A 61515-nucleotide genomic window follows, 5' to 3' on the forward strand; every position below is an offset into this window, starting at 1 on the left:
TTGACCGTCGGGGAAGCGCCCTGGCCCGGCAGTAAAGGCGGCGGGTGATATTTCGCTGTTAGCTCCTCCTTTTATGTCCCCTCCTCGCCTGCCTGCTTGTCAGCAGCGTCTGTCCCCTGCCCGCTGCCACCGAGCCCTGCGCTGTTCCCACGCCGCGCTGGGCGGTGATGCTCCTGCCGACCCCCCCGTCCTCCCTTCTGCCCCCCGTCCCCGTGTTCCCCGAAGCTGTTCGTCCCCGATCGCGACAGTCGTTGTAAAGTTTTTCGTCCTTTAAGGGCGTTGCAGTGGTTGGCGAGGAGCGTGGAGGTTTGAAAACTCCTGCCTCGACCGAATTCTTCGGGACAAGTTACGCAATCCGCAAATACAGGAGTTTCCCTGGGGGTTTTGCCAGGTGCTTACAACATCAGGCCTTGCGCACCTAGGTTGACGTTCCAACGAGTCGTGGTCAGGAGCTTTGAGAAGAGCAGGGGGAGATATTCCTCCAAGTTATCTGCTGGATAAAAGGATGAGGAATGGCCCAAACCACCCCATTTCGATGTCGCCAAGGGAGTTGCTTCCTTGTCTGCGTGGATTAGTCTTCTTCAGTAGTGAGTTGCTTTGTAAATTCTGTCACTTAGTTTCAACCCCTGGTATTTAGAAGGGCTTTGCTCCTGACCTAAAGGTGCTGTCTGGCAGATCTTGTGTTTTTTAAGAATACAAAGTTATCGCTGGAACGTCACTTCTTTTTGTTACTGTATAGTCTGTTCAGGTTGGGCATTAAGCTAACATGATTTTCATCATGTGGTTCATGAGTCTGTTTGCAAAAGGAAAGTTTTCTTGAGAGTCTTGCAACTTTGATGCCTCTGTCTTGTCTGGCGGAATTGACTCCCAGCCTGCTGGTTTGGTATTGCTATTGCGCTGGACAAAACCAGTACATGTGTGGATCTATTTTACTATTACAGCTTATTTGACAAGAATAGGATTTGAACATAGTGGTTTCATGCAAAGTAACCCAATAGCAACTATATACTATGCCTTATGAAAGTGTTGCTGAATAGAATAAGTTTGCTGCATCTTTTTCTGTCTAATTTTAATACCACACTGAAGGTCACAAAAATAACTTCATCCTCAGAATGATCCAGATAGCCATAATATATTGGCTCACTTGGGATAGTGAGTTCCACATGAAGATTTGTATTGACAGAAGTTTTCTTTTGTGAGATGATGACCTTTTAACATGCTGGTCCTTCCCTAAACGTGCAAAAATGAGTTAAAATTCAGATCCACTTGTAAGTGAGGGTATTGTTCCTTTTCATCTGTGGAACTCCTGGTTTAAATATTTCCTTCTACAATACTCTGCTGTAGTTTTTTCTGCACGGAAGAGGTACGTGGGAGATGTCTTTCAGGGCCCACAGTGTGTTCAGAAGATTTTGTTCTTTATTTTTTTTTTCCCCAAGATTTTATGAAGAAGCCTATTTCTTTTGTCCACGCTATGCCTTATTTATGGTGGGAAGGCTTTAAAGCTAATTTGGTGTTGCTGTGTGCTCTATAATTGCTCTCAGTCTGGTTGAGCCATTCCTCCCGAAGTACACGATAACATACTTTCGTCCTCTTGAGCAAATTGCTTTATTGTAGGCTAGCCTGTGCTTTCTCCTGGGTTTTGCCAGCCCTGTTGCCAAAGGGGCAGACTCTCCTGCTGTGTCTGTGGAGAAATGATCTCAGATGTAATGGAACACCCATCTGAGGCTAGGCTTTAGAAACAGTCTGAAAAGCGCTGGGAGGTGCAGGGCACGGACTGACGTGATGCTCGTTTACTCTCACCTTGCATTAACATGTTGCCTCCTTGGCCCTGCGCACACCACAGCGTGCACGTTACGTGTTTGAGGATGCAGGGAGCAGGGTGTCTTTTCCATTCCCTCTGTTGTTTGTCCTGCTTCCCCTGGATCAGACGCAAGCTAGCTATTCTTCATCCTGTCTTTTCAAGTCTCTTTTGTACCTTCGGTAACGTGTACTGCTGCAGCTGAAATGAAGCTACAAGCGCTAACGTCAAAAGATTATTGATGGTTACAGTGTCAGGGGCATGCACTGCCCTTTTCAAGTGATACTGAAAAGTAGAAGCAGGCGTGCTCACTGACATAAATTGTACCACGTTTCCTCGCTCACTATTGTAGATTTTGGCTGGCAAAGTATTTGTCCTCGAGTAGCACCTGTTCTAGCCCTTCATGTTCAGCACACTGAACTATTTTTTTTGGATCCAAAGTTGTTTCGTGCTATTGTAGTGCTATCTGTCGTTGCTGTTTTTCAGCCTAGCATTGCATTTTAGTAGGGATGAGTGACCCATGCGTGTATAAGGGTGAACTGGTTTATACTTGTGTCTAGCACATTTACTCACAGTCCCTTTTCTCTGCATAAGTGAAGCAACTTTACAGTGTTAGACCTTTGTCTTCTAAAAGATATGTTTTCTTTGGCCTTTCTCTGAATATAATCTTTTTCAGTCAGGGTTTATTTTCTATGGGACACTTAGCGTACTTGTGGGACCTATAAAACAGTAAATCCTTGTTACAGTGCAGCACAAACATCTTGGCAGTAAAATCAGCAGCAAAGATAGTCGTCTGTTTAAAATTGGAAACCTGTTGCCTTGATATACTTGGTTTGAGCCATCTGGGTATGTTATTCGACTGTCCCATTATTTCTCATGTGGAGGAAGGAGCCAAGATCTTCGGTTGTTTGATGGACATTGAGAGACAGCTGAGAGATTAAATCTGCCTTTCACAGAGCATTCCAGCTTCCTGTGCTGTTAGGAAACCATATGCTCGGTACATCACCAATTCGCCTCAGAAGCAGGACCGTCACAAACATTGTGTCTCTCTGATGGTGTGGGCTGAAGGCACGCACCCATCAGGTGTGTCAGTGACAGTTGTGCTGCTCTTCCTCCCCTTCTTTTCCCTCACTCCTTCCTTCTTGGCCCTACAAATACTCTTTCATAAAACTTTTTTTTTTTTTTTTCCTCCTTCCCCAGGGAGAAAAATCTGCATCTGTCTCTTACACACTGTGTCACGCCTCTGATTTGGCAGAGCATATGTTAACACCAGTGCTATTTTCTTTCCATGACAACCTTAAATGCAAACCCTGCTCTGTGTTCTGGTATAAAAGTAACATTTCCTCATCTTCAGGATTTAGCAAAAAGGACGGCTTTTTTTGCCATGCTGGAAACTTCCCTGTTGTTCTGTTAGATTTGTCCTGATTCCTCAGACCTCCTAGAGTGACTTGCTGTCCAGATGTGCCTCACTCCTGTCACATCCTCCGCATCTCAGGTGTGCGATTTACTTTGCCATCAGATGGAGCGGCCTGTTGTTGGTCTAGAACAGAAGCTGTGGCGTTGCAGCTCTTCTCGGGAGCTTAATCAATAATGCAGGTAGAAACATAGAGAGATTTAAAATGGAAAGAGGCTTAGCTAATTGTCTTTGTCATTTGCCGGATTTGGGTAAAAGATTATAATCTAAGTCAATAGAAATTATATTCTCGGCAGGTGCCTTGTAAAGTGTGAGCTTCTCCACAGCATGTGGGCAGAGGGAAACCTGGACTGCCCAAAGCCTCTCTTCAGCAGAGGAACGAAGCAGCAGGGTTTTTTACTTGAAATGCATCATAGAACAGCTTTAATGTGTGAAACGGCTCTCCTGTATACATGAATAAAAATAGATAAAAATGATGAGCATTATGATGACGACATGTATATTTCCAAAGGGGAGCACAGGAGGGATTTGGATGCAGAGCAGATGATATGGCCCCAAATCCAGCCCTGCCCCCAGCAGTACCCTGCTCCTCGCGCTCCTTTCTGGGACGCTGCTTATACTCGTCTTCCCCAGTCCGTAGTCCTGCCTCTGTCCGGCAGCATAGCCTGGTCTATTTATATTCCAGATCTATTTATATTGTTTCAGGATAACTTTCATCATTGTTCCAAGTGCATCTGGAAGGAGAGACGGAGGCTTGCCATGTAGCTGCAGACATTAGGAAACAGGGGGGAAAAAAATACTTCATCCTCTGCAAATGTTTTTTCCCTCTTGGCCCGTGGAGCCAGTGCTTCATTTAACTTCAACCAAATGTCAAAGAAAGGGGGACTTTGGCTGAAAAGAAATAGTCCTTAATTTATGGAGTTGTAAACAAGAATCAACTTCTCAGTTCCCCTTTGCTTCCTGCTTACGTTTTCTTCCTGCGCTGGTCAGGGAGAACTTCCCCTTATCTCTCTGCTCTAAAGACATCATCTGTCAGCCCTTTTTCCTTCCTACTCCAGTGTTGAAACTTTGGTCTGGTGGTGTCTTCTCTCTCTGTTTTCTTTGTTAGCCTTTTCTGTCTCAGAAAGCGAAAGAAATGGAACCTTTTGCAGGGGAGTCTCTTCAAGCAGAGTCAATGATACAGACTGTAAGTCAGACTTTTTGTGATACAAGTACAAAGCCACCAATCAGAGGAGTGTTTTTAAGTTGGCAGTGGAGCAGATCTTAAAAAACCTTAATTTCTGAGCCTCCTTCCTGGGTCATTGGAATACTACTACCCCGGAGTAAAACAGAGCACTGGCATTTTTATGTCAATGTATGTTCTGGGGGGAAGCTATTAGTTTCAAACTTAGTGTTTTAATGAGACATGTGTCCCCAGATGCCTTCTGGAATAGTTGTCTCTGGTTCCACAGTGTCGCATCGCAGGGAAAATATTCATTGCTATGAAATGCAGGTATCCATGGAGTGGAAATCTGTAGCTATGTAGCGCATCTCAGCTGTGACCTGGGGATTTGGCCAGTGATACGCTGAAATGCAGCATGTGGGTTTGAATAGTCGTATAGCCTTAGCCCGCCTGGTGTAAGTGAGGCAAGGTTCGTCAGAAGTCATGCTTTAAGCTTGTTTCTGGCCAAACAGGCTTGAAACAGAAGAGAGTAATCTTAAAACAAATTTCGAGATGAGAATGCTGCTCTGAGATAAAAATGCCTCCCACCTAAAAAAAACCCACTTGCCAGTGTAAGTGTGAACCGCTATACGAATAACTGAAAGCTGCTGACAGTCTGTTTCCTTTCCTTACCTTTCACTGATCCCCAGGGGTGCTGCTGAAGTGGATGAGTTGGGAGAGGAGAACATTGGCGTCTGAGGAGAAGGGTCTAAAGGCAAGGGAAGAAGATAACAAAGAATAACCTTAGAGGACAGAGGGAGAGAGAGAAAACTTTGACTTCCAGAACACAGAGAGGTTAACTAGGAGACAGAATTGTAGTATGTTGTTAAAACCAGACCAGGCATAGTACCCAGCCTTCTCTTATGTAAGTATTTCATTGCTTTCTCTTGAGGACCAGAACTGAACTAGTGTCTGCGCTAACTGCTGTTCCCCAAATCCAGATTTATTGGTTGCTTTGATCTAAGAATTCAGCAGACTCAGAAGTTTTATTCCTTGTGCTTGACTGTTCCCAAGACTTCCAGTGGTTCCAACTTTACTGCAAGTTTCACAATATTAGATATTTTCCGTAAAAGTTCAGCTCCAGAGTTCTAGGATTACAAGAAAATCCTTATTTAAAATTGTTCCGTCACTTCAAAGTTGGAGACAGGGAGCATGTGGAAGCATAAACATTACATTTGAAACAGAAAAACCAAAAAGGCAAGTAACTGCACTCTTTCATATTATTCTTAATCTATTCTAATTATTTGCTGAGCGTCTGACTTGTGATTTATTCGCTGTTTGATACTTCAAATTGACATGCACAGTGGTGGTTTTTGTTGGTTTTGGTTTTTTTTTTTTTTGGTGACCACCCAGAATCTCCTTATCCGCTCTGTAAAAAGAGGCCTCCAGTGTCACTGACCAGATGTTTCTTACATATTCTGACTTTTTTTGCATAGTGTCAAAATGTTTGATGCTTCAGCCAGCAGGGCAGTGTCAGGGTCAGAGATAATGTTGTGTACACTGCTCAGCCTCAGGGTTTTTTGGTTTGTCTATTTTGTTTGGGGGGCAGCTTGTGCTACCTGAGCCCTGCTACTCCTGTTCTTGTTGAATTAAAAACATAAAGATATTCAAAGTATTCCCTCTGAGAAGAAGGTTGTCTGGATATTTGGTAGGGACTTGGTATTAACCAAGCAAATTGATAGAAATAGCGAGTGGCTGGAAGGCACTATGTTGTGTGGCACCACTCAGTGTTCAGACAGTGAGAAATTACTCTGAGTAGTTACGGCAAATAAACAAGAGTAGAAAGATGTATTGTTAGAAATGTGTCCTGTGCCAAGTATTCATCCGGGGAGCCAAACAGCTGAGGTGTTTCTTTTCCCCCACAATCCACTTGATTTCAGGTTTTGTTTTTTTTTCGCAGTTCATCCTTGTGATTTTTATCCCTTTCCTTCACCTCTTCTTCACGTCATAGAATCATGGAATTGTTTAGGTTGGAAGGCACCTTGAAGATCATCTAGTTCCAGCCCCCTTGCCATGCGTAGGGACACCTCCCACTAGACCAGGTTGCTCAAAGCCCCATCCAGCCTGGCCTTGAACACCTCCAGGGATGGGGCAGCCACAACTGCCCTGGGCAACCTGTTCCAGTGCCTCACCACCCTCATGTTTCAACAGATCTGGTGGCTGGATCCAGAACTGACGTATGGCAATGCCAAGCCGTTTGTCTTCACGCAGGGCCACTCAGTGTGTAACCGGTCTTTCTTCCCCTGCTTTGACACACCAGCAGTGAAATGTACCTATTCAGCTACTGTCAAGGTAAGTTCATGGTAAATGGTTCATGGAGCACTTAGCTGCTGTTAACTTGTGAAAGCATAGTTACATTGTCTATGTACGTATGGTATAAAATATTCATTGTGACATTTAGCGTTATAAAAAATACTGGCTTTTTCTAGATCCCCTTCTGGTTCTTTGGCCAGAATCAGTGTACTGCCACGAAGGCAACTCTTGCCTATTATGCTTGGCTCTTCCCCATACTCAATCCTGAAAGAGTAACCATAAAATGGATAATATGAAAGAGAGAATTTGGCTGGTCACTTCCAGTAGTGGTTATTGATGATAATACTCAACCATATTTTTTCAATTCTTGAAAGACACCCCCTTACACCCCCACCCCAAATTTTTATGAAAGCAGCATCAAATAATGTTGCATTTTGTGTGGGTGAAATGATTTGATATGTGGGCAGTATTGGGGGGGAGCTGGTGTAAGAACCCATGCAGTGTAAGAGGAGTAATATTTTTGGTTGATATGTTTTCACAGGCTGGGTAGATTGTGGTATAGAAACCCCACAGAAATCTTATCTTTTGCGTTATCTAAATTATTGTTTTTAACGTACATCCAGGCATAGAAGAAAAAAAAAAAAAGAGAGATCTGTAGTGTAGTCATTCAGCTGTGATCATCTAGTGAGTTGATGTGTACGATGTTGGTCTTCCAGGCTCCAGCAGGCATACAGGTGTTGATGAGTGCTACCCAAAGTACCTACTTAGAAGAGGAAGGCGTATATCAATTTTACATGGAATATCCAGTTCCTGCCTATCTAGTGGCCCTGGTGGCAGGAGACCTTATACATGCAGACATAGGTCCAAGGTAAGATTTGCAGTGAGTCGATTCTGCTTTTTGTGTCTCTACAGTGCTTCAGGTTATAAGCAGTAAATAGTTTAGAGTCATTGACAAGGGAACAGTTGGGACCATGAGCTGTGGCTGTTCAGAGAGTTTGAGGTTTAGTTGGGTGTAAAGAACCGCATCGCACTGCACTGGTAAAGATATTTCCCTCTTTCATAAATGTTGCTTGTTGTCCCCTGTAATCATTACAGCTACTTGCCTTGTTGCCTTAAAGCGATTTCAGGGATCTCTGATTATTTCTTGTCATGTATCCATTGAGTGTTAGCCTAAAGAAGGCCCGAGTCTGGTGTGAGACCTCTTAGCACTATTACTGTACGTGGAAGTGTGGTCAGGCTATTTTTTCTAAGAGATAATTCAGTTTGCTGAAGTATCACCTGATGTTTTCTGTTTTCTGACAGGAGCAGAGTGTGGGCAGAGCCTTGTCTGCTGCCAACAGCCATCAGCAAGCTTTCTGGCATGGTTGAGCGCTGGCTGACTGCTGCAGAGAGTCTGTATGGCCCATATATATGGGGAAGGTGAGTTCAGTAAGTCTCCCAGGAATGTGTAATGGGGACAAAATAAAACAATCTTGAGAAATGATCGTGCTTTCTCCCTACGCTAGCAATAGCGGGACAAATGAGCCTCTCAACTGACAGCACTGTAGTATTGGAAACAAACTCTGGAGTTTTGTCTCTGCAAGTGGCAGAGAGGACCGTGGAGGCATGGTGGTGTTTTGCCTGGTATGGTGGGCAGTCCTGGAGGTTTCTAAACAGTGGATCTTCCCTGAGGAGTGAAGGTCTTTATAGTATAGTGTTTTGTGATGCAAGTCCAATATTGGGCTGGACGTCATTTAAAATGTATGGGAGTTTTATTTGTCTTATTTATTTTTACATAATGTACTTAACATGTGATACATGTATGTCTGAGGGTGCTTGGAAACCCGACTCGGTACAGAGTCATTGAGAGTCTTAGTCCCCAAAACCAACATTAATAGTTTCTGAAGTTAAGCTTGGCTATGTAGTAAAAGAGAATGGTTTTGAGAGAATGTTTTCGTTCTTTGGATGGGAGAAAATGTTTGCAAAGGCTTCCTATATTTATTTGCTAAATGTAAGCAGGAAGAACATGGTGTTGTTAACTTAAAAAATGTTGCTTGAAATGGTCTGAGAACAAGGCCCAGTGTGGCAGTGCTGATCATTGATGGAGAAATTTAGAAAACAAAACAAATAGTATTGTTACATTCTGAAGCAGACAGACTAGAGTTGTTTTGCTGACACTGTGGGTACACCAAATTAATTAATTCATTTGATAACTTCCCAGCCTCTCTCTTTCCTGGAAGCCTCTGGGGACTTGACACTGTGTATATGGGTAGCATATGTAAACTTAGTGTTTCTGGTTCTCAAATATACAACTTGTGATGAGTTTGCGTGTTTGAAGGGAACATGATGCGCTGGGAAGTGCTGGACATGCTGCACATGAAAAGACTGTATAGTCTTACATCCAAACGTGAGCAGGTCCTTGGCCAACAGAATAAACTCTGTGATCCCCTGATCAGAAGAATTAAGCACCATTGATCTAGAAAGTTTGTTTCTGAAGTACACAAAAAACTCTCAGAAGAGCCTTCCCTAAGGAAAAGAAAAAAAATGTTTCTGTGTATGTCTTTTGAAGTAGATGTAATTTACCTATTTATTCTCTCCTTTCTTCTCTCTCCCTAATTTCAGATATGACATTGTTTTTCTTCCTCCATCCTTCCCTATTGTTGCCATGGAAAACCCATGCCTGACCTTTATCATCTCTTCCATTCTGGAGAGTGATGAGTTTTTGATCATTGACGTCATTCATGAAGTTGCCCACAGCTGGTTTGGAAACGCAGTCACCAATGCTACATGGGAGGAGATGTGGCTGAGCGAGGGGCTAGCCACATATGCCCAGCGCCGGATCACCACTGAGACCTATGGTATAGCTGCAGAAATGTTACTCCTTATGATGTGTTTAACCCATAAGTGAGAGTATATTTGCCTCAGGAGCTCAAAAGTCTGTAGGGAGCTACTTTTCTTTTTCTGTTTCCTGAGCATGTACATCCCCAAACTTTGCATTGAACATCAGGATACTTAGGGTCTCATGTTGTCTTGGCTTTGGGTGGAATCAGTACCAGATATGGTAATAGGGTCTTTGAACAAGGTGTGTTAGTGCAGGCTTTGTAAGGATGTTTGTAGGGACTTTAGAACTACTTTTGGGTACCAAGCAGGTGTTCATATGTCAGAGCAAGGTGAGTAGAGGATCTTTCAGAGGAAGATGTAAGAAATCTTATGGTTACATTGTGAAATAATTATCCTCTGAACAAGTGTCTTTCTAATCCCGATCAGTTAGTAGCTACCTGCTGTTGGAAAGAATGATGGCAATAGCTCTTATAAAAAAAAAAAAAAAAAAGTAGTACACATCTACGTAGCTGTCTATCTGTTTGAAGCTTCCTGTAGAACTATACGGCCCTGCCTTTGACTGCTTATATCAGTGAATTTCACAGATCGGTTGTATGGTACTGTCTTAGAATATCTAAGTAGTAAAGCATTCCTATTGCTTTTCAGTTGAATTGGATTTTTATTGAAGTGAATAATGGGAACATACATTTCTCTAGTTTGTTCTGTTATGTTCTTAAAAGCCTGTACCATGTGTATTCTCACGTGTGCACTCTAAACAATCTTGGAAAAATTCCTGGAAATCTTGGCAGTGGGAGTGTTCAAAAGGATGCCTTTGTTTTTATTCATTTATATTGGTTTTGGAGATGAACTGATGATAATGAAGCTCAGGGAAAGAAGTGTTCTGAGTGTATATGGATATATATCTATATTATATGTCTCTGAATGCTGTTTTATGTTGAGTAATTCTGAGTGGACTGTTCTTATAAGGCACATTACATTGCACACGTTGCAATAAGATGAATAGTCCGGAAGATACTGACCTCTTCTTTATCCCATCTTAGTCCGTCCCTCTGACATAGGGCAAGATCCTTGCCGATTTTGGTCTATTCTATTGAAATTTAGAACTGATTATTTCAAGAAGCAATTGTTCAGGAAACTAAGAAATGCCTTTCCCTGTGCCACTCATTCATAAGGTCTTTTTGCATTCTATTTTGTTTCTAGGACAAACCTCTGATCTAAGTCTTATAATTTCTGATGTAATTTCTGAAGTATCTTCTGCTGTTAATAAAAAGGCATCTTTGTAATGACCTTGTTTACAGAAATTGGAGTCCCGTGACCACCACACCTCTTGGATCTTGCTTAATCCTCCCTGTTTGTAGCTTGAAGTAATTGCCCTTAACACTGGCCATCCTGGTTCTTGCTTTCCCATGTGAAGTACATCTGCCCCTTTCTCTACCAGTACAGGTTCTTCTATCTTCCAAATATATCCTGGTTCTTAATTCACATTTTGCTTGTATCAGATTCCTCCGTAGGTACATTGAGACTCTCAAATTGTATCTATGTAACAAGCCTTATTGTTGAAGACTTAGCAAAGAAAGCTAAAGTGTTAACAGTGCTGTATGTTAAGTATCTTCTGAATCTGAGAATCCATTTTCCACAGCTTTTTACATCTGCAAGAGCATAGGAAAGGTCTCTCGACTCACCAGTTTAATATAGGTAGTTTGGCTTGAAAGCATGGAACATTCTACACTTCAGTTAGATAGAAGAGAAAGAGTAGCCTACCCAGTTGCAGCTGTAAAAGAAGTCCTAATGAGTGGAAGGTGAAAATCGTATGGTACAATGTGGGTAGGATGCTAGATAAAGCTTAGAAAAGATCCACAGGATCTGTAATATACCAACTAAATCTAATCCTTTTCTGTTTTCACCCCAAGAGGTGACATTCTCTTAGTAATGTCCTTGGCACTGAATATGGAATGGCGTGTCTCCTATTCTACCAGTGACATTACTTCTTTTGTAGCATTTGATTGCTCCTTGAAAGGTACCTGTGCAATACTTATTCCAATGCTGCTTTGCTTATCTTGCAAAAGCTGATAAGATATGTCAGGGATGTAAACTTTAGCATAGTTTACATGCTGCTTTGTTTTTCAGCTGAACCTGCTGCATAATCAGAATGCATAAATACACTGTTTTAGGTTCTGACTTCCATTATGAATTGAAAGGATTTTTTACACTTTAAGTTTCTCTGCCGTTATATTACTGTGATTCTGTCTCGCTATTGTGTCTTTTACAAAATAAAAGCTATTGAAAGTGTATTTGTGCTAGTTCTGCACAAGTCCGGTTTTGCTAGTCATTTTCCCACAACTAATATATTTCTTTCTGGGGTAGGAGCTGCCTTCACATGTTTGGAGACTGCGTTCCGCCTTGATGCTCTCCACAGACAGATGAAGCTCCTTGGAGAAGACAACCCAGTCAGCAAGCTTCAGGTTAAACTGGAGCCAGGTATTGCTTTCGGCTGAAGCTGCTGTACGCAAAACTTCTGTATATTGATGCTGGAATATAATGAAAAAAAGATTAATTTTTACATATCCTTTATAAAAGAAAGAAAAAAAGAAATACTAGTTTGTAAACTAGTATAAAAGTAAATAAGGAAACTTGCCTTGATGTTTTCTTCAAAGTTGACTAACTCACCTTTATAAATATTGTTCTGTTTAAGAACAGAACAGACTCACTGGGCAGAAACGGAGTGTGAAAAACCGCCTTGAAAGCTGTGTGGTTTCAAGCTTCTGAATATGTAAAATAAAATAGTTTATAATGAAAATAGTTGGAAACATCAAATAAAATCCTGTGCTGTTAAATGTTCCTCTTTTTTTGTGCTCATGTAAGAACTATGTATGTATGCATAAGCATACAGGCAAACATATGTACTTGCTGTCCTGTTGACTGAGCTGTGCAGAGGCTGTTCGCTTGTCCCCTGAGCCAATGCACGTCTGCACTCCAGCGTCATGTAGCTGCTTCTTTCATAGTTCTCTTGTTCTGTTGTCACCATTGGTGGTGTGACGCAGTCTTCAATCTAGATGATATTTAAAACAACCTAAAATGCAAGTGGATATGATATTGGAAGTCTCAAAAAAGGAATAAGTAGTGATTATCTTACATTGATATCTTTAAAAATTTGTGGTGTGGCGATTCCCTGAACCGAGTTTGTCACTGGAAAAAAAAAAATAAAAAATTTGTCTTCAGATTCCCGGTGTGTTTTCTGTGACTTCTAATTTGAAGTGACTTGTTCCATAGGGAATTAATACTTAGCTTACAATGATTGATTTTAATTTTTTTTTCCCCACTTTTTTTCCAGCCAGTATGTTTGGACTGCTTCCATTTAATTTAGTGCAGTAAATTAAACGTACTGACAACAGGCTTGTTTTGTTTTTAAGTCACTGCATCTCGATTCAGCGATCTCTAAGGGGTCTGTATACATACAAGGGTTGGAAATGAGTGTCCTCATTAAAGTGTCTTATAACATTGTTTTCTTCTTTCAGGTGTAAATCCTAGTAATTTAATGAACCTCTTCACCTATGAGAAAGGCTACTGCTTTGTTTACTACCTGTCCCAGCTCTGCGGTGACCCAAGACACTTTGACTCCTTCCTAAGAGTGAGTGTAAATAAGCACATGTTTCTCTTGAGATCTAGAGCTGGTTTTTTTCAGGTTTTGTCACTGTAGCTAATTGATAGGGGTAAAGTTGAATACAAATGTTCCTGAGATGGAAGAATGGTGTGGGCCTGTCCGTCATCCCAAATGTTTCTTTCTATGTGTGACACATTTTTCTTCAGATTTCTCTTAAGTGAATGTGCTTGTGCTGTTTTTTCATCTCGGACTCTCAGGTGCCAAATACAGAGGAGTAGTGTGTTTTTGTTACCTCTTGTTCTGTGCTCCAAATAATTAGAAAGCTGTTTCAGCATAGATTATCTGTGACTGGAATGTTGTGACTTCATTCGCTACTAAACAGTAACAGCTTGTGGGTTTTTTAGCCAGGGTGACAAAGGGCATGGTTTCCTACCTTGGGGCAGGTTTGGTGTCTTGGAGCACATTTACAAAACCTATAGAGAACGGTGTCAGCTATTAGCTTGTTTTTTGAAAAGTGACACAACACATTGCTTTTTCTTTTTGCTGCATGCATGTTTTTTCATCTCCTCTTCCCATCCAGTCCCCATTCTATCTTATCTTTATTTATGTAAGTATGACTCTAGCCCATAATCTATCAGTGAATAATACAGTGGCCAGCTGTGTTCTGACTTGCCACTAGTGTCAAGTACAAGGAAACCTTCCTGCCCTTGATATGTTAACGTATCTGTGATCTGTATTAGAACTGCCCCCCGTACTCAGCTGTCAATGTATTTGCAGCTACCCAGGTTTTTCTTGTTATGGTGCTTTCCTCATCTAGGAAGAGGGAGAATATTTTTCTTGATTTTTTTTTTTTTTTTTTTTTAAACCTTCCAAATACTTTTTCTCACTATTCCATCTCTATTTTTTTGTATTGCATGAAGATGTTCTGCATTGAAATGAAGCTGTCTTTCTCCTAACCAAAATTTATCCTTTTTACTGTTTCAGGCCTACATTGAGAAGTACAAATTTACCAGCGTTGTGGCTCAAGATCTCCTGGATTCCTTTCTGAATTTTTTTCCAGAGCTGAAAGAGCAATGTGTTGAGAGCAAAGCAGGTAGGAAATTTACTTTTATTTAACTGTAAGCACTGTAGAAAATCTGGATGATAAATTTTGTGTTTGGCTTGGAGGATGCATAAGAAAATGCTAAGGTAAACAAAATCCTTTGGCAACAGCCAGACGTTAGTGATAGAAATGATTGTCGTGATCTGTTGTTACTGCCTCCATGTTGGGGAATGAGAACATCTTAAATTGCTGACGATTTTGGCATTAATCAGCTGAGTGGCCTTCAGTTAACTTTCTCATGAACTCATCTTTCACACTGCAGACAGAACGATCAGTGCATGTGAGATTTACATGTGCTCAAATGCAAGGAAATGGTGAACACACTTTGAAATTTCACCTGTTTTAATTACAGAAAACATGATTTGAGAACTGGAACTTTTCGCAAGGTCCTATCCGTGCATATAAAATCTCTTCCATAATGTTTCACCCTCCCTTATATCCCCTATTTATTGCTGTTGGTGGATTTATGAAAGGTCTGTAATCCACTAGGTGCTTATTAGCCCACTTGCTTAAATGAGACTGATGTTCTGCCATGTGTCCACCCTTGCAAGTAATTATTGAACCCATGGGTCAGTTTAAACCAGACCGGCGGCGGCGTACAACTTTTGAGGATACTACATTCCTACAGGCTTTGTGGAAACTCCCTGTGAAGAGATGTAGATGAGTGATAGTACTGTAGGAAAAGCTGCAGCCTGAGCTCAGCAGTTGTATGTTTTATTTGGCACATTAGTTGGCTAATGAGTTAACCACAGCACGTGATAACTTTTGCCTGGCTAATAGGGGATGCAGGAGAGAGGAGTTTTAGGGTAGATGGTGTGGAACGGGAAGTATTGCCAAGGGTTAGGAAAGTGCTGAGGTGGTAAAAGGTCAAGGGGAGGAGCTCTATTGGAAACCAGGCTCTGCTAGCTCTGCTGCTTGTGGAGAAACTTATTTTTTGTTTTAGTTATTGATTGTATAAATAAACTGAAAATTACTTAGCTTTACTGTGGGTAGAAGGAGTTTAGTCAGCCCTCTCACCTTCCTTTTTTTTTTTTTTTTTTCCCCTAATTGCGAAGCAAGTTTTCCCCATATTCTTCAGTCTTCCTCAAAATTCTGAGAAAGAGAAATGCAAAAAAATCTCGTATTAGAACATAGTTTGATCATAGATACTTGTTAGCCTGGCTCTCTTAAGAGCATGTGTGTTTCTTGTACTTTCTGTAATGTTGAGCTCTGGAAAACTCATGGTTCAATTTGGAGAGGTGTTGCTGGCACTCTTCCAGATGTAGTGTAGACTAGCCCAATAAGGCTGCTAAGACTGTTATGTCGCTGTAACTACAGGTTGGTCTGATTTGCTGTTGTTAGAACCTCTCTTAACTGTGCTAGAAGCAGTCCAGAACCTTGAGGCAGCCAAGCCACCTGCAGAGACTCCTGCTCGACATTTTTGGTGCTCCTCATTCCAGGACTGGAGTTTGAACGTTGGCTCAATGCTACAGGACCTCCGTTAGCTGAGCCAGACTTATCTCAGGGATCCAGTCTGACCAGACCAGTGGAGTCGCTCTTCAAACTCTGGACCACAGAGCCTCTGGACTCTGCTGCTGCTGCCAGCAGCGTTGACCTCACTAAATGGAGAACGTTCCAAACTGTCCTTTTCTTGGACAGATTGCTGGATGGGTCACCACTGCCACATGGTGAGTACTCTTATCAGGATAGTAGAAAAGTATTCTTGGAATAATTAATTGAATTCTAAAGAGCCCTACCCCTTGTTGATGTTACTATTCATGTAAAGTCAGGTTGGATGGGGCTTTGAGCAACCTGATCTAGTGAAAGATGTTCCTGCCTCCGTGGCAGGGGGGTTGAACTAGAGGATCTTCAAAAGTCCTTTCTACCCCAGACCATTCTATGATTCTGTGGTTTTACGATTCGTTATTCTCTGATGACCCTCAAACTTGACAAAATAGGTCATAGTTCTTTCTCTGTGTATGTGGTCTCTTCAGAGGTGATAAAAAAGCTTTCGGAATGTTACTCCTCTCAGCTGGACTCCATGAATGCAGAAATCCGTATCCGCTGGTTGCAGATTGTAGTCCGAAATGACTATTATCCAGACCTTTACAAAGTCCGTCGCTTCTTGGAAAACCAGGTACTAACTGCTGGATTAAAATCACTGCACCTCTCAGTGCATGAGACATGTGCATGAGACATGCGACGTGAAAGACCCTGGAACTTCTGCTTCCTGGCCAAGTGTAGACCAGGTGTGTTGCGAAGGGGCTGAGCATGGCTCACCTGCTAGCGGGTGGGGAGGAATGGGCAGATGTAATTTGAAATGCCTACAGATAACCTCTGCTTTTCTAGCCTAACTCAATACCCTTGTCCCAGCTCTGCCCAGTGTACTTTCTGTGTTGCTTTTTAGAAGGCCCTGGCTTTTCCAGGCCAGAAATTTTCACACTACTAAATCATGCAATTGTTTGAATATTTACACTTCAAGCAAAGCTAGGGATCATCAAAGTCCTTTCAGTAGTTTTTATTCTGCAGGAGCAAAAGGTTAATGCATATGTTCACTGTGGCCTCTTCTTGGCCTTTTAAAAATAGTTCTGTTATTTGGGAAAGTAGCTCAGTCTTAGAGAGCAAATGTTTTTTTAATTATAATTCATAAAAACCTTTGCATTAAACTTATTTAGAATACACTCGACTGTTGGTGAAATGTGTTGCTTGTCTCCAGTCTGAAGTCATTCAGGGCTGTTGGAGTGTAGCTGAACCTCTTGTCTTTTATTGAAATGATACTATCCAGTTTTCCTTTTTTGCAGATGTCTCGGATGTACACGATTCCACTTTATGAGGACCTTTGCACTGGCACCCTCAAGTCTTTTGCCTTAGAAATTTTTTACCAGACCCAAAATCAGCTGCACCCCAATTTGCGAAAAACCATCCAACAGATCTTATCACAGGGCTTGAATCCGCTTCCTGCCATAGACACTACAGCAGTCACTACAGACACACCAGCGATGGTGCTTGAGGACAAAGTCTCAGAGGCCACAAACGGTGCCATTTCACTCAGGGATGTTAATGTGTCTGCTTAGATCACCAGCTCATGTCAGCCATGAAGTTTGAAAATGGGGACAGGAACAGAAGAAAGATGCCAAGTGTCGCCTCCTTTTCCTCAGCCCTGCAGCTGCAGTGTGTTGTTGTAACTGGATTTCTCTCCGAAAACACAAAGCAAATGTGCCTTCAAGTATCCAGCTTGTGACACTGCCAGGTTTCAGCGATCTCCTTCATCTGTGGAATGGATGTTTTGATTCAGTTTATACTGGGCAGGGACTCCAGGGCAGTTGCTTCTCCATGGAAAGTGGATAGTTCCCTTTCCTGAGGCTCTTCTGGTTGGTTTCTCCAAGTTTGCTGGTCGGTGGTTTGGTTTGGTTTTTTTTTTCTAAATTTTTTTTTCTTTTTTTGTCTGAGGCCACTGAGGCATGTCCTACTTGCTGTGTGTATGTTGCTGGGGAGTGTATAAGTGTCAAGCTGCCATTATCCTGATATTTGGGCTGAAGTTCTGCAAAGGAGAGACTCAGGAATTGTCAGTAGCAGCAAACACGTTTTCATGTTATGCTCCTTACTGTGACAGAGGTATTGTGATTGGGGAGATAGGGGACTAATGCTTAAATAATTAAGAAACTAATTTTAAATAGCTCCTGTTCCCCCCTGCTCCCAGGTAGCTAAATAATAATAATGCTTTTTATATATATAAATATATATATAAAAGAACAGGGAAACCTTATGATGGATTTGAAATCCTTCTGTAGTTAATGCTACCCTCAGTTTTCCCTTTGCACTCAATGGGACAAGCAATAAAGAAATATGTAGGCTCGAATTTTCAAAAAGTTAAATTTAGGTGCCCAAATGCCATCGATTCTGGTACTAGCTGGATGCCTAAATCTTTTTAACTGTTTTGACAAGTCTAGCTGCAACCTTTGTTAGTGTGTTAGGATGTATAGCATGTGCGTTTGTCAGATGCACTGTGTGTCTTCTATTCTGTCCTTTTGGAAGAATTAACAGGACCTTTAATTTAATTTGTTTAAACACCCCTAGCATATGTTGGGCCTGTAAGTCAACCATGGAGATATCCATGCTAAAATTTTACTGCCTTGAATAATGTTTGCCCGAATAACAGTTGCCCTGTCATACGATAGTCTGAGGGAAGCACCCTCTTGACGTGAAACTTTTAAGCCCCGCTTTACCTGAGTCTGTTTTCTGACTTATGGTGGTGGTAAGATGCCATTTCATTTACACAGCATGCTATTTCTCTTGATCACTGGCCAGGCATGCAAGATGGGGAGATGCTCTCTTCCATCTGTGTTGTTTGGTCTCAGGAAGCTGAGGGCAAAGCATCGTTGGGTATTACAGAGTACAGGTGATGGTTTTTAGACTCTGTGCCACATTCTTTTTAACGCGTGGGTACCTGTGTGCCTCTCGGTGAGCTCCCACAACGCCTCTCTAAGCTGATGTATCACCAGGATAGAGGACTAGTTTGAATAAAAAGCGAAACACTTGGGAGAGGCTCAGCTAAAGGAGATGAGAGAAACTGCTATATACTTTAGGGCAAATTTTAGCCCTTCTATGGGGATCTGCATAGCACAGGAAGAGGGGAAATTCGGGAAATTTGTTTGTTTTTTTCACCAAAAGTATCTGTTTACACCCATGTGTGGATGGGGACTTAGGTGCTGTTACTGGATCCGCATTTTCTGACTTTAAATTAATTTGGACTTCACCGTAGCCTTAGCCTGGGCTGAACTGGGATAAAGCAATAATAAACTCAGGCCTCTGTAGTGCTTCATTTGTTTTCAAAATGGGCCATCAGTGTTGTTGGGCTTCAGAACTCCAAGCTCTTCTCTTTGCTCCTTGAATGAGACTATCTTTTTCATTCTGTTTTGTTTTCCCAGTAAGGATGGAGAATGATGTTTTCTGTACAAATCTCTTTCCTTTTTATTTGTTGGCCTATCAAAAGAGATTTGTGCAAGCTGACTTTCCACTTCCTGAGTTGCCGCTGTTGGTGCTGCGTCTCCTGGACCTCACTGCCGGCAGTGGCAGCCTGGCCAAGACCAGTAACCACTAGCATCTTTTGGAATCCCAGGCCTCTGTTTTAACAAGTTTTATTTTGTGGGAGAATGTATGTGACCCTGGTGGGAATTTTTAATTTACATGGATGCCTTATGATGATTGTCAAATTAAACTAAGCTTTGTGACGAGTTTAGCCTTTTGGACAGTTTTTTGGCGTCCCTGCTATAGATGTGTGGAAGAGCTAACTTGGTACGTTGTCTGTTTTGTCCTTTCCTGGAGTGCAGCATAGAGGGAGTATGGAAGCTATTTCAAAGCTGCACAGCAAGAAGTTGGAGAGGTGGCAAAAGCAAATAATCAAAAGTAAATATTATCTATTGTTACTACAACTGACTGAAATACATCAGATCAGCTGTGTGTTTGCATATAGGTGCATCAGAGCAGGGAAATGCTGTCTGAACCTCACAGGCTGTTTGCTGATTAAAGAACATGAGATCTATGTGTTTCTGCTCTTATCTCTATGAGATCCCATCAGACGGCTATTTTCATAAGATTTGTTCTTTGAAACACAGGAGCAGAGCAGGATTTGTTGAAAGTATTCCATGCATCCTTCTTAGGTACTTTTGCTCCTCCTGTGAGCGAGGAGTGCATGTTTATTTTGAGGAGACAGAAAATTGGCAGCAAATTTGTGGAGATAAGCTTTCCTTTTGTTGACACAAAATAATGCTTCAGGCTACTAATGCTTCAGGTTACTTTCTGTCTTGATTTGTAGTAGACTTCACATTGACAGGCAAATTAGACTGAAATTAAATAGAAACTTTATTTGCCTTATCTTTGGTACATTCATTTCTAATCTGTTAAAGTAAGATTAGTACAGCAAGTCAGTTTTATTTAAGCAGATGCCAAGAGATAGGGTTATCTTCTTTATTTTGAAAATGAAAGTTACTATGTTATTTCATTGCAGCCTTGAGCAGGGCAACATGGGATCTAGAAATAGCACTTGTGGAAAAGCTCTGAAGACCCAAACCCTTTAATAAAATGGAATATTACTAACTTAATTTTTTTAGCATTTCATAGCCACATTGGTTAATACATTAAGTATAATTCTTGTTAAATGCATGTATTACTCCATTAAGCTTGTATTAGTAATTTTGCTGTCATGATACACTGCACTATGCTAACCACGCACTCCATTAACCAAGAACAATTCTAGCAAGCATCCCAAACATTTTGATTTAACCAAAATTTCCTCATGTTTTCGCACTGCAGTGACCTTGGCCATTGTCTTTTTCAGATAACACGGGACCTTCTGTACATCTATACTAAACACATGTACTGCACAATTCACTTGGGTCAAGTACACTTCAGTCTGTATTCCCCGTCTGTGCTTGTCCGAAGATAAAACAATGCAATACAGTCAACACTTATAAGTCACATGATACTTGTTTTCACACTTTCTACTATAGATTGGTAACAGCTTAAAGTCATTATAACCACAGTATCAGACTTTGTGTATAAAAGATACCACAGTAGAAATCACAGTGTGAGATTTATCAAACCACTATCCTCTGAGACACAGAATTATATTTCTGTTGGGAGGACCCAATTTAAATGACATTGAATTTGCTGAAGCCCCAGGTAAGTTGTTTTAGCTTTTGATTAGCTTTAGCAGTGGGAGTCTTCCTCAGGCTAAGCCACTCTTGTCTTTCTGGAAGGAGACTGAGTCTGTCTTCCCAGTAGCTGAAGAGAGCACTGTGATACCAGGCTGCTTTTGGCTGGCTGATGAAAACCATCAGAGACTTCTTCCATCCCATTCTCTTCCTAGCGTAAACCGCAAATACCCCCTCCAAAATCTCCCTTAAGCGAAATGACATTCTGTGCTGTTCCTCTGACACAGCTCCGACTATTGTCAGCCTAGTGGTATTGTAGGGACTAAGCCTGTGCCTTCCTAAGCCTGATACCTGGATCCAAAGCATTGGAAGACCTCCCCTGTGCAATCTGAACAACTTCTATGTGTCAGAGTTTGCAGAAACAAACACACATGTTGTGCCCAACCACCATTGCTCAATCACTTTTACCTGTCTCCCTGTCCTGGAACCATCTGGAGTTGGAGACAAAAGCAAACATGAAGTTGATGAAACCCACAAACTGGAAAACGATCATGAAAATATCAAATACTATTCTGTCAAAGCATAGTCTTCATTCACATGGAAATGATCTGACCATTTAACTGGATGCAAATCCCTTTTAACTGTTTAAATTTCCATAGCAACTGGACTCGGCCTCTTGGTGTCTGCTTTCCTCTTTTACAAGGAAATATGAAGCACATATGTGCACTAAGAAACAGATTGACAAAAAGGCAAGTATAATTTTGTCTTAAAATATTCTCTTCCATATTCTCTTCCAGACTTACTGTCTAAATAGACCTATGTTTCTGTCTTCAGAAATAGTTTAATCCAGCAGGATTTCCAAGAGGCAACAGAAAAAATTCTCTGTTGCTTTTGTTCCCAAGTTTGGGGGTTAATAAAAAAAACAACCCATCACCAGCTGCATAATGGATGAATTTGCCAGTTTCCAACTTTGTAGTGGGGCAAGGAAAGCACGTCAGATATCTTGGAGACCAAGATAATGTCCATCTCTCTCTTTCTTCTAATAGCATCATAAATAAATACTGTTATGTATTTAACTAGTTCAGTGTTCCAGGTTGGATCTGCTATATTTACAGTTAGAGCTCAACATTCATACTGCTTTCTAGAATCTGTCCTTTGATGGAATTTATGCATTTGTGATCTGTGATCGCTGTTTCCTAAGAAAGCAGCAAGGGTGAAATCATACAGATGACAGCCTCACTGTTCCTGAGACAGAGGCCTTTTTTTTTCCCCCCCTCTCTTTTGCTTCCCCACAGAGCTCTCCTGTGTCAGCTCAGTTGCAGCCCGTGCAGCTGCAGCTCTCTCGCATGAGCCGTAGACAAGAGCGGTCCTTATTCTTACTGATGGCAATGTTTCCTTTGCTCCTGAAAGGGTCAAAACTTGAACGTGAAAAGTCTTGTTTGTTGATTAAATTTGCTCTATGCAGGGGGCAAGATTTGTGTCTGTACAGCGGGAATAAGCAAGGGGCAGAGAACGTGTTTCTGGATCAGTCAGTGGTCAGATAGCTACTGCAGTTACCTGTGAGTGTTTCCATTCTGTGAAGGCGGAGGTTTGAGAGGAGGATTTCTGCATTAATTTCTAATAGAAATGAATCAGACTAGTGTTTCCTGTGTGTCTCTCGTTAAGAACCTCTCTGCCCAAGGACCAGCTGATGTAACCTTTAGACTCAAACCCACCATTACAGGCGAGTATGAGAAACAGTGCTTTTGGTAAACATCACATCCTCTCACCCTGGCTCAGCAGCCTGTTTGCTCAACCACGCTTGAACTTCTTGAGAAACCCTAACAAATAGGGTCCAAATATGAAAAAGAAAGTGTCCTGCTTCAGTATGCCTTGACCTGGCCCCAAAACTTTTCAACTAGCAGTGGTTTAGTGAAGGGTGGCCTGCAAGGGGCCTTGTATTTCGGCATTTCTTTCCCTTGTCATTGTTCTTCATTTATGGCAAGTCAGTATTTTTTAATGTATTTTTATATATATATATATATTTCACTAGGCAGTAGTAGCTGTTGAAGTATTTCCTTTGTCAGTTCAGGCCTTGGACAATTACTTAGTGATAAATTATCACAAAACGCGATCTTTGCCGTTACCTCGGGAAACCACCTGGTGAGGCTCAACGCCTTCTCTGACAGTTTCTGTCATGACCTTCATGAAAACACAAGTATTTCGTTTTCCTCAGCCTCGAAGACCTGTTCAAGTGACCATGAACCTTTCCTCCTCCAGCTCCGATGAGGAGAATTTCCAGGTATTCCTGAGGACGGAATACCTCCTGGGCGCGCCGATCACTTCGGGAACCACCACAACCACCCCCGCCCAGGCCAGCTGCGCTCGCCCGCCGCGGGGCACGCTGGGACATGTCCCTTACCCTCCGGCAGGCGGCGGCGGATTGGTGGTACGGGCACCACGTGCCCGCCTGCCGCCTCTTCATTGGTTGGCGGCCCAACCGGTTACCTCTGGGCTGGACAAGAGGCTGAGGGGGGCGGTGAGGGAGTGTCCGCCGTTGCCGCGGTAACGGCCGGCCCCGGCATGGCGGCGGGGTCTGCCCCGTGGTGAGGAGATGGCTGCGGGCAGGGAAGGGAGGGTTTATGGTGGCCCGGGGAGCGGGGAAGGACGTGGGCGGAGGTGGGCTGGTTGAAGGCCGTTGTGGCGGAGCGTGGGGAGGTGTCGTGGGTAGGAGGAGGTGTGTGTGGGGGGGGCCTTGTGGGGAAGGTGCGCGTAGAGGGGCGGGAAGGGGTCGTTTTGGGGTGAGGGGGAAATGGGTCTAAGTAGGTTCTTGTGTATAGGTCTCCTCTGAGACCCCTCTTCTCTTTTCCAGCAGAGCGGGGAACCTCTAGGGTGGTGTCGGGTGCTGAAAGAACCCGGCGATGGCCTGGTTCAGGGTGCTCCGTGGAAAGGGTGAGAGGCTTTCTGTTCCTGAATAAATCTGTCTTGCTTATTTGTTTCTCAGTCAAAATTCCCGAGTAATACTCGTTTACATTCTAGGTTGGTGCTTGGCAATATAAAGTTGTGGAAATAGCCGGCAAAGCTACTTAGGATTCTGTTGAAAATGCTGGGAGAGAAAAAGCAATTAATCGTGAAAAGAAACCTTTACACAGACCCTACATTTCCTGCCAGTGATACCTCTATATTTTTTGATTACTGTACCCCGCTTGCCCAATTCAGAGGCGAGATATCTTGGTTGAGACCTAAGGTGAGTTTTAAGGTATAAAAGACTGTGATTTTAGCAGAGCTGGACTTTAAGGTAGTAAACGGTAGTTAGCATTGAATGACTACTTCTTGGTGTTTTTATTATGTAGAAATACAGAAGTAATAAACCCAATATATGTCAGTGTTAACAATAGATATGTTACAGTTTTTAAGTCTGCGTGCTTATTTGTAGGCTTGATTTAAATCCTGTGGCAGAACTGAATTTCACGGCACTAGTAGAAGTTCAGGTATTTGATTATGTTTCATTATGCAAATAATGTGCATACGAAGTTAAAAAACAGCATTGTGTCATTCCCAAATTTTTTTATATATTGCATAATTGTCATGAAAACAAATAACTGGATTTTAGAGTTTTTCAGAAGGATATTGCTTTTTTTTTTTTCCATTGTTGATTTCTTTGCTAACAAGAAAGAAAACTTTTTTAAGGTTATGACTTGTCATATGACATTGCTTTTAAACTAACAGCTGGGTTTCAGAACAGGCCGTATGAGAACTAAAAAGCTTAGGATGCATTTCTGCAGTACATTAGTTCAAAATTAAGTATTTATGATACTGCCTTCGTGTGGAGAGGGGGGAAAAAAGTCTATAAAAATAATAATAAAAAAAAGAGTATGTTGTCTTTGGTGGTATTGTTGTTCTCCCCTGCATCTGGGGGTGGCTGTAGAACAGTGATAGAGCTGTTGGTTATCAGATAGAATTGGCAAACAAATGACTTCACGAAGCCCAGTGTGCAACTTTCTGCTTTTGTACCTTACACTTTGATTACTACTGATCAGGTAGTTTCTATCTCTTGCAGTGTTTACAGGTGAGAGAAGAACCATTTTAAAAACTCGCTTTCAGATCCAATTAAGTGTTCAGGACTTTGCATTTGAAATTACCTCTTTTGCTACTAAGTAATTTATTTTTATTTTGCCCCAGGAAAGGTTTTTCTTTTATGCTAACTTTGAGATTTTTTGTAACTTGGTATGTGCAGTTCAATGTGAGTGGTGTTAGTTCTATCACAGTTGATCATATGTCTAGTAAAGAGCAGATGAATTGTGTTGTCTTTCACTTATTTGTGCCTCTGGCAAGGTTGCACCTGATGGTGACATTTGCGTACTAAAATTCATGTGGGAACTAGATTTATCTCGCGTAAAGTATCTGTAACAAATTACCTCCTTGTGGCTATTTTATTGCTTGCTTAGGCTGTGTCTGAAAAGGAAATGTTCTAGAGGTAAAAATTCCCTTATTTTGTGAGAGGTCTTTGCAGCCCTCCCATTCCCTGAAACGCAGACTTCCTTAGCATGGTATGCAGGATTTGGCTTTAACTCCCCTTCTTTTAATTTTAGGACATCTGTTCTACTCCTCGGTTATTTTCAAACAATCTGCAGGATGTGCAAGTGAAACAAGGAATTTTGGGAGACTGTTGGTTCCTGTGTGCCTGTGTAGCTTTGCAGAAGAGTAAATACCTACTGAATAAGGTATAGAGAAGTTTCTTGTTCAAATTTCAGAAGTTGTCTTCACCTAATTTACATTTGTATATTGTTTTTTGAATTCCAGGCCTCAAAACTGAATATCAGTTGTGTTATGCTTATTTTTACTGGTTTTGTTGTAATTTTTTTTCCTGTGATAATTACAAACTGTTAATGTTCAGCATATTTCAAACTGGTTTGTTTTTGTTTTGTTTTAAAAAAAGCAATCAATATTTCTCTTGATTTTGGTTTTTGCCATTTAGGTAATCCCTCCAGGTCAGCCCAGCTGGACAGATGAGTCATATCAAGGCTGTTTCACTTGTCGAGTCTGGCAGTTTGGACACTGGGTGGAAGTGACCATCGACGATCGTTTGCCTTGCCTTGGTGGTAAACTCTGCTTTTCCCAGTGTCAGACGGAGGATTTGTTTTGGCTTCCACTATTGGAAAAAGCTTATGCGAAGTAGGTGAACACTGTTATTGAGGGGAAGTAAAGGGAGGCACAATACTTGTATACCTTCTGCTTAATTATTTTATGTGACTACTTTGGGCATACATCTTTGTATTATTCAATATATTATTCAGTATAACATACAGTGGCTGCTAGCTTTCCTGTACTGTACAGAAGTTGCTCTTTATACTGTAGATCTGTGTTTCTAGTTGCATATGAGGTAAGATAGTCTTAGGGAGAGAATTAGGATGAAAAGTAAGAGCTGCAATGAATTATCAGGATTCAAATGATGTTCATTAAGTCACTATCCATTGGTCATTTAATTTATTAAAGGCAACTAATTTACCAGGGCAGCATTTGAGGGCAGCTGGGGGCTCATTGAAAAGCAGAAGGCATGCAAATATTTTCATGGAAAGCAGCATTACGTAAGTTTATGCTAGTTCAGGCTCTCGTTGTATGAGTTTCACTGCTCTTTTGCTTGATTTGATAGCTTATTATTTTGAGAAAAAACAACCATATTGTTCATATGTTTGAAAATGCAATTATTTTATGTTTTATGACACATCCATCAGAATGCTGTCCAAAACCAATTTGGAGACAAAGTGCACTGGTAAGATAGATGTCCAGAAGAACTTGGACAAAAGATTGCATGGTTGCCAGCAGAGGGCAGAAACAGACTTTTTAAGTATGAAGTAATTTATTCAACTGTAGTTATGTTGAGCAGAAATTGTGACGCAGCAGTGGCATGTTAAAGCTTCTTTGTAGGTTTGAAAGGTAATACTCTTTGTTTCTGTAAAGATCTTCTCGTTCTATCTTATCATTCTATTATAGTCTTGACTTCTTTTGTTATCTTTTGCATCTGCTGCATCAGGTAGGGTAGTCTCTTGATTTACTTAAATTGTTCAAGGAAGTGCTACTCTGGTTGCTTGTGCTGTGTGAGCAAAGAATAATTGAAGAAGAGGTAGAAATATTGTGTATTTATACAGAATGCAGTTAGCGTATCACAAAAGATGTAGTGCATGGATAATAAGGTACAAATGACTAGAACTATATAGGATGGAATGAATTGTAATAAACTTCCCATGAAACAGAGTGTCTGATGGCTTACCTATTCTTTAGATGTTGTATTCTGTAAATAAAATAGTATGTGCTTTCTCTTGCCCACTTGGGGATATGAGGTAGGGTACAGTCATGATTGTGATACAGGGTGGGGTTGAAAGTACCTAAGAACCATGTTTCTTTAGTTCTGCTGTTTGTAGAAACTTTTTCTTGATTTCCCGCCCCCCCCCCAATAGAGTGCATGGATCTTACGAACAGTTGTGGGCGGGACAGGTGGCGGATGCTTTGGTTGATCTGACTGGAGGCATTGCTGAAAGGTGGACCCTCAAAGGCCCTGGAAGAAACACGGAGAACGAGAAGACTGGCATGGTTTTGGAGAAAGCAGTGTTTAGAAGATTAATGAATCTGAAGGAACAGTGTGTAATAAGCTGCTCAGTCCTCAATTCCAGGCAAGGTAATAGTAAAGTTCTAGATATTTTTAAAGTAAACATCTCAATTTAACAGGGTTCAGAGCACAAGACAGCCAGCAAATGCATAGTGCTGTTTCTAGTACCATATGGGTTTCATGGTGCGTTTTTTGTATAACTTTGGATAAATAAAGATTTCGGGATGTTGTTGAGTTCAGGATGGAGGGAGCTTTTGAGGAGTGTTTTTTGTATTAGATGCTAATATGGTCAGTTCTCATAAACAAATGCACACCCTCAACCCCATGATAAGACACCTAAAAAACAACTTAAAAACCCCAATGAATTTTAGCACCAATAATTTTACATGTTTGAAATCAAGTAGTGAGTTAATAAGCTTTAAAATTTTCATTTATTTTATTTCTGTATAGTTAGAAATAAAATGAACTGTTTGGGTCTTTTTTTTTTATGCTGTTTTTACATGGAAACCATCTCCTTTTATCTCAAACTCGCCTTCTTTCACAGGATAGTTTAATTTCATTCATTGTGAAATATGGAGCAGGTTCTTTTGTTTACTTTCAAATGCTTCCTCCCCCAACCCTATTCAGGTGCAAGTGAACTAGGAGAATTTCATGCCTTTATTGTGATAGACACATTGAATCTGTCTGAAGTGTCAGGCAAAGAAATCTTCCTACTTCGAATACGAAATCCTTGGGGGAGGCGGTGCTGGAGAGGTCCCTGGTGTGAGGGGTGAGTAGGTTTATTTTCATTTGGAAGATGATTTGTGAAAATTCTGAAGCACAAAGCATATCTGTATTGCGTAGGCAAATATTGTTAACAGACTATATGGAGGAGAGAGACTTTAGTTTGCATGCAGTGCTTTAGAGAGTTCAGTACTTCACACAACTCATTGGTTCTAAGGCTCTTCATTTTGATCTATTCTGGGAGTCTAAAATTTTTTAGTAACAACTTTTTTTTCTTTATCAAAGCATGGTATCTTTATGTAGAGATAAACTTAATATGCTTTGATTTTTGTTGTGCTTTTTTGTTGTGCAGTTAATCTAAGTGTCTTTGCTTTTAAGATGTTTGTGACTTATAAGTAGTCACTCACCTTTTCTTGGCTCTTCTCATTTGATCTTGTCTCAGTTGCAGAAGACAAGCAAAGGAGTATGTATACAACAAAATATAGCAGAAGGAAGGATCCTTATGTTTTTTGCTTGTGGGCTCTCGTTTCTGTAGATGAATATGAGTAGGAGAAGCTGGAGTTGAGTAGATATAAAGAAGAGTGGGTATGAAGTAGATATAAGGAAGAAATCTGTTTTAAAGGAAATGCAGAAATATGTGTAGCAGTTCCTGTAGCAAAGTTAAAATAATGAAAGGGTAGACCCTACTAGGTTATTCTGAGAAGTGTTAGCATATTTAGACTGTACAAAAGAACATGCAATTCTTGACCCAAGGAGCAAGCTTCCAGCATTAAAATATGGTAACAGTATGATCACATTAATAAACATTTTAGAGAAATTTTTTTTTTTTTTTTTTTTTTTTTTCCCCTCTGAAAAAAAAAGATGGCTTAATCACATTGAGACTTAAGTTGATGATGTTTGCTTTTCGCAGAGTTTTGGTCATACCGTTGGCCGTTTCTAGTTTCTTTGCCAAACAGTAAGTTGCCCTGTAGTTGCAAGAGGATAGCATTTCACTGATGAGTTGCCTTAGAACCTTGTTTTATTCAGGTGCAAAACTGTTCTTTGTTGTTAGTGAAACAGTCAAAGATATTGTAAGTACTAGCTTTTAGTGGGCCCTAAATAATGGGGTGTTTAAATTCTTGGTTTATTATGACTTAGCCAGCAGATTCATGGGGATAATCAGCTGCTTCATACAGGCAGTGATTTTTGATGTTCACTGTACAGCATTAAAATTCTTTCAGAACAGTTGCTGTGCAGCTTGTTTTGCTTTTTTGTTCCTATTTTTAACAATTGTTAAAATCTTTAATTTGCTTTCATGCTTTGGACTGTACTGTCTATTCTAAGTAAAGTACCTATTTCACCTACAAGTATGCTGCTGTATCCAATCTGGTGTTAGGTTGTTTCTGAGTTTTCTGTGATATGTTGTGATCCTTACTTTCTACTATTCCTCTCACTGACGAGCAATGCGTATACAGAAATACTCAATGCATATATTTGACAATAAAATGAAGAAACCTCTTCTTATTGTCCTGCTCCATAGGCTGTTTGGTAGAACATTGTTATGGCACTTTATTGGTCAAAGAACTAAATGTTAACTCTTGTCTTACTTGCAGTGGTGAAGGATGGAGCCAGCTAGATCCAGTAGTTGCCTCAGAACTGCTCTCACAGATCCAAGAGGGAGAGTTCTGGGTTGATGAAGAGGAATTTTTCAGGGAATTTGATGAGATTACCATGGGCTTTCCAGTCAATGAGGAAGGACAACTTCAGAGCCTCTATACAGGTGTGGTATAAGAAAACATCTTTCTCATACAAATAATGTTATGTCAATGGGAAAGACTGATTTGAATTGCAAATCGATACAAATAGACCGTAATTTCTCTTTCTCAGTCTTTCCCTCTTCTTTAAATCCATATGCCTTTTCTGTCTCTGCTGGGAAGAATAGAGGGAGAAGAGGAAATTGAAGATCTTTAGAGAAGTCTTTGATATTTCTCTGAGATCTAGTTCCTTGCTAGTTTGTTGAGAGATTAGTGTTCTCTATCTAGAAGGCTGTTGTTCTGGACGGCCTTGTGATACTTTTTTGTGATGGGAGATAAACTTCAGTTTTCTAGAAACGGTTTCTTGCTGTGGCAGTCATGTCATCGGTCTGCCATTACCAGCTGTGACATTCATTCTCATGCCTCTCGGAATGTTGGTTGTAAATATCTGCTTGGAGAAAGTGTCAGGCCTACAACGCTGTGTTTTCTTGGGCTGGGGGATCTCTGCCATATATCTGTATAAAATTAAGTAGCTTCTGGTGTCTGAAATCTGCATCATGTTTTTCTTATTTTGTTAGAGAAAGTGCTGTATCACTCGCAGAATCTTTTTGGATCCTGGGTGAAAGGCCAGTCTGCAGGTGGCTGCCGTAACAACAGCAGCTTCCCTACGAACCCTAAGTTCTGGCTGAGAGTCTGTGAAAAGAGTGAGGTGTGCATTGCTCTGCTGCAGAAGCATAGGAAATACAGTGCTGACTGGGCTGGAAGAATTCAAAATCTGACTCACTTAGCAGAGGAGAATCTGTCTTTGACTGAAGGCATACAGGGGAAGAATTATCAGGCTGTGGGATTGCATGTCTGGAAGGTAATACAGGAGTGACAGTTTTCTTTTTGCAAATAGGAGTTTTAAAGCATTACTGAAACATCTGAGTAAAAGCATTCGTTCATATGTGATATAATTCAACTGTTCACACATTTTACATCTCTGATTTAGGTTGGAATGATCCTGTTTATCTCACAATGCGGTTACTGTCTGTACAGAATATTAGTGGACTAGTACTTTCTTCTTATCATTGAGTACCAAGTAGCAGAACTTTTGGCACAGTTCCAAACTAGTGCATGACATAGGCTGATTATTTGATTACTATTTCTAAGTTTACTTCTCCTGAATATTAACTCTTTCTGCTCCTCTTTGATGTTCAGCTTATCTGCTGATACTCTTCTCCTTACTTGTTTCCTTTCGTAAATGTATGCATACTTAAAACCGTTTTAAATGATATTTGATAATTTTTAGTTTTATTAAAAACTCCTCATTTTCCCTAAAACACCACACATCATTATGCATCTATTCTAGGTGGAGAAGAAACGATTTAACCTTCCAAAGACCCTCTCTGCTCCTCCAGTTGTAGGTACCGTCTGCCATTCCTATGATAGAGAAGTGCATGTATGCTGTGACCTTTCGCCTGGGTTTTATCTTGTTGTTCCCAGCACTTTTCTGAAAGATGCAGTAGGGAATTTCTTGCTTCGTGTATTTTCAACAGGAAGGATCTCTCTCAGGTAGGTTTAAAACGAAACAGAAAATTTCTTGTAGGCATTGACATAAACAAATATATGAAGTATAGCACTAAATGTAAGCGTTCAAAATGTTTTTGAAGGGTTGTGCAGAATACCAAGTAACAGCATTGTTTTGTCTTTGAATTCATGTAAGTAGTGTTATATCTCCCTGGTTTTTGCATGAAACTGCTACTACCTCCTGCTAAAATATCAGTCAGAATTAGCTGAGTAGCATCTTGACTCTAAACCGCAGCCTAATGTTTTGAGAAAGTGCGTATTTTGTAAAAGAACTGACTGGGTTTCTGCTGAATATGTTTCTCCATATGTGGAAGTTCTTTCTTAATGTATGAAAAAATGAAGATATACCACAGAATTTAAAAGCAGCTGTTATTATTGCAATAAGCAACAGAAAAGCAGAGCAGTATATTATCGCATATGCTGAGAAACACATCCTAATAGATTGCCTGACATGTACTACTCACTAATAACAATGTTACAGCTTCAAATGCAAATGGAATGTCAGCAGTGGACTCAGATGACATAATACTGGCGCTTGTCTTTTCAGGACAGGTGTAGAAAATAGCACTGACATTTACGCTGTCATCTTTAGCTGAATGAAGAATTGTTTTTTGAATTAAAGCAGTCAAAACTGACAATACAACTGAACTTCTTACTTGTGAAGACCTCAAGAAGTTTACCAGCATTATGGTAAAATTCTTGGAAGGATCACTGCATATTGTATTCGAGCTGATTTTTCCTTATAACTTGTGATGTTTATAATGGACTTGGAACAATCTTTTCTTTGTAAAAATGCTTGCTTATCCAACAGGAAATATCAGCAATGTCAGTCCAGTAGCTTCTGATGGCTTTTAATTTTTTTAACTGTAGCTGACTACATAGCTATCTCAGCACTTAAAATTCAATTATTCATGAGCAAGGCTGTGTTGGTGACCATAGCCTTGAAATAAGTACTTAAGAAGTCACGATGATGAGTAGTTGTGTGGAGTCAGGAAAGTTGTATGTTCTTCCAATAAACCTGAAAAAATCTGAGGTTGTCTAACAGCTTGCGCCAGGTAAGCTATATACAGAATTAAAACACTGTTGGCAACGTGTTTAAAAGCTGTTCAAAGTTTTTTTATATTCTGGTAGTATGCTATCAGCTCATATCTGCTTGGAGAGAAGCCGACAAATTATGCTACAAAGCCAGAACATGCATTAATCAATTACTCTGTGGAATTTGGAAGCAAGATGGCATCGAGTTTTAGACCAAATAAAGATCTGCAAAACTATGAGGCTAATTTTGCTGTATGGGTGCAAGGTGTGTACTTCTTACCAGCAATATGTTTGGTTTCTGGGCGTATTTCATCTCTACGGCATGTTGCACTTTCAATGATGGGATAAAATTTCTGGTATTGCTGTTAAGTATGATATTTCCTCAGCTGAAACCGAGGTGCCAGCCTGGATATGTGTCTAGAATGGACAATCGCAGAATAACATAACAGCTGTTATATGTTTTCAACTGGAAAATTGGAAATAAAGGCAGATGATATGTTTCCAGTTATGTTGAAATACAATTTCAAATGCTGTACAACTGATAATGATACTAAATTGTTCATATGGCTGTGAAAAGTGGTGCTGGGCTAGGATCGAAATATGGGTTAATGTTACAGTTATCAAGTCAGAGGAAACTACTGTTTTACCTCTAATTAAAGACATGGTGAATATAAAAAAGGTGGCAGTATGTGCTTTGGACTTACTAAGGTGGACATGTGTATTCCAGAAGTTACTGTCAGTTGTATCACTTTCAGATAGGATGAATAGCACAAGAGTATGGAGGAAAAATGTGTAACCTGTATTACTTCATGAATGTACAAAAATCTGTCTGGTTTTTAGTGCATGGTTTGTATTTGCTCTGTTGTTCTTGTGGAGTTTTGTGAATTACTCAAGGACTTATAATTGTACAGTTCTCTTTTTCTTTATGCTGAAGGTTTGGAGGAATTCTATTTATATAAGTTTGTGTAATACTAGCTCATTTTTGTGAGCTGGTGTTCTAGATTTTGTGAAATCATACTGATTTTATACATCTAGTTTCTTTTCTCTCTTACGTTTGATAGTGAGCTAAAACCACCACCTGCAGATGCCGCCCTCTGTGAAGAACTCCCAGCAGGTGAATGGGAGACAGTGCAGCTGCATGGATGCTGGAAAAACGGGCAAAGTGCTGGAGGTAGCAGGAACTTCCCCTCCTTCCATATCAATCCCTGCTTTCCCCTCTCCATTCCTGCAGGACCAGGAAAAAGCAGTGTGAAAGTTACCCTCCGTCAGCACTGCCAAGATAGCAAGTGTCGTCCTATAGGTTTCCATATTTTCCAGGTAAGACTTTTTCGGGTCGGTTTGGTTCATTTGCCAAGTATGAAGGTAAGCCTGTCAGGTAGTTCAGTGCTCCTTCACTTGGCAAGGGACATCCTGCTTCTAGGAGAAACACAGGCTGGTCCTGTGAAGTAATGCCTGGGAAAGATATGGAATAACTACACGCTAGGTAGTGTAGTAACCAGGTAATTGGTTCCACCGAATCATTCCAATGTTCTAAATTAGTTTTAAAAATGATGAATTCTTTTGAGGGTTTGCAAAGACTTCTCAGGGTCTTAGTGAGTGAGGACCAGACTTCTTTGTAATTCATCATGAAAATTTACTTTCTTCATCTCTAGTAATTATTTACTTGTCCATTGGCAAATGATGTTGGATCTGCAAATGATTAGAATTCAAAAGGACTGATATGTTGAACAGATGATCTGTAACAAAACAAGATACGGTTTAGTATGGACAAATACAGGTTCTACATGTATATGCCAGTGATCAACAGCATGAATGTAGGATGGGAAGCTTCTGGTTAGGTAGCTATTTTGCAGGGAAAGCTAGCTTTATTATTGGGTAACGTGCTTCAAAAAAGGTGTTGCTTAAGTGGGCAGTCTGGAGTTGGGCACCAGGAGTGATCCTATAACTTCGAATATACAATATATGAAGTAAGATTTGAAAGAATGGTATTTTTCATGCCTATAGGAGACTGAGGAGAAGTCTAATATGAATTTTTAGTACAGCAAATGCCACTAGAAAGAGGAAGGACATAGTCTGTTTACTGTACCCATGAGGTGAAAAACAAGGGCATTAGGTTGCAGTGATGAAGAGTGAGGTTGGACAACAGAAAAAGCTTTTGAGCTATGTGGGTAGTGGGTTGTATAAACTGTCTACAGACATGGTAGGAATGATTTATCTGTACTTGATCCTGCCATCTGGGTTTTCTGGAAGCCTTGCCATCCCTCTCATATAGCACTATATAGAAGAATGAGTATTTGGAGGGGAATAGATACGAAACATACCATACTATGGCATACCAGGAATTTAACGTTGTGAGGCCTGAGACACATGAAACGACAAGCATGTTTTCATTCTTTTTTGCAGGTGCCTAACAGCAGCTGGAAACCACATACTTCCTCCTTTCTACACTTGGAGCCACTGGTTAGCTGTGTACCTCATTGCTATTCACAGGAAGTGAGCCAACTTTGCAGACTTACTGCAGGAAGTTATGTAATTATACCTTCTACGTACTTACCCAATACAGAAGGCAATTTTACAGTGATCATAGCAACCAAAATAGACAGGTAAAAATATGTTACCTTCTATTTGCATTTCTAGTATTTTTAGTGCATGCATTACAGGATGTTTGGAAACAGTAACTGTAGTAATATGCTCTCATTTTTGATAGAAAATATTTTTTAAGTCTTTGTATTGCTGTTATGCTTGCAAGCTTTGCTTGCCACTTTGACTATCTTGAAAGAATGACTGAAAAAAAGTATTTGTTAATCTCCTTGTGGCAATTGCTGAGTGACAGATGTCTGACGCTGGAGAAGATGGCACTAAAGCAACTAATTATTAGCTATATCCAGATACTAGGATTTATGCTGAAATTTTACTAAGCTTTTGATAAACAGGGTTGTTTTTTGAGAAGATGCTATCTGTTGCAAGCCTTATTTCAGGTAGTTCCTCCAGATGAGACCTGTGGTCTGAATCAGAATTTGTAGATTCTATAAGATTTCATTAAGGGTCTGTAAAATTGCGTCAGGATTCCATAAGGGAAAGGATGTGGAAAAAAAAAAAAGCCTAGCATAACAGTCTTCTCTTTGTGAAGTGGGATAAATGATTGATGTTTACAAGATATCCCAGTGCTTCATGCAGAAATAAATCTGGTTTGGGTTTTCAACAGGAAGCGCATTCACAGCCGGGAGACACTTGGACAAGTATTGCAAGAAGTAAGTGATACATTTTTAATTTCACTTGTTCTAGAGGTCTCGCAAAGGCATCATCAAGGCTTATGCATTAACTAATACTGAGAGTCATATACTTACTAGTGGACTGGACTTGAACATTCTCACTTACTTGCTGCAAACTGATAATAGTAAAGCAATTAATCTTTTTTTGGTTTGTTTTGTTTCTCAGACAGAAAAGTAGTATTTGTTAGCAGCTAACAAAATTTGTCTTGTCTTGCCACTTGGATACATGGAAGCTTCTGTATGACTATTTTATGAAGTCATTATTTACTCTCAAGTCATTCCCCAGTACCTACCTCTGCTGTAATGTCTGAGAAATTGGACTATTAGTAATGAGTAGGTGATTATACTTGACTTTTACATTTGCTTTCAAGAATGTAAATGCTCTTTGTGCATTTGGATATATTTTGATATATTCATTCTTGGTGTCACCATAGATCTGCTGACTTTATTTGTATATTGTATCCTTCCTCCATCTCATTGGTTTTGATATTAATTTGGGATCTTACATATTGCAATTTAGAAATTTTAATGATATTTTAATGTTGTAAAGACTTAAGAAAACACAGCAAAAAGAGAAGAAGAGCAAGCAGGCAACCCAAAGATTACCTTTCATCACACTAGAGTTTAGTTTTTCACTTGTTTATGTTGTGGTATAACCACAGCCAGCAACTAGGACCATGCAGCTGCTTGCTTGCTCCCCCCAGTTTGGATGGGGGAGCAAGCTTCTTTTATCAGAAGAATAAAAGTGGATAAAAACCTCATGGGTTGAGATAAAGACAGTTTAATAAGTAAAGCTGTGCATGCAAGCAAAGCAAAACAAGGAATTAACTCACTGCTTTCCATCAGCAGGCAGGTGTTCAGCCAGGAAAACAGGGCTCCAGCATGTGTAACGGTTATTTGGGAAGACGAATGCCATCGTTCCAAATGTGCCCCCCTTCCTGTCTTCTTCCCCAGCTTTATGTATTGAGCATGACGCCATATGGCATGGAATATTCCTTTGGTCACTTGGGGTCAGCTGTCCTGGCTGTGTCTCCTCCCAGCGTTTTGTGCCCTCCCAGCCTACTCACTGGCAGGGTGGTGTTGAGGAGCAGAAAAGGCCTTGACTGCTGAGGAACAACCAAAAATGTTAGTGCGCTACCAACACTATTGTCATCCCAAATACAAAACATAGCACTACACCAGCTGCTATCAAGAAAGTCAGCCCCATCCCAGCCAAAGCCATGACAGTTTCCTTACAGCCAGCCCAGGTAGCATCCTACCATTGGTGTGGGAGTCATTCTGACGAAGTTAATGCCACCTATTTAATATCTTGATATTGTGCTTTGCTTGATTAGATATGCATCTAGTATTGAAGGGTTGGATGTGAATGCTGAGTACCTAATACTTACGGTATTTTTACTGTGTGGAGAGGAGATCTTTGAATGTATTATTTTTACCAACTGTTTAAAGATACCTGATTTGGTTGGCAAAGCATGCCCTTGATAATACTCTGCTTATTAGGTGAGAACGAGACCATCTAGATACTTGACTTTTTCCCTTTGAGGTTTTGATAAAACCAAAACAAAAATCTCAGGAAAAGCTCTTCACCCAAGATTAGAACTGGTTTACTTAACTTTCTTAATCTAGGTCATGTTGATCAATGATTGCATTTTGTCCTTAAAACCACACAAAGTGTATGGATTTTGTGTGCTTTGCAAGAATGGGCAAAGGCCTGGGTGTACTTTCCTCATGGTGCTTGTTATTTTAATATTTAGGAGCTGAAGTACGTAATGAAATCATTTATTACTGTTGTTTGGGGAAGAAACATTGCAAGGCCATCATTCCAGAATGAATATATGCAAAGATATGTTTCTTATATTATTCCATGAAAGCAGTTGGACTTGGGCAAAGGGTGCTCCCTGGCATCAAGGGAACAAACAGTTTAGATTCTTCGGTACTTTGAAACCTGAAGAATTTGGAAATAGCAGTTACAGTTTTCTTTTCAGTGGCAGAAACTAATGTCTGAATCTAATCTTCAACAGCATAGGCTTTTCTAAAGACTAGACTTCAAATCATTCAGGGGTTTAACCTGTGAAGGGTCTAGGCCATCTGCCTTACTGAGAGGTTGGGCTATTGATTTCTAAGGGGTGTGTCACAGCAGAGCTGGATGTTTGGTATATTTTTCTAAAAGTTTGTCTGTGTGGTTTTCTAATTACTGAAGTGATGGGATTTATGAGTTTTAGATTTATTTTTTTTTTAAGATGTTTCACAGGAAAAGCTTGCATTTTGTCCTTAACTTCTAAGTCTTCCTTTTCTCTATTTCACTTTAATTTCTTAGGAATTTCTTTTCTTTCTTGACAAAAAGTTAACTCATGAAATAGCTTATTTTTCTGTGTTGTTCATTTTCTTATAGATGTCATTTACAACTGTGATGAAAAGGTAGTCTAGAATTCCCACACTGTCATTTTGAGAAACATCGGAAAGCCGAGGAATGCCTCGCCTCTTGCTGTTTTCAGTTTTAAATGGAATAACAAGAAGATACTCTCAGCCCAGCTGTTTTTCACTGGTACCGACTGTCAGGCCTACGACTTCTTTGTAAAATTACCTCCTTAATCATGTACACTCTGAATATTTATTCTTCCCATGTTTTTTAGAACCAGCGTTGTACAGCAAATCATAATGTACCTCAGTTCTTCAGAAATACAGGTGAAGAATATGTGTGTGTTTTAACCCAACCTACGGTTTTGGAAGAAAACCAGAAAATGTATGCGCATCATGAAATAATATTTTGAAAAAAAAAAAAAAAAAATCAGGCTTACAGAATAACTTCAGGAGACCAAAGGGGTAAACATAGAAGAAAGAAACTGGAGTCCTTTTTCAGGTAGGACATACCTCAAGAACAATCAAAATACACTGGAGCAGAGAAAGTCCAAGGTTGTATCCTACACTGCCAGTCATGCTGCTGAGCACTTTGCCACAGGCTCTTTGTTGAACCGTGGAAATGGTGGGTTGAAAAGAAAGATATTTTTTTTTTTGGTGAGTTTTTCTTTAATGAACATCACAAAGGAAAAAGATGAGACTTGAAAACTTCTGTTTATGAACTGTCACATCAGACTGCTTTTGTAAATCTGTAAGGATGTGTTTTATGCAAGATCTGCCCGCACTGTAAGAAAAGTGAAGTTTAAGAGATTTTTCTTAATTTATGTTTGAAAGTATTTCTTATTCAAGGAGGATTTTTTAGATGTTATATTTTCCTCAATAAAAATGGAGTAACATTGAAAGTTTTAAAATGTCTTTTATTAAAAAGGTGAAAACTCTCAATGATATCAAGTCTGCGTTTGTTCTGCAATAGCAAACTTTACAGTGTGTTAGACCCTTGGGGTTTTCATGAAATGGAAGGGAATAACTGGAAATATTTGAGAGGACAATCAAGTCTTCCATTAGTTTTATGTCTGAGAAATATGTAATATTCTATTTCTGCTTTTAACTACATCGTACCGTAATTTTTGCTTGCTACTGTTGAGCTTTGAAAATTGAAAGCATCTAGGATGCTTGCAGCTGAATTTTGAGGGGTCAAAATGTCCCTTATCTGTTGTGGAATGATGAGACAACAAAAGAAAACACTGTGAGTAATAAATTTCTACTGTGCCTGCTTTAACAAATGGTTGGCATCTTTGTTTATTTTCTCAATTTTTTGAATGGCTGTTCCTTTTCCTTCAAATAGGAAATTATTTGATGATATAATAGTGTTTCTACACAGAAGAAGGAAAGGTTCATAAAAGCACCTGGATTTGAGACTTGTGATGAAATAGGAATCGGATACTAAGGAAGCAAAGAAAAAAGGTGTAAGGATTTCTAGAGACTATGATTATAAGAGGCTCCATTCTGCAGTCATTTATGCATGTGTAAAGTTTGTACTGTAATATATAATGCTTTATGGGCATGTGAAAGGAAAAGGAGTCGACGCTAAGTGTGTACACTCTGTTGCCTTCTGTGAAAGGATGCAAGAAAAGACCTGTGAACACAGAGAAGTTACAGTGTACTAAAGAATTTATTTTTTTTTTTTTTAATTCGGGCATCCTTGGTACATCAGAACAGTTGTGCCATTTTAAGAGTGTGATAGCTGAGTGCATATGCAAGAAATTGCTTGATACAGATAATTTCTCTAAAATCCTACATCTAATCCGTTGTTATTGTGAATGCGAGAATACATTTTTTTGGTAACATTATCGTGTACTTGTATATGTCTAAAATGCAATTATATGAGTTTTGGCAAGTGCACTTAATTTAAAAAAGCTCAACTATATGAAGTCAGACCTTCTAAATAAAAAACGCTCTATATTAATTTGCTGTACTGAGCTACCTACATTTGAATTCGGTTAGGATAGTGATACGTGTTTTCTAAAATATCTGCAATTATTGAGTGGTTGAAGTCTTTCTGCATTGTAGCATGTTGCAGACTAGCGTGGAATAGCACAGAGTTTGTATGGATGCGGCTGCAGTATTGCACCCAAAATGTACTCCAAATTGATTTCCTTTACTCCCTCAGGGAGCTGGAATGTGAATGCACGAAGGAGGTTGGTAAAGAAGATAAACAGTTCAGCTCGTGCCATCTGTTCTCCCAAACATACACGGTGCCCTGCAGAAGAAAGGGGAAAAGAGTTAGTTGTGTAAAATTAAGTTCTGAAAAAGAACTGAAACAAAATTCTATTGAGTTCCATAAATTCTGTTCATGTAAGACCGTTATTTCCTATTTCCTTCTGTAAGGACAGAAGATGCCTTTGGAGGTGGGAGGAAACATTTAACTGAGAAACTACATCTCTAATTACATCAACTGCTTAGTTTGGGTTTTTTGTGTTTTGTGGGGTTTGGGTTGTTTGTTTGTTTGTGTTGAGGGTTTTGTTGTTTGTTTTGGGTTTTTTCCCCTGGAGCTTGTATGGAATTCACCCTTTCTATTTTTGCCTCTTGTTCTTTGGGAACCATGAATTGCTGCTCAGTTAAGCCAGAGTTTAAAAGGCTTCATATACTTCAGAGTCGTATCTTTGGTTGTTGAGGAGGGAGAACTGGAGCATTGCGGTATGCAATTCTGAAGCTAAGTAGAAGGATGTAATCAAGCTTTCTTCAGCAGAAATTAAGAAGGGCTATATTGAGTCCTTGTAGCCCACTATTCCTAACACTGTCCAGGAGCAGATATGTAAGTGAAGGGAATGAAACTGCATGTGCAGTGATGTATAGAGTCAGTGACTCATTTTGGCATATTGTTTTCACAGTTTATTTCAGTATATCTATATATTCCAGACTAAAAAAAACCCCAAAACATACTCAGGATGCGTAAATATTCAGATTATAAAAACAGAAAATGACCAAAGCCAATAAAAAAGAAAACTACCTATGTCTGGGTTGAAATGGTAACCTAAATTAGTTGTCTTGATTCATGTAAACTAGTGGACATTTGGTGAATAAAGGAGGTAAGATGCTAAGTACCTGTTTTGCAAATACGATTTTAGGATTTACAGGCAATTTGGGCAAATGGTTTTAAAATCTGGATTTACTTTCTTTAATCTGACTGCTTTGTGTGTTATTTAGCATACTGTCTGCTTTTTATCTACAACAAATAGATGATAGCATAATCTGTCACAGTGACATAGAAAAGCCTCAGCTGTTTCCCCGTGGTTTTATTGTTCAATTTTTATATTTTAATTTTCAGTAAATAATGCCAGCCTCCTGTTCTGTGCTGCTTAATAATCTGTTTGTTGAAGAAACTTGTAGTCTAGAGAAGCTCTCTGAGTAATGTTTTATACTACTTCTTACTCTCCCATGTCTTTGAATCACCGCACCTTGCATTGTAAATTAGGTAAGTTTTACATCGTAACATGCTTTTGAAAAGTTAGATTTTATTTTTTTTAACCTAATAATATTCTACTGAGGAGACTGGATTTTGCTAGTTTTCTGGAGATACAAGAGAACCTATACTGTTACTGTAGGATTTGGGAGTTTGAGGTTTGGTTTCCTCCTTTATCACAGATTGTCTCTGTATATTTTGCCAAATCCATATTATTTTTGTCTTTGGGCTTCCTGTCTGTAAGGTGAGAATAAAACGATTTTCTGATTTGAGGGTGTTACCAGGATTTAATATATTGGGGACTAGGGAGCTCAGATACTCTTGTAGTAGGAACCATCCATATACCAAGGAGATAGCATTATGTCTTTTAGCCATACTCATCCTCCATTTGAAGGTATGAAAAATATAAAATGCAAGATATTTGTGGCTCTTACAGTAGAAACCTGACTCTAAATCTTTGTGTCAAAAACGTTTTTATAAAAGTATGTTTTTTAAAATTTCAGAATTTAGAAATAGTGTTTTCAATCTTGCTGCAAGACGCAGTGAACAGGAATATTCAAACATCAGGGCATTACCTGCTGAGAAAGGTAAGAATGCCTCTTTGTTCACAAAATTGCCATCCAAATCAAGGAAATGATTTGGGTTGAACTTCCAAGGGGTCGCCCAGTGCTCAGAGTCATACACAACGGAGTGCAGATTTGGCAATACAATTGTGCCCTGAAAGAAGAAGCAGAGATTATGTTTTCCATGTATGACTGATTCCTTTTTTGGATTTCCCTACTCCCTAATAGATAATATGCCATCCTGTGCCTGCAGCCCAGTGCTTGGATTCAATTCAGTCTTTGCCTGTGCACATCCAGGCATAACAAACCCTTGTATTTTCTGTTTGTCATAACGTATTATGTTTGCCTTTGCCTAATTATCTTCTGTCAGGGCTATTGAAGTGTCTTCATGTCTAAGCTAGAGTGGCGCTTGGATTGTTTTACATGCTTGCCAAACTAATCATAACACCTTTTATTTTTTGTACACTTCACTGGATCTTTCGATTCCATCACATCAATTTTATGCTTAATATATTTGGGATGTTTATATCATGCCAATACAACTATTGGATCTCTCTCTGTACTGAGCTGCCATCATCTGAAGTGTGTGATTTGTGTGTGTGTGTGTTTTGTCAGGGATGACTATAGGTTGCTCCAGGCTGCTCCCTTGTGTGTGAAAGTTAGCTAGCTTGACATTCATTAAACCTCATTTCTTCACCATTCCTTAAAACACACGTTCTGCTTTGATGCTCAGACATCATCCATGTTTGACTAGTGAGAAGAAAGACTTCAGTTTTCCTTGTGTTTGCTGCTTGTGCTGTTAGACTTTTGCCTAGCTTTATTTTGCATTTGTTAATGTGGACTTAGCCGTGGTTCAGAGCACTCGGTTTTGTTTTGTGTCTGTGATGTGCTACCACATGCTGTCTATTCGAAGTTAAGAATTATAGAAGCTAATGTCATATAAATACTAAATATTAATAGCTGAAAACTTTAAGAAAGATGGAGGTATACTCTGTACCTTTTTAATGTGAAAACCCAGCAAAGTTGTGTTCCTCACGCATTGTCGAGGGACCCCAACAGAAGTAACATTGCTGTACCGCAGAGCTTCATGAATCACAGCATTTGTATATGGCAGTTTTTTACGGTCTTCATAGCTGATGAGATGAGAGGGTTCCAGAACAGTCTCTATCTCTCTTTGAACCTTTTCTGCATAGAAATTAACATCTTTTTACTTCCCCTCCCCACCTTTTCCAGGAGGTTTCTGTATGACTGTGGTCCAGGATTGGGGAAAAAAAGTAATTATTTTGCCATGAAAAGGGTTGGCATGTAGTTTGCCTGCTGTGTTGGTTTCAGTTGATCAAGAAAGTGCATATCCCCGAAGCACAAGATGATCTCTCATTTAAGACACATCCCACCTGATGATGAGGATAGTACAGTTCTATGTTTCAAAAAAAAAGGATTAAAATTTGAAATTACAGGTGTAATTTCTGTTATGTTTATAAATACACATCAGACCAGGTATTTTTTTAAAGCTTTTCCACTTTGAAGGTTAGGAGGAGACTAGGTTGCATATGAAATGTCTTTAGATTGTTATTCTGTCTTTGCCATCCCCTTCTAGATAAAACAGTGGCTACTAGTAATTTCTGCTAGTGTTGCTTCTTAGTGAACTGGTGGGGAAAGCACACATTTGTTTCATTTATTAAACTTTCATTTTCTAGATCTCAATTGTTGATGTACCAACGTCCATATTCATTGTTAAGGGTTATTTTGATGTATTGCAAGTGATTGAGCTAATACTTACACTTTATTGGAGTTCATTATGATGTAACGTTGAATGCAGTTCTCTGATAATGCTTTTGCTCACCTTGTATTTCTGGGTATTGTACCATATAAAGCAGTGCCCAGAGAAGGGTGGTACTTGTTGTTTCTGTCCCTCCCAGCAAAAGATCAACCACAGTCTGAACCATGTTGTCTTTATTAAACGTAGAAGTAGGGTCATCTTTGGTCTGTAGGGTGTATTAATGAGAAGACTATGAAGTAGATAATTTCAGACATTTCATCTGTCACATAGAAATTGTCATTGTTTGATTAAAAACAGTGAGCAGCCCACCAAAACAAAAATCTTCAGTGCTAAACAAACTCTGCATATAAAAAATCCGTAGCAATACCTAAACAGCAAGTATTTGTAGTAGGCATTGAGGCCAAGGAGGGGATAATGTGATAAACAAATACTTACTTTTGTTATTTGAGCTAGGTAGAAGTCAATGAGATCCTGTGGTTCACCTGTGTTCTGTGTCTCATGAGTCTGGACCTCCTTTATAACTAAATTGTGCATCAAGTCATTGTATGCAAACACTTTCTGATGAGGTCCTGGGAAATGGTGCATAAGCCATGGGAAAGCATCATACATCTGTGATTTTAAACAAAAAGGAAGAAACATGAGCTCTTTTAAACTGAGAACCCAATTGTGATTTCTTGATAACTCTGAAGTCACTGCAATACGTGGGCTCCTAATTAGTATGAGAGGCCATAGACATAAGTAAGAATATGGGAAATTCTGATTAGATGTAAGAAAATATTATTTATTTATTTACTTTTTTTGGTGGTATTCTTTTAAAATTGTTTTATTTTTATCAGGAGATTGATTAAATACTGGGAACAGATTTCCGAGAGAGTTTGTGTGAAATCTCTGTCCTTGGAGACTTCAAGACTTGACCACACAAGTCCCTAAACAACCTGATCTAATTAGACCTGCTTTGAGCATGGAGTTGGATTAGCTGACACATAGACGTCTCTTCCAATGTAAATTATTCTACATTTCTAAGAGGAATCATGAGATCTTTAGATTGATCTCTAAGTAAACTGACATCAAGGAAAACTTGTTTGGGATTTGTTAATGAGCTATTACGCATATGCAGCAGTCTAAATTGTTATGATCGTGTCAATATTCAATAGTGACACTTTCTTCTATCCTTCATAGGTTGAAGACTGAAAAGGTATAGAAGCTGACTTGAGCTCTCAGTCTTAGAAGGCTTTCCTCCAGAAGAAACTGGTATGTGTATTTGTTGAGGGGAAAATAATTATTTGCATTTCTTTGCATTGTGTGTGTTTTGTGAAAGGACTTCATCCTCTAGGACCCCATCAGCTGACCAAACTGTCAATGTCATGTAGTGGTGGGTATCAGGTCACAGAGAGCAGGAGAATGATTATATTTTACTTTTTGGATGCATACCTAATAATGCAATAGGGGCTTCTGAAAATGGGTGAATTGGAGTAATTGAGGGCTGAATCTGGCTCCAAGCAGATTTTCTCAGGCTTGATTTTTACTCAGATTTCTTTTTGAGGCATCTCTGTATGAAAGAACAGAGAACCTGATGGTGTTATAGAATGCCATTGTGCCAAAATCTGCACAATATAAGCAATAGCTTTCAAGAACTTAAAAAGATTCTTCTTGATGTGATGCAATTGTCATCTGTATCTTATAGGAAGCTCAGAATAACTCAGATCTTGGTGGTAACATGAATTACCTGAGATGCAAGCTATCTACTGAAAAGAATAGGACTTTGAAAGCTTAGTTCTTATTAATTGCACTTCTGTATTCTCAAGACTAAAAATTAAATTTTAGAAGTTGCTTTCATTTTAAGATTTAAGAATCTTACACAGTACTCTGCAAATGATTACTTGTTTGAAATACATTATATATTTTGGAAATCTGTGAAAATCGGTGATGATCTAGAATTTAAATTTTAGGACACGTGATTTACTGACATAAAGAAGGACTATAAGGCAGTAATGACATATCTAAGGTATGTATTAATTTATTACTGCACAATGGCTTGCAGAACAATGGTATGGAAACATCTGGGAATAATTGTCACTGACTTTTGATTTGTTTGGTTTGACTTGTGAAGTGCAAATGCATTTTAAGGAATAAGAACAAGAAAATTAGATCCTTACCCTGCCCCAGATAGTAGCTTGAAAGTAGATCACAAAAGAAACAGCTTTGATAAGCTTGCTGAAAGATTCATCATTGCTGGAGAAGCGATGACCAAAAACAACAGCACAAATTATATTTGCAATAGCATGGACAATGAAAGTGTGGGGGTCGAAAGGTTTGCCTGTGAATATAGGAGATACCGTGAATATTTCTGCATAGACTACAGTAAGAAAAATGAGGAAGATTTTTTTTTAATGGTAAAAATATTAGTACATCCAGACTACTTAAATTTCACACAAATAAACTCTAGTTTAATACAGATTAACTGTATGGATTGTAAGTGCAGGGAATATTTATTTTCAATCTGCTTTTTATTCTTGTAAAATACAGTGACTGTTGGTTTTGAGAAGACAAACATTAGGTTTCTTTTCCCCTTTGTGACTTGTGGTCTGGGTTGTGTGAAAACACAAGCAATTAATTAGAACATATGCCTTCACATCTAGAGTCAGATAATTGGCAATTAAAAAAACAAAACAAACAATCCCCCCAAAAATCAGGAAAAAAATTTTAAAGTTTTAATTTCTTAGTCATGTTGAAAACCATTTGTCTCCTTTTGATTTTCAAGTACAGCTTAACAATTCAACTATATATTTTTTTTTTTCCCCCACAGGCTCAAAAGGCAAAACTCACATAGTGGATTGGAAAACAGCTCCCATTAAAAGCGTTAAATTCAGAAAAAATTGAATTAAATACACATTTCAATAGCAATGCCAAGCTTTGAATTATACTACTATGGAAAATGGTGGATTACACATAGAATTGTTATGGCTAGAAAAGACCTTTAAGATCATCAAGTCCAACTGTTACTTAAACTCTGCTGGGCCCACTTCTAAACCATGTCCCTGAGCACCATATCTAGACGGCATCTGACTTCAGTCCAATGCCTGTAGTCCTCCTTGGAAAGAGTAAAGACAATTAATGAGTTTAAAATTGAGGAAGGATTGCATGGAAGGTAAAGGTTTGCGCTGTAGAGATACCCCAATTGATGGTTTGTTCATCCTTTATATTTAAAAGATCTGTGAATGTGTTGCTCTCAGAAGAGAGATGGGCTGTTTTGCTGTGTCTAGGGCAAGGAGAGTTGGAGGGAGACCTTGGGCAACTACTTCATGTTTTCACATTGGTATGGAACACACTGTGGGCGAGGGATTTGGCTGTTCAGAATATTTATATTTAATTGCTTTATTTTGCCATCTTGCTAAAACTCTGTTGGTTTCTATTTCATCCAAACCTTAAAAAGAAATTTTGTTGGACGACTGAATGATACATTCCTTGTGTTGGGGTTCTTTCTCTGCCAAATCCTAAAGGCCTGCTGTCCTAGAACAACTTGCAGCAGGTCACAAATTGTGTACTTTATGGAGAAGAACATAGGGTTTTCCTATACTCCTTGAATGTAAGAATTGTTACAAGCTGTCCCCAAGACTGTGTTGATAATAAACATTTTTTTACTATCCTTATTTCAAAAAACAATTTTATATTGCCCGCTGTGCAGACAAAACATTTTTTGCTAAGAATGTAATTAAGTAGCCAGTAAAAGTCCCACTAATAGGAATAATATCTATATTACTTGTAAAAATGTATTGTGAAACTTTAACTCCCCCAATCTACTATATTTCAGAAAAAGCTCTAAGTGTTATCCTAGTGAATTTACCTTTTGTGTTTGCAAAGATGTTCACAAGTTGACAGGCCTCTGTTTGAATTTGATGCTCCAAAGTGTTCTTACCGAGCGCCAGACTTCTTATAATTGTCATACCAAAGCGTCTCTGTTGCTTCCAGGTGTGCCCACTCGTCAGAAAAATACCTGAAGACCACAGAAACATTTATTTCATTGCTGGGAAGGGAAATCCTTTCACTGCAGGAGGCAAAATGCGATTTAGATATGGTTCCATTTCACCAACAAAGAAGGCACTGTGGTTTCGCATACTGACTTTTAGTCTCTAACTTAGGCTTTTACGATTCTCAGCTATATAGCTCCTTATAAATGTGACCCTGGAAACTGAGTGATAGTGGGTTTTGGAAAGGACAGAACAGCTTTGTCTATAGATGTCTTCTACATGAAGAGTCTTCTGTTTTAGAAGTGATACAACTGAAGGGCAACTCCTCCAGGCAGATGTTCCTTTGAATCTATTGGGAAGAAAAAAAGTCAGTAGTAAGCTTTGTAAGAGGAGAAATTTTTGTTTTTTCCTTTTCTTAATATGCCAGCTTTGCGTAGAACCTTTTTGCTGTGTAAGCCCAGTTATGTACTTGTATAGCAGTAACTCACGTATGTGTGTATATAGAGGAAAGCGTCTTTCTTCTTTACATCTTGTTCATATTTCAGTATTGTTTAACACGTTGTACCTTTCTCGCCCATCATATCCCTGTAGAATGGGGTGAGAGGTCTTCCGGAAACTTCCTCTGAATGGGTGATGATGCCATCCTTTACTGCTTTGTACCCATTTAGTACAACCATAGGTGTCTGTCCCATCCACAATGTGTAGATATTTCCATAGATGTTGGATAACTGAAGAGTTAATAACAGTAAATTAATAAATATAAACCAGGGAATGTGTACACTTAAATACTAATTTTAAGAGTTTTCTGTAGTTGTAACTAAACCTGTTTGCCAACATCAGATTGAATTACAGGTTTCAGAAGAATTTAGCTTTCTGTTGTAAGGTGCTTTGGGAACAGAAGATAATCGCACTTTATGGAATAGATACTAAGGACGTCTCTCAGAAGACTAGCTCTGAAAACTTCACAAAAAGAGGAACAGAGGTCTTCTCTGTCAGGTCAGAATCAAAGAACAAATGCATACAGGCAAAATCCCAGAGCTTTTCAGTTTATTTTATGAATGAACCAAATTGATCATATTTTCTTACCTCTGACATCTGAAGAAAGCAAAGAAATGTTTTTGTATTTTTTCCAATAGCTTCTATGTGATTTTTCTCATTTTTTCTCTATTGTCTTTCCTCAGATCATGCTTGTATTTTTCCTTAAAACAGTTTGAAGCAAGTTCCTTACTTTAAAAATAGTTTTAATTAGTTTATAAAGGAATCATGCTGTGAACATAACAGCAATCATTTTTTCCTGCTTTTTTTTTTTTAAGTAATAAACTGAATAAACTGTTTCCTGCAGCCAATAAATATTTTTGCTGTACAAATAAGAAAAAAAGAGTCAGTTTAGAGTATATGTTTGGTCTTCCAATAGAGATCAGACCACTCGTGGCCTGGAGATGTTCCAGTGCCATTAGTGTCAGGCAAAGGAAGTTCTACTAGAGGTGGTTTACAGGGCTAGATACCAACACAGAAACAGAGAATGAAACTGTCAATGGAAGAACATGCTATTGACAGTGCTTGTGATGATGTTACTGTATCCAAAAGAGAAAGAAGTGCTATTGACAGTGCTTGTGATAATGTTATGCATGGATGTTACTGTATCCAAAAGAGAAAGAAAATAAGAAGGAGTAAAGCAATTATGGTGTTTATTACTCGGAAATATTTTTAATAATGCAGGGTCCTTGGATTCTTTGAAATTGGCTGATAATCAAGCTTGAGGTTTAAAAAAAAAATAATTCCAAGTTTAGACTGTTCCTATGCAATGTACAATTCAAGTTAAAATAGATTCAGACTGATTTTCAATTGTAGAGATAAATACCTTAGTGAGAGTTTCTCGACGAAGTTTGAAGTCCAGCAGCCACAGATTTCCGATGATGGGGAGGGGAACTGGTCCTGGAGGAAGCTGGGTACGCATCCATTGCAGCTTTAGGAACTGCAAAATCAGGAGACCTACTACTAGAGCTATAAAAAACTGAGCAATCCCCAACATCTTATCAAAATTTTAATTTCTAACTGGTTTGTTTTGGGTTGGTTTATTTATTTTTTTTTTGCATATGACTTCCTCTGAAAATTTGGAGGTGAGTAGATGAGTTTCCTTCTACTGAAGTCAAACTCTTTCTAAAGAATGTGTGTCTGGTTTAGCCGTCTCCCTGACAATCTACAGTTTTCCCAAGCTGAATCCTTAGAAAACTGAAATGTGTGATCCTTTGCAGTTAGCCAGGCCACGCCTACTCTCTTTTATGACTTGTAACTGTGATCTGTCTTTTTTCACTTAGAATTTTTTTCCTTCTTAGTATTGATACTGTGTCTAAATGCTAATTACTGAACAGTTATACAAGTCTTGCATAATGGTAACATGTCATGCAATTTCCTGTAGTTAAACATTAAAATACCAAGGATGCATTACTTATTGTCTTTCTGAAATACTACAATTATTATGTGGTTTCTTTTATACAAGAAGAAAGATATACACAATACCTGTCTGTTAGGATATGGTCTCTGAGATCAAAAATAATTGAATTCATGTAGCATAAAGCTAAATTAATGTCTGGGAAAAAGAAAAGTGTAATTTAAGTATTAGGAGAGTATTTACTTTCCCCTTTCATCATATTCTAGGCTAAGTTATGATATTATGCAGAACACAATTGAGAGATTATTTTTCTGTCCAGTGTTTTCACACCAGTGTATGGTGTTTTCTAAATTTTATTATTTTTTGTTTAATGATAAGGATTAACACTTCCTGGTGCAAATTTTAGAGGTGAAAAAATGCCCAGGTTCTATTTTATCTGTGAAAAAAGAACAAATAAACTAAAGAAAGAGGCAAAACTTTTAATCTTCATTGATTTGTGGGACCCATAAGCTTTCCAGGAAAGGTTTGTACCAATGTGTAGCAAACTAACTTAAAAAGAGCCTTACTTTTCTTCTGTGTTATTCACTGACTTTGATGTAATGTATGGACTGGAGTAGGTTGCTTTCAAAGTTTTGGGAATTTCCACCACTGCAAAGCAAACAGAAATGGCATAATTTTGGTGGTTTGGGACAAGATGATGGATTTAGGTAATTTCTTTGGTCTCCCTTCAGGTAATTTTTTTGAAGTTATTCATTTGGGACAGGATTTCAGATCTCCCATTTTATCTACTCCTGTTGGGATGGCAACATCTATTTTCTCTTAAAGCTGATTCTACTTGTTGATTTTTTTCAGCCCCTGGGCAATGTCGAGTTTGGAGATCTTACTGAATTAGAAGTGCAGTAGAGGACCTGGAGATGACTTAGGGTGCCTCTGTCTGCTAAGTGGATTGTCAGGAACTATCTCCTTTGGAATTTAGGAGGCTAAGGAAAGATGATGTATGACCCTCAAACATATTTGGAACTTCCCAGTTTGAGTGATATTAGTATGTATTGTGCTTCAGAATTTGGTCCTAAATACCATCTTTTAGCTGAACATAAGCCTTAGCTACAGTAGTTTACATGCCTTATACTGTGACTGTAAAACAGCTTTCTTTATCTCTTGATTATTTGGTGCCCTGTGGATCTCTCTATGAAGTCTTACTTTGTATAGTTTGTTTCGGTTTTATTTACTAGCTGTTATATTACACTGGGTTTTTCAACACTTTGATCAAGAACTCATCTAATGTTATGATACATCTCAGCACTTCAATCAAGAACTCAGCTAATGTTATGGTATATCTTCAAGTAACTATGGGAGAATAAGGGAATCCATACAATTGTACAAGTTGCCTATTTTAAAATTTTATCATAATTTCTCTGAGCAGGTTTGCTGAATTTTCCAGTCTGCAGTATCCAGTTCAAAAGTTTTCAGCAACATCAAGGTTATCGATTGGATTCAGTGTGTGTTATGATCATGAAATATAAAGGTTTAATGCTATCCATGGGCTTCTTAAGAACTCCTATGAATTTCCTTAAACTTCAAGCAGGTATCAGGTTACAGGTATGGATGCTCAGTTAGTTTTCTAATGAGTTTGAATTTTTTTTTTTTTGGTGTAGGCTAATAAAAGAAAATGTTTTAAATATAATCTTGCATCATTCAGTCTTGAAAAACGTGTGGATGAGCATTTGTCTTTTTTTGCTTTAGCGGATTTTAATAATTTCAGATTCAAATGTGAAATATTAGGAAGTTTCAGGGGGCTGCAAAGAAGGAGCGACATTGCAGTGTTTGCTTGCTTTACGTTTCTGAGCAGCCACCACTTGACTTCTCTGCGCAGTATCGTGCAGCTTTTCTGCTTTAGTTGGCTGTGCATGCAGATGCTTTCCAGAAAGTGTGGAAGCGGAGAAGCCGTCGGAGGGTAAGGAGCATGCCCGTGTAACTCTTTTATCTGTTTGTTTAGATTTTTGGACAGAGAAGTGGAAACGAAAAAGGTTAAGGAGCATAATTTTCAGCAGCATGGTTCCATAAATCTTACACTTCAAGAGTTAAATAGACAAAAAACTAAGAGAAGCAATTGGTAAATAAATACCATTTATGGTTTTATCAGCGAATTCTGACGGTTCCAGGATAACTCTTATCTTTGCCAAAAATTGCAGTGTTACTGAGTTATGCCATTGAGCAGTCATTTATCTATCCAATTTTTCAGGTTTCGATGCTATTTCAGACTTTAAAATGAGTTACCTGATGAAAATTTCCAACTAACTTGACTTGCTGCTTGTGCACATCAGAACTTCACTTCTTCATATGTTTCGACCCTGCCCCCCCTTTTTTCCTCCAGCAAGTCCTGTCTGGTTAAAAGGAAGCAAGGGCTATTTTGTTTAGTGTTTGTGCACAGAATAATTTGCCACATTTGGAAGTTTTGCAACAGTGAAAGACCACTGAAAGCTGATGCACATAAGCCATCAATGAGGGTGTGATTTATATCCTTCAAAATTACCAGAACTAAGATGAGTTGAGCCTTGAAATTACCTGTTAATAATGGTGCTTATGATGAAATGTTAAAAAGTAAAAAGAGAGCCTAGTGTGAAATATTCAAATTTTAGTGACCTTCTATATTGACAAATTTAAAATCACAAAATACTGTCCTTGTCCCTCCAGTCCACTTATTTATTTTATTAAACCTTTTTTATTTATAAATCTGAGTGGTCAGGCTTGGTGAGCATGTCATTGGTTATTAATTATGCTTTGTAACCCTGTTGTTTTCTAGCTTAATGTTTTGTGGAACCCATAGGTGACTGTGCCCTAGAGCAATCGGAAACTGAAAGCATAGTTATGAAAAATAAATACAGTAGGACACTTCTGTCTGGCGATTGCTTGGTGCCCACCATACTGAATGAGCAGCAGCTTTGCTTTGAGGTCCCTCAGTGGTTGCTTCTTGAAGCAGTCACTGGCAGTTTGTAAAGGCTGAGCCTCTGCATTGTGGCATAGTGTGGTGTCAGCCCAGCCTGCGTGGTGGTGTTGAAGTATTTATTTCCCGTGACATTTGTGACATTTCTTGCCCTTGCAGCCCCTCTGATCAGTGTTGTGGTAAGTGTTGCCATCTCACTTCAGTCACGGGGGAGCTCAGTCACCGGTATAATACTGGATCTTTTCTGCACTGGTAATTGTACTCCATACCTACTCCATAGGTAATTGTACTCTGCATGGTATTGTATTCCATTTCGATGAAATGATTCAGTCATAAATGTGTGTTCTCATTACCAAGATTAGTTAATTTGACATAAAACCTTCTCACACACATGGGGTACTCCATTACTAGTGAGGTCCCCTCTCTTTGCTGCATACTTTTCATGGCAGTGTTGCAGTGGATGCCGTGTGAGTGGTCTTACTGCTGTCTCGGTGACCCTGTCCTGCTGCCTGCTCTTCTAGACCGTTCTGCAGGGTAAATTGGGGTCCTGCTGGGTAAGGCTGGGACAAACAAGAGGCTTAGTCTGAGCCTGGCTTTTTGGGCACTATGTGTTTTCCTCCTGCTAGGCAAGAGCTGTGGGCATGCTGAAGTATGGTGAGGCAAAGTTATTTCAGAAAAGCTGAGGCTGAAGTTTACAAGGAAGGGAAAAGCAAGAAAGCTGTTTTAGATGAATTCAGTATTCCTCATTTTAATGTTTTGAGTATATGTGAGCAGTAGTTCTTCACATAAATCTTGCTCGCTCTCCTCTGACACAAATACTATTGCAAGAGCTCACCAGTCAAGATGACAGATGTTAAGTTTGGTTGTTTTGAGCAGATGAGGAAATCTGCTGTTGTAATGAAGGTTTTAGGCCATAGGAGTGGGAAGCAAATGCAACAACTGCAGAGGATATGGAAAGAACAGCATCTTTGGAATGGTGTGAAGCAAACAAATGATGAATGTGGCATGCTGGGGGTGGAAAGGGCTCCTGGTATTCCTCTGCCCAGAGTGTGTGTCATCTGCTATCCCCAAAATGTCAGGGCTCTTTCTTTTTTCCTGTCTCTACAGGTTCAGTGTGTGTTAGAAAACACTGGTTCCATGCTGTGCATCGATTGCTTGGCATGCTAGTGTGTGTGTGGTGACTGGCTTGACGTCAGGGTAAACAGAGCAGACAATTGCTAAGCAGGATTGTTTGTGGGTTTTGTTTTTTTTTCGAGTGGAGACACTAATTTGGATTTCTCAATTTAGCTGTTCCTTCTTCCCCTGCATCCTCCAGTCTTTCAAAAGCTTCATAACGGGGGCTGTTAATTGGTTGGTGGCATCGGAATTTCTCTGTGGGAATAGAATTACGCAGACACATTATGTCCAGGCAAGCACTGAGAGAGGGAGAGTATTGCATAGAGCACAGAATTAGAGTGAACACGAGACTGGGAAATGTGAGCAAAGAAAGTTCCCATTCTATGTGTCGGTTCAGCTCAGGAAAAGAGAACTTTGCTTACATACATTATAAATAAACAAGATAGGTTTTTGCCTCCTACTGTCGCCTGTGTTGTTGGGACCTGAAGATTGATGAGCTCTTTAGGTTGCATAGACAAAGTACTGGAATGGGGCTTGGGAACTTTGATTTCTGTTCCTAGATCTGCTCATAGCTTGTCTGTGACTCTCTCTGGGCCTAACCAACCCTGACGTTCACTTTTCTAAAGAGCTTTAGGGTTGGCTAATGAAAGCCAAGATGTAGATGGCAGAAGCGGATTTTCTGAGCTGTCGTCTCTACCCGTGAGCTCTTGCAATAGCATTTGTCATATACAAATGAGTGAGGCTTGCACGGAGGGGTGCTGCTAACGTACAATGAAGATGCTGGAACAAGGAAAACTGATTTTCCCCCAAACCAATCTGCTTGCAAAAAGCTTCTCTGTGAACAACTGTGTATATCTACTTGATATCACCATTGCTTTATTTGCATTTTCATCCTAAATTCACAATTTGTGCACATTAACTGAGTTCATTTAAATACTATCTCTTCTGCATTACAATTAATTGTAACATCCATCACTTTAACTCTTCCTGCTAGTAATAAGATACCTTTTTATCCCAAAGCAAAACCAGAAGGTATATGTAATCTTGGAGAGATTTACTAAAGTTTTCTCAAAACAGGATTGTAATTAATTTATTCATTTTCGGGCATATTTCTGAGGGCGTAGCAGGCTGAGACAGTGTGCATCGCTGACATGCAGTGAGGGCAGTATTAGTAAAAGCTAGAGCCCTAGCTGCTACGGAGGAAAGTGACTGTTCTAAGCATTTTGTTGTAAATATTTTGGTTTTCCATTGCTTTTTTTTTTTTTTTTGGTGATGCAGTGCTACTTATGTGAAAGCAATGCAGACTTTACACGAGTGCTGTGGCATCTTGTATTCTAATGGTGTAGGAGCTACAAAAGTCTAGCGCCCTTTCAGCGTTGCTGTTTTGTGAAGTGCTGTATAATCTTGGCAGTGCCCTGCAGGCAGCTGCAGAGGAATTGAAGAGAGACAAGAATTTCATAGGCTAAACCATAGTACATCAAGTCCGTTATCCTCTTCTCACTGAAGTGTTAGGAAGAAGTATTTAATGTTGTGCAGTCTTATTTCTGGCATTTTCTGATGTTTGAGTATTTGTAGCTTCAGCATTCTTTTTGATGGTTTTCCTGAGCAGTATCTAGTAGCCTAGATGCTGCACTTGGAATGTCAGAAGTCATGGACAGAACAGAAAATTTGAGATAAGACTTGCTGAAAATACGTAGTAGAGTCCTGTTTCATCCTGAAAGGGAAACAGTAACCCTGAGTTCTACAGTGCTGGCTGAGAAATGTTCAACTGTTTGTGTGTTTGAGACTGGAAAGAAGGTAACAATGCTCATCCCATTTGCATTTTTATTCAGGAAGCAGTCCAGGCTGAAATACTGAAGAGTTTCTGATTGCCCAGGATTGGAAAAGATATAATCTTTCTCAACAGTGTGGCAGTACCTCACAGCTAAACTGCAACTGACACAGGGTCTGTTGTTAGAGGATGTTCAGAGAAGGTGGTAATTGTGTGTGTTCCTTTTGATAGAGGGAGCTCATCTACACGTAATTGAAAAGAAAAGCCCGGTATGGTGTGCGGACTTTTTTTTAAATGTTTTGTGCTTAATGTTTTTTTTCTCTTGCCTTTCTTTTGTTCTGTTACTGGATGTAACATACGGCAAGCAATAGCTGCAGAAATTCTGAAAAAAGTGCAGAGTAGAAACCTAGTAAATTAAAAGCCTGGAGGAAAATGTGAAATAGCTGAATATTGTTTCTCCCTCTGATATGAAAAGAAAATTTTAAATGTTGAAATTTTTTTTGAAAAAAACAACTTCAAAATCTTAATGATTTTTTTTTTTTTCTCCTTTTATGACTGCTTGCGTTGCAACATACCCTCGCTGGATCACCTTTGTGCAGATATCTTTTACCATACACAGACAGACTCTGCCAGCAGAATATACACAATTTAAAACTATAAAGGAATTATCTATTGGCTAATATAGTAGCTAGCTGTGGTTAATATGCTATTGGGCTAAGCATTAATGCTTGCCACTGCTCTTGAGACACTTTGAGTCTCTGCCCACCAGATAGCCATCAAATGGGGAAATGTCAGCCCCTGACGTGCCCTGGATCTAGCTGATTCTCAGTATTGCTGAGTTGCTGTCTTCCAGTTCTCTGCTTTTTAGGTTTTACTCTTTTCTTGTCAGTTCTCTTTCTCATCAGTCCTTGGGCTTCTAGCTATTACAGTCTCAACAATTACATTTACATCTGGTTTTACTACTTTGCAGGGCTTTAGTTTATGTTCTTTCTTGCACCTAATTTTCTCAGCAAATTTGAAGCTTGAAGCTCACTGTTAAGATAAATGTATCAAATGAAGTTTTGCAATCGTGGATCCTATAATATGGAATACTTTCATCAATAACTTGTGTGCTAGATGGAAGAGAGTGCTTATACATTTACAGCTGACATGAAAACAAGCACTATGAAATGAAAAAACGCATCTGCTGTACAGTAAGGCCTAGGCATAATGTGATTGTATACTGTGGATTATTTCTAATTATATGGTGAAGAAAGTCTAAGCAGAATCTGTGCAGATAAGGATCTGGGGTTTATAGTAGATCACAAACTTAAGCATGAGTCAATATATCAGGCTCATAGGAAAATACAAGCAGTTGTACCGAGATGGGTTAAGTGGTGTTATATTCTCCAGTCAAGTTGCTATCAGTAATGTTTTCATTTAGTGACTAGTTCGTTCCCTGTTGGAAAAGGATGTAGAACTTTAAAAATCTGAAGTTTGATTTCTCCTTGGTTTCTCTGAATGCATAGTGAATAAAGGGATGGTGACATCTATCTGTTGTAAAAACCAGAAGGATTTCCAGGTTAAAGTTGGAGAAAACACACTTAAAGAGACTCAAAACTGCAGAGTACTGATAAAAGTGCCTGGTGACTTCTAGGGATTTGTTTGGATGAGTAACATGTGCTGAAGGATGTGTTTCAAAGCCGGTGCCTTTCTTTCCCCTGTGAAAGAAAGGGGCTGACTCTCCCCTTAATAGTTAGAGGAAACAGATTTTTACCTGCAGACTTTAGCATCAGGGAGATATAGAGCATGGGAAAATCTGCAAAGTGTTTAAACTTGGAGAATCTGTACTTGGCTGTTGAGGCAATTACTGTTCTGCACAAGTAAATCTGGTGTCTGTGGGAACAGTTTACCAGCTCAGCTTTGTGTATGCATGACCACCTTCAGCTGTTATTTTAACAAGAGTGTCTGCTGGCTTCTGCAGGTATAGGACTCTACAGATACTTAATTAAAATTAGGTTTTGCCACAAAGACCATGGTAATTTAAAAAATGCAGAGAATATGTAGTGAAAAGAGCTCTGGGAGTGGAAGAAAACCTGATATTGAAACACCTGGATACGGTAAACTAAGTAGAAGTTGCAGCACAGTATTGGGTGTGCAGTCTGCACATGGAATATTTCAGTATCTGAGGGAGGTCTGCCTGTCTTCCGTCATGATATTACATCCAGACCCATACAGCTCTAAATGTGGAACTCTTTCCTGTGCTTGCAATTAGTTCTGAAGACATTTGCTCAGCCTATGTAGCTCAACCTCACAAATTTATCTCCTGAATTATCTGAAGGAAAACTGTTTGCTCTTTAATTGCAGCCATGATTCTTACTGTCATAGCGTGTTGTGAGAAAAACTTGTTGAATAAGCTCCAGTGAATAAACTTTTCTAGTAGTCTGGAAGGGTAAAAGAAGGTCAAAAGGGAAGACAATGAGATACCTGTTAATTCTGGATAGGATGAGAATTCTTTCAGAAGTGAACGCTTCAGAGTGTAATAAATTAGCTTCAGATGGTACATCCACAGCTGTTGCTTCCCTACTCAGACCTCTATTGTAAAGCAGAAGTGATCTGCTCTGTCAGTGAGGCTCTTGTGTGCCTGGTCATGTGTCTCCTGACTGTACAGCTCCTGAAATTGCCATGGGTGCATAGACCCTTTCCCCAGGGCTGACTTCATGTTCTATCCTTGGAAACCTCAGGCAGGTGAGATTTAATGTGGCCTATGACATTCTCCACACAATGAGGAGCATGTGAAATTATTACCTTTAGCTGAAATGATCAACTGCTATAATCGGCTAAAAAGTTTTATGCTTAGTACTGTAGACCCGAGAAACAATTTTTAAGAGACTGTAAAAGCAGGGAGAAATAATGGCATTTGTCCTTCCCTGATGGCATCTCATGAAAACCTTACCTGTTAGGAAGGGGATAAACCACATTATAGTATGCTGAGTTGCTACCCTTTACTTCTATATAGTTATACCCATGGTGCTTACCTATGAGTAGGTCCTATGGAAATGCGGACTAACCAAATGGTCCCTGTGGCATTGCTGAATGCAGTGTACTGTGTGTTGTTGCGTATGAATTTACTCTGAAGTGGCACCACAGTATCAGTCACCTCGTTGCATGGGGAGATTGAAGAAAAAACCACACACAACTCTTGAAAGAATTCTCACTTCCTGTACCCAATTATTCAGTAAAAGATAATACTTATAGTTGCTGAATCTGCAATAGCAAAATGTGGCAAGTGGCAAATGAAAAAGCAGCCCTCTTTTCCTACTCGCAGGGAGAGCAATCCACTGGAATTTAAGTAGAGGCATAGGTCAGACCTGATGTCCTTGATGCAGAAATTTGTTCTTTCAGAATTGTTGGTTTTTTTGGGGGGGTGTGTGGGAGGGTGTGTGTTTTTTGGTTTTGTTTTTAAAGTAAGTTGTGCTTTAAAATATTTTGGAAAACCTGGAAAGAGTAATTTTCATTATGTTGGCTGCTTGTCTCATTTCTTGATTGAACTAAAGACTGACTATGAAACTGTGTCATGAAGTAATAATTCTGTTTTCAAGTTTCTCTTTCTGCTTGTGTTTTTAGGAAGAAGCTGGCAGTGCTAAATGTGTCCGTGAATATTGCAGATAAAAAAAATAAATCAGCTGTCATACCTGGGCAGGATGAGGAAAATAATGCCATCCATATGAAAATGTAGGCGTAGGAGATGTCCAGCTGTTGTGCAACTAAAATTTCCATGGACTAAACTACAGGGCCTGTCTTAACTGCCCTATGCTGTCTTAGCTGTGTTTACAGAAATGAAAACCTGATCAGATCTGAGAAGGTATGAGAAAGTTGTGAGTGATTTCAGACAAGGTGTTTCTTTTTAAATTTTTCCAAATGTGGCAAGAAACATTGTCAAATACAGTCATTGTTTATGTCTGGGTACATAGAACACATCTGAACACGTTTATGAAGCTGTTAATTGTATATCGCTTTGCATTATAAATTTTGTATCAAGATTGCTTGTGATGCCCAACCAGCAGCAATTCAAGATGAAGGGGAAAAAAACAGCATGCTCCTTAGTTGCAGTGCTGCTTGAAAACCAGGGAGGGGTTATCAATCTTGTTTACTAATCAAAGAGGAGAAGGAATATTCAAGGAAAAGCAGCTATGCCAAGACAGTATATGACCTTCTGCTTAATGCAGTAAATAAAACCTGAGTGGTTTTCTGTGTCTCTTTGCGTGGATGACTTCGCCAGGGAGAGAGGTTAAGAGACAGCCTAGGACGAAGTCCTCCTTTCTTGCAGGACTTTCTTGCTCTTCCTGAGCACTGGAAGAAACCTCTGTAGTCCAACCCTCGTTAATGCCTACGCGAGGAAGAACATTTTTTTCTCCAGAGAAGTCCTACCCTTCTCAACAGGGATTGAGATAGGTACCTTGAATACTACTGAAGAACTCGGATGAGGGAACAAAGTGTGCAACCATCTTTCAAAATTGCCTGATGCCCTTTCTGCCAGCTAATGAGTAACACCAATGGATTATGCAAGTGTAGTTGCAAGGATTGGTTGAGTTTTGTTTAGACAGTAAATCTTGAGAGAGAATGACAGCCCACAGGGACATCTCTACTGTGACGAGGAGCAACAGCCTCAGAGCAAGTGCAGGGTAAGACATCACGGGGTGTCTTGGAGGGCAGCAATTAAGACCAATAATTGATCTTTCAGGTCGTTTCTGCGAGGCTCCATATATTTTTTGGGTGAGCAGTTGGCACGCATGGAGCTCTTCAATTTCTGCAGCCTTTTGCAGGTATTTAGATTCACCCTGCCTGATGGAGTTAGAAAGCCAACCCATAATATCTTTTGGGGGAGCAATGTGCAGCCCCATCCCTATAAGGTCTGTGCTGTTCTTCAGGAGGCAGCTTGGTACCAACATCTTGAACAGCCTATTCCACTAGCTTCAGTCACGAAGTCTTCTAAGAACCACTCCTCTTTGTAGCTTCTTGTGTTGAGGAGGTCTTTGAATGCACTCCTTCAGGTGCTGTGAATTAAAAGTGAAGCAGATAATTACAGACTCTGGCATTAATTCTGGCTAAGCAGGAGTCCTGCTGTTGAGAGAAAGCAGAAACTCTAATGTGTAGTGCCTCATAGTGGACAAGAACTAAGTCCCATCAGGGAGTTTGGAAGCCCTGGCTGCTGAAGGAGGCATCCAACTCTAGACCTGATATGAAAAGTAGCCAGCGGAGCTGTCACACTGTGCTTCCAAACAAGCAACCCAGCTCTTTTATCTAGGAGTATGGTGATCCCTGAAGAGCGTTGGCCTGTGCTCCCTGTCCTGTATTTTGTGGGAGGAGGGAGTCTTCTGCTTTTAGCAGAATTCCTGCAGAACAAAAGCAAAGGCCATTGTGCTTGCAGAGGAGTTCAGT

At 39.5% G+C, this 61515-nt stretch overlaps 4 protein-coding genes across 4 annotated transcripts in view; 3 read left to right on the top strand and 1 right to left on the bottom strand.

Annotated features, from left to right (window-relative positions):
• The first annotated feature begins 6552 nt into the window (after positions 1 to 6552).
• Positions 6553 to 17242, top strand: RNPEPL1 (arginyl aminopeptidase (aminopeptidase B)-like 1). Its single transcript, XM_009883329.1, has 10 exons — positions 6553 to 6705; positions 7383 to 7534; positions 7969 to 8085; positions 9268 to 9503; positions 11851 to 11964; positions 13002 to 13114; positions 14072 to 14180; positions 15629 to 15856; positions 16163 to 16305; positions 16970 to 17242. The coding sequence occupies exons 1-10, from the start codon at positions 6553 to 6555 to the stop codon at positions 17240 to 17242; spliced, it is 1638 nt and encodes a 545-aa protein (XP_009881631.1).
• Positions 17243 to 23808: 6566 nt separating this feature from the next.
• On the top strand, positions 23809 to 38226 carry CAPN10 (calpain 10). The gene is made up of 12 exons (XM_009883330.1): positions 23809 to 24047; positions 25393 to 25524; positions 25779 to 25975; positions 27259 to 27476; positions 28035 to 28176; positions 29723 to 29889; positions 30442 to 30725; positions 31215 to 31417; positions 33529 to 33784; positions 34871 to 35070; positions 35673 to 35718; positions 38132 to 38226. The coding sequence occupies exons 1-12, from the start codon at positions 23904 to 23906 to the stop codon at positions 38159 to 38161; spliced, it is 2019 nt and encodes a 672-aa protein (XP_009881632.1). The 5' UTR covers positions 23809 to 23903; the 3' UTR covers positions 38162 to 38226.
• A 1952-nt stretch (positions 38227 to 40178) lies between these two features.
• LOC104284945 (cytochrome P450 2J2-like) lies at positions 40179 to 49903 on the bottom strand. The gene is made up of 9 exons (XM_009883331.1): positions 49733 to 49903; positions 48437 to 48599; positions 47748 to 47897; positions 46060 to 46220; positions 44339 to 44512; positions 43967 to 44108; positions 43121 to 43308; positions 42136 to 42277; positions 40179 to 40357 (listed from the first exon to the last, which is right to left on the bottom strand). The coding sequence occupies exons 1-9, from the start codon at positions 49901 to 49903 to the stop codon at positions 40179 to 40181; spliced, it is 1470 nt and encodes a 489-aa protein (XP_009881633.1).
• A 7979-nt stretch (positions 49904 to 57882) lies between these two features.
• The window catches only part of LOC104285003 (cytochrome P450 2J6-like), a 16045-nt gene continuing 12412 nt past the window's right edge, over positions 57883 to 61515 (top strand). Inside the window, 3 exon segments of the mRNA XM_009883396.1 lie at positions 57883 to 57956; positions 59701 to 59808; positions 60818 to 60899. Of these exon segments, the coding sequence (XP_009881698.1) occupies positions 57883 to 57956; positions 59701 to 59808; positions 60818 to 60899 (264 nt within the window).

This window comes from Charadrius vociferus, unplaced genomic scaffold (assembly GCF_000708025.1).
Source record: "Charadrius vociferus isolate BGI_N301 unplaced genomic scaffold, ASM70802v2 scaffold214, whole genome shotgun sequence".
NCBI classification, from domain to species: domain Eukaryota; kingdom Metazoa; phylum Chordata; class Aves; order Charadriiformes; family Charadriidae; genus Charadrius; species Charadrius vociferus.

Coding starts and splice junctions, on each gene's coding strand:
- RNPEPL1 (XM_009883329.1), top strand. CDS start 6,553: ATGTTTCAACAGATCTGGTGGCTGGATCCAGAACTGACGTATGGCAAT. Junction 11,965..13,001: donor TCAGGTTAAACTGGAGCCAG/GTATTGCTTTCG, acceptor TTCTTCTTTCAG/GTGTAAATCCTAGTAATTTA. Junction 14,181..15,628: donor ATGTGTTGAGAGCAAAGCAG/GTAGGAAATTTA, acceptor TCCTCATTCCAG/GACTGGAGTTTGAACGTTGG.
- CAPN10 (XM_009883330.1), top strand. CDS start 23,904: ATGCTGGGAGAGAAAAAGCAATTAATCGTGAAAAGAAACCTTTACACA. Junction 28,177..29,722: donor AGAGGTCCCTGGTGTGAGGG/GTGAGTAGGTTT, acceptor TCTTACTTGCAG/TGGTGAAGGATGGAGCCAGC. Junction 30,726..31,214: donor TGGGATTGCATGTCTGGAAG/GTAATACAGGAG, acceptor CATCTATTCTAG/GTGGAGAAGAAACGATTTAA.
- LOC104284945 (XM_009883331.1), bottom strand. CDS start 49,903: ATGTTGGGGATTGCTCAGTTTTTTATAGCTCTAGTAGTAGGTCTCCTG. Junction 44,513..46,059: donor AAGCTACTATCTGGGGCAGG/GTAAGGATCTAA, acceptor TTAAAATCACAG/ATGTATGATGCTTTCCCATG. Junction 40,358..42,135: donor ATTCTTACCTTTCTCAGCAG/GTAATGCCCTGA, acceptor TTTCTTCTGCAG/GGCACCGTGTATGTTTGGGA.